Source organism: Ostrea edulis, chromosome 5 (assembly GCF_947568905.1).
Source record: "Ostrea edulis chromosome 5, xbOstEdul1.1, whole genome shotgun sequence".
NCBI classification, from domain to species: Eukaryota; Metazoa; Mollusca; class Bivalvia; order Ostreida; family Ostreidae; genus Ostrea; species Ostrea edulis.
In genome coordinates this window covers 73,444,964-73,517,052 of record NC_079168.1, presented here as the reverse complement: position 1 = coordinate 73,517,052, position 72,089 = coordinate 73,444,964, and the positions used below count along the sequence as shown (strand labels likewise).

At 34.7% G+C, this 72,089-nt stretch overlaps 6 protein-coding genes across 11 annotated transcripts in view; 5 read left to right on the top strand and 1 right to left on the bottom strand.

The window, feature by feature from the left end:
• Positions 1–13,334, top strand: part of LOC125649068 (Golgi resident protein GCP60-like) — a 36,108-nt gene extending 22,774 nt beyond the window's left edge. For 2 of the 5 annotated variants that reach the window (XM_056165474.1, XM_048876285.2), the window contains 4 exons: positions 7,572–7,863; positions 8,856–8,977; positions 10,426–10,594; positions 11,081–13,334. In XM_056165474.1, the coding sequence (XP_056021449.1) occupies positions 7,572–7,863; positions 8,856–8,977; positions 10,426–10,594; positions 11,081–11,292 (795 nt within the window). In that variant the 3' untranslated portion in view covers positions 11,293–13,334. Of the gene's footprint in view, positions 1–7,571; positions 7,864–8,339; positions 8,471–8,855; positions 8,978–10,425; positions 10,595–11,080 lie in introns of those variants that run through there. The other 3 variants (XM_048876286.2, XM_048876284.2, XM_048876287.2) reach the window with 2 other exon arrangements.
• A 1,469-nt stretch (positions 13,335–14,803) lies between these two features.
• LOC125649076 (dynein light chain Tctex-type 5-like) lies at positions 14,804–17,633 on the top strand. The gene has a single exon (XM_048876304.2). It carries the CDS (start codon positions 15,415–15,417, stop codon positions 16,099–16,101), a length of 687 nt encoding a protein of 228 aa, XP_048732261.1. The 5' UTR covers positions 14,804–15,414; the 3' UTR covers positions 16,102–17,633.
• A 3,813-nt stretch (positions 17,634–21,446) lies between these two features.
• On the top strand, positions 21,447–22,405 carry LOC125649077 (dynein light chain Tctex-type protein 2B-like). Its single transcript, XM_048876305.2, has one exon. The coding sequence runs from the start codon at positions 21,603–21,605 to the stop codon at positions 22,257–22,259; it is 657 nt and encodes a 218-aa protein (XP_048732262.2). The 5' UTR covers positions 21,447–21,602; the 3' UTR covers positions 22,260–22,405.
• Positions 22,406–26,127: 3,722 nt separating this feature from the next.
• On the top strand, positions 26,128–29,804 carry LOC125649081 (protein dpy-30 homolog). The gene is made up of 4 exons (XM_048876309.2): positions 26,128–26,200; positions 26,410–26,489; positions 26,612–26,757; positions 29,635–29,804. Exons 1-4 carry the CDS (start codon positions 26,191–26,193, stop codon positions 29,696–29,698), a joined length of 300 nt encoding a protein of 99 aa, XP_048732266.1. The 5' UTR covers positions 26,128–26,190; the 3' UTR covers positions 29,699–29,804.
• An 8,756-nt stretch (positions 29,805–38,560) lies between these two features.
• On the bottom strand, positions 38,561–41,026 carry LOC125649070 (rhodopsin, GQ-coupled-like). Its single transcript, XM_048876289.2, has one exon. The coding sequence runs from the start codon at positions 40,760–40,762 to the stop codon at positions 39,581–39,583; it is 1,182 nt and encodes a 393-aa protein (XP_048732246.2). The 5' UTR covers positions 40,763–41,026; the 3' UTR covers positions 38,561–39,580.
• A 9,217-nt stretch (positions 41,027–50,243) lies between these two features.
• LOC125649072 (fos-related antigen 1-like) lies at positions 50,244–53,422 on the top strand. Of its 2 annotated transcripts, none has more exons than XM_048876290.2 (4): positions 50,244–50,542; positions 51,204–51,554; positions 52,339–52,446; positions 52,560–53,422. In XM_048876290.2, the coding sequence occupies exons 1-4, from the start codon at positions 50,447–50,449 to the stop codon at positions 53,016–53,018; spliced, it is 1,014 nt and encodes a 337-aa protein (XP_048732247.1). In that variant the 5' UTR covers positions 50,244–50,446; the 3' UTR covers positions 53,019–53,422. The 2 variants fall into 2 exon arrangements, with proteins under 2 accessions (XP_048732247.1, XP_048732248.1); XM_048876291.2 differs by lacking the exon at positions 50,244–50,542 and adding an exon at positions 50,592–50,958.
• The last annotated feature ends 18,667 nt before the right edge of the window (positions 53,423–72,089 follow it).

Here is a 72,089-nt window from a genome sequence, read left to right as displayed (position 1 = left end):
TACATTTTGTTTTACCATACTTACAAGTTTATAAAGATTCAGAATTTAAGCTTATAAGACGGTGCTGTATATACCCCCCACCACCACCCGTTGTTGGAAACCGTGGACGAGTCGACTCTGATGCCCTCAAGGCCTTTGATTTGTCTCTGTATTGCCCCTCTCCCTTTGGATGTCCACCCTAACACCATCTCACAGTCGTTATTGCCTTCGCTACGTAGCACGTGTACTATCCAGTTCCATCACCGTCTCTACAGCTCATTGTATGTAGCTGTATACGATTTGATTAATTTTCATCCCCATTCATTCCACTTTAGAATGGTAACATGTTCAATTAAATTACTTGATAAGACTTTAATCCCTCTTGCTCTTTTTCTGTATGTGAAAAGTGCGAAAAGTGTCTGATATGTAAAATTTGATATTGAGGCCAAACAGTTTGTTCCTGTCTTGACTGGAAGCATTCCAAACTCAACCCAAACTATTCATTCTCAAAATAAGAACTGTTTCTGCTGGTGTAGTAGTACATTTCAGGATCAATGCTAATGAAATGGTTGATTTATCAAGTTTTTATCAGGTAAAGGATAATATTAAACTGTCAAAACTTATATTTGGTTTGATGGTAATCTTTATTGAATGACTTCTATTCAGTAATTATCTCTGGTAAGTGGTCATTTTGTTAGATTCTCAAAGGGGACTACTTAATGCAATTCTATGGTATAATATTAAGCTATAACATATTGCAACAATAATTATGTGATTTATGTATTGATTTTATAAGTTTTATTTAGCAAAATTAGAAAGCAGTATCTTGTTGAATTTTGCATTTATTTATGATAATTCCTCTGGTAATGAAGTTACTTGATTGACAAGAAATTCCTATTAAAATGCTGTTTTAAAGACCAGAAATTCATAAAGTTTATCATCTGATTGATACACCTATACATGTAAGAATTCAAAATCTGTGTTATATTTTCTTTTAAAGGAACTGGTTAGTATTGAGATTGTTGTAATAGCACTACATTTGAACATTTTTCACTTGTATCTTTAGGGGCGGATACAAAAAAATATCAAAGGGGATGGGGGTTGCAGCCTAAGTATGTATCTATTCTATCCAAGGTGTGAGTGGGGGGAGAGGGGTTTAGAGGCCAAAATTGCAACAACAAAAACAATGTCATTGTTTAAAATGTAATTGCACAACCAAAGAAAGGGTTGTAACCCCATAACACCCCCACTCCCACCCCCATTTAATTTCTGCTCATCAATAAAGAACCAACAACAGTCAGCTCTGTGGAAATTACGTATTAACAAAGCTATGTTTTTGTCAAATCAATGAAATTTGACGCCCATGGAAATCATTGAAACCACAGGAGTTTGAGTTGGTATTTTGGTTCACATGATGGACCTAAATCAAATCTTGTTTTTCTCTTCTTTTTGGGGGGTGGGGGTGCAGTATGTTTGGGGGTTTTCATACAAAATGAAACTAATTTGATGACAGTATACTATGATAAATTTAACTTTTATTGATAGTGTTTATAATGATAAAATTTCAATTACTGGATCATCATAGACCAAACAAGCTTTGACTCTGTGTGTAGTTATGATATTGGCTCCACATTGCTTCTATTAGTAATTGACATGATCTTGTGTTTACCATTTTATTTAAAGTTCTAGATATTGATTCAGTTTTGTTATAATCCATAACAAGCAATTTTAATTAGGAGACAAATCAAGTCAACCCTTTTCTGTTTTAAGTTCACTTCAGTCATAGGCTTGTGTGAGCTTTGATGATCAAATTTTTTTTACGCCATGTTTAGGTCACCTGAGTAAACTCAGATGACCTATTCAATTGGTTGTCGTCTGTCGTCGTGCGTTAACAATTCAACATTTTTAACATTTTGATAACTACCCATTCCAGTTCTTTTCAGATTTGGTGTGAAATGAAAATAAAATTGGTATGAAGCATCTTTGGGACAAGAGAGAGATAAATTGTAAATTTGGGGCCTTAGGGGTGGGAAAAAACCTGCCAAAAATTGACCAGTTTTTAAGAAAATCATCTTCTCTACAACTGCACATGTGTAAGAAAAATTAAATGCATAGTGATGAAGAGCAGGAAGGCCTCTACCAAAATTGTAAATTTCATGATCCTCAAGAGTATACAATGTAGGTTCTGACCCCAGGGTGGGGCCAAACTTGGTACATAACGTTTATTTGTCAAACATTTAAATAACATCCATCTTCTTTGGTGTGATACATGATAAAAACTGAATGGATATATAGAAATAGAAAGCAGTCCTTTACCAAAATTGCAAATTTGATGATCTCAGGAGTAGGAGTTCAGAGAAGTCCAAAACTTGCATGCAATCATACTCATAAATAATTCAGTGTAAATAGACTCGGGTTTGTACAGACAATGATCCCAGGGGTCAGGTTGGACCACGATGGCTTACTTTAGTGGTTAATGCCACAAAACATGTAGATCTTGTTTTGCTAAGATTTGGAAGAGTTGTAACACATTGGATTAATTAAAATGTTTTTAACACTTCTAAATTCATGTTTTTGTTTGTGTTTTGGTTTTGTTTTGTTTATTTTTTTTTTTCTTGTGTGTGATATAATACAGTGTGGGAGCAGGTATTTTAGCATCTGTGGGTATTGATTCATTTGCTCCATACTAGGAGGGTGTTTATTGATTTTTTCCCATTTCAGTTCATGGACTGTTTCATCTTAATCTCTTTACACTGTATCATTCTGTGTTGGGAAAATTTACTGTAGTCCTCTGTTTAACCTCCTGGACAGAGGAAATGCTGAATTAATGTAAGTACATGCATAGGCATCCTAGCAAATGTATGCTAAGATGGTGTAATTCCATTGTATGGGGAGCTGGGGACCAGTTTTGTGGTACTAGACTGGTGATTTTGTGTAGGATGACATAGCCAGCATAATTTTCCTTTGCCCCGTTTGTTACACCACAGGACAGGGAAGTTTAATCAACTACTTTTGTGAATCCATGATTTGCCTAAAGATTAAATACATGTACATGTTATAACAGGGAAATTTCCTTCCAGGTCAGCTCTGTGTTTTTATTTTATATTGACTAAATTCCGAATGTTGTTTGCTAATCTTTAATGTGATCTTAGTATGTGTAATTGGTAAGCAATGTTAATTGTAGTGTTGTTACTGTCTTCCTTCCTTCCAATTGTAATCTTCCTGTTTAACATTACATTAACAAAATCAATGCCTTGTACATAAGGCTTATATAGTACATATAACAGACTTTTGAACATACCGCATTCAGTTTCATATTTTCATTTCAATTAGAAAAGCAGCTATCATCATCATCTCTCTCTCTCTCTCTCTCTCTCTCTCTCTCTTTCTCTCTCTCTCTCTCTCTCTCTCTCTCTCTCTCTCTGTGTGTGTGTGTGTAAGTCGTTCTGTAATACAGTTCAATTTACTTTCAAACTGTTAAGACTGGCTGCAAAACAGAAAATATAGCAAGTTTAAGTTTACCTGCAAGGCACGAGTGCATGAGCCACTAAATCATTCCATCCTTTCATCTCAAACATTTTGCCTGGGAGTAATCTGTAACTGTATAACCATGTTGTTACACGAGGGTAATTTATTTCAACGTTATTTAGATACATGTATACACAGTGGTTACAGATTTATATTGAACAAGATGTGTTTGTAAAACACCATTCTCTTGTTCAATTCTGTTATTTATGACTTTGAATATCTTCTATGACAAAGCTGTTGACAAATGAGGAGACTTATAAGGAGTTACAATGCGCCAATCAAAATTCATGAATATAAAATATATGCATTTAACAGGAATGGAGAAAATGCAATATGGACCAGAGTGGGATTTGAACCCCAGGGCCCCCTGAATGTCTAGTCAGGTGCTCTAGAGCTATTTAGTCATCCGTGATCAAACATGTCTGACTGCCACATTCCTTCCTCCTTATATGTCTTGAAGACATCAACCCAGGATTTTTATCCCCTAGCAGACATTTTCAGCTGTCAGTTCCAGGGGCTGGCCACAGCAACAAATGTAATATAGAAAAGGAGAAAATCTATGGGTAGACCAGGAATCGAACTCTGGGCCCCCTGCATTACTAGACAGGTGTTCTAACCACTGAGCTACCCAGACTGATATCCATCATCCATATAGCCCTAACTACTACATTCCTCCCTCCTTAAAGTATCTTCCTCCCTCAATTTGACACTGCCCAGATTCTTTTGCCCCTGGCAGGGTAACCAGTAAGTCCAGGGATGGTCACCGCCACCAAAATAGGAAAGGAGGAAATCTATGACTGGACTAAAAATTGAACCCGGGACCCCTGCACTACTACTCAGGTGTTCTAATTTTTAATTACACTGGTCAACTTGCAGTCCATACAGCTGTAACTAATAAATGCATAAGAAAGTTTTGGTTTTAGAAATTAATAACTTTGTAGTGTTACAATTCAGTTTGCTCCCTACAACCCCTTGGCTGATTATGCCACTTATTAAACTGGCCAAACTTTTATTGGCTACAAGCTTTGACCTTTGAAACAATGCAAAGATAAACCTTTATTCACAAGAAACATGGATGTTAATATGTGTTTTTATCAGCTGTTTTATGCGAATAATCCCTACAATGGACCTATATCGATTGTGTGGGGGTCAATTACCACCGAAATACCATGCGATCATATTTTTACCTTTGTTTAAACTTTTTATTAGAAGTTCTAAATTACAGTGTGTGTCAAAATCATTGGTCATGCAATGACAGTCCATTCCAGACCAGTATGTGCCCTTAAACAACTTGGGCACTTTTAGCAGAGAAGTTGTCTATATTGCAAAACTTGCGGTATGAACATCAGTTATGTTATTCAAAAGAAACAATGATGTTTGAGACATTAACCAGAATTTATTTAAATTTACTAACTAACAGTATCATGAAAGCTGTTTTGCTAAATTCAAATCATCCACAAGGTGCCCCCTTGTGGGCCACATTTTTATTTGCTAAGGGTTTGTAAGGAGAGAAGTGCATAGAAAACCCTTGGCTTGTGAAAATGCGTGGGGTTTGGATGTGTGAGGCCACATTTAAAAAAATGTTGGTTTGCCATAGCCCGAGGGTCATAAAAAATATTGGGTCGGTCGGTAGGGTTTTGTTTTTTTTTGTTTTTTTTTTTGTTTTTTTGTTTTTGTTTTTTTTTTTTGCTGAAAATATATTGAATATCAACACTCTGTTTTTATATTTTGTGTTCTTTTGATGAATTACCGTAACCCTATTATTTGCAGAACTGTCAGAAACCCCTCTAAAAAGTCCAGTTTTAACTTCATGGACAGGAGTAGTTTGTGTATGGCTCATATATCATTTTGTTATTCTGATATGTTACTTCTTTTGTGGGTGTTTGTTTTCCAGGTCTTGAATATGTCCATTGTTTTTTCAAATTTGTCTAGAGTCTTGGTTGCCATGATTTTACTCTCAATGGCCAATGTAACATACATGTATTATGCAACTGAAACTTGGTAGCATTGTTGTTGAACTAAACCATTCTTCGCATAAACTCAACACGGTTTCATGTTCCATGTTGGTCAAACGATTTCTGATACATCAAATCCGTGCTCCGCGGTACCTCGAATTACCGAAATGCCTCCAGAAATACTGAAATGCCCATTAGAACTAACGAAATTCCCCTTTGAATCAATTTTTTAAAGTTAAATTGAAAGATTAGGGATTGATTTAATGTGTAAAATACCATCTCTGAAGAAAAAAATAACATAAATTTTTTAATAAAAAAAGAGTCTTGTTATTAGAATTTGTGTTAATCTAAGGAAGGTAACTCATGTTATTTTCCTTTCATTTAGAAGAATGTGTTCAACCATTATTTCCTAATCATTATATATATATACATTGCTTAAGTTGAATTAAATCAACATTCATATATATTTTGCAATTCAAACAAATATTGTGTAGGGGAAAAAATCATCGGTGATATACATGTATATATTTTGCTAGAGTTATCTTTCTTTGAAACATCGTGAATGCGAGAATTGAACACAATTGAATTTCCTAAATTTACAATCACAAATTTAAAAACGTTTTATCATAAAAGACTAACATATATAAACTTATTGATATGCATAATTAATGTATATAATTAGAGGAGAATTTCGATACTTTTAGGTGGTATTTCGAAAACTTAATTCCAGGGGGCATTTCGGTAAATTGCGTGCATTTCCGAATATTCGGGGTACCCATTTACATTTTCATCGGCCACAGTTGTTGTTTATGTCCATAATTATCGAATGATGCCTCGTCAGATAGATAAAATTCTACCAGTATGCCATGTGCCGAATCGATCATTTGAACGTTTAAAATTGCGGCGATTTACAAAACGCCGCAGAGAACAAAACTAAAAACAAAACGCATCTTCACAAGTCGAGGGCTATTGATTAGTTAATACCTCGTTACAAAATAAAAACAACACGCAATGTTTTTTATGTTTAAAAAAGTACCCCACAAAGACCATTTTTTACTTTCTGTTTTTGCTCTTTCCAAACTTGCTTCTTAAACGAGGAATCTCATTGGATGATTTAATTTTAGCTTATTGCGTCATCCCGTCTCAAACTCGTGTTTTGAATGGTGACTGATGCGAGCATGGTGCGAGGTAACGAATCAATAACCGTTGACTTGCGAAGATGAACCAAACGCTGATAGGAACTTGAAAGAAAAACAGAAGTTGGAAAATCAAGTGGGAAAAAAAACATGGCCGAAATTATGTCATTAAAAAGTTTTCAGTCGGAAGATTAAAAATGGGTCGGTCGCGCTATGGCAAACAAACTCCTTTTTAATTTTGGCCTGATCAACAGGTTGCCAGTGTAACATTTTAATCCACTGAGCTAACAAGATAGGTGATGAAATTCAAAAGGACAAAGAAAATATTTTGTTACAGTTATATACTTTTATTTGAAAATTTGTGATACTATGTTAATTATCCTTTAAAAGATGAAGAGACAGACTGGACCAAAAACAATAACACCCCCCCCCCCCCACCACCCACCACCCCCAGTCTTCAATCTTAGAAGCATAAAATCTTCTCAGAACCACTGAGTCATTTTAAACAAAACTTGACACAATTAAAGTATCCATGGGTAAAGGGGGGTTCATGTTTGTTGAAATTAAGGACTGTTAAAGTGAAAATGGGGTGACATGATAATTTCCAAAATCTTCTCCAAGAACCACAGGCAGTAATATCACTTGGGTTCAAATTTACTCTTTAATAGTAAATTCAAACCCAAGCGATATAATTGCCTGTGACCTGAACAATACAAATGCAATCAGTGTTCTGCTGTGACACAGATTGAGACCTTGAATGGTCAAAAAACTACAAGTGAAGTGTTTTAAAAACAATGAATATGGATTTTCATGAATGTTGCTTTTTTATCTTCTGTGGCCTGATAATGAGGAACTCGTACAGATATCTGATAATCTATATTCCTGATAATGAGGAACTCGTACAGATATCTGATAATCTATATTCCTGAGGGATGGGAATGTTAGACATGTAAAGAATTTATTTCATTGACAGCAAGAAGAGTTGATTAGACAGCTGCAAGAACAACACTACCAACAGTACATGCAACAAGTGTACCAGCAACAACTCTTACACCAGCAACAACAGTACCAACAAATGCAGCAACAACAAGCCAGCAACATAGCACCAACACCCACACAACAAACACCTGCACAACAAATGGCCCCTCCCCCTACCCAACAGCCAGATGGTCAGCAGACCCAAGCAACACTCCAGCAGCAGGCAAATACTGTCATCCCCAATGGGCCAATAGATGGGACTTCAGAAAAGAAGCAGGAGGGAGAGGGTAAGACCTAGGATTTGTGTGTGTGATCTGGGTTCTACATTCTGATGATCTTCAACACACAAAAAACCCACTTCTTCTCTAAATATGTTCTTTTTATGTAAAGATTTTGGGGGTTGGTTTTTTTTTTTCATACAATTTTAACATGTGCTGTATTTCTAGACCAAATTGTAATCTTTTCAATCCTAATTTAGTGAAGGAAAAATCAATAAAGGAGACACCAGGGATAGATTTCATTACTTAGTGGTAAAACTGATTTTATCTCTAATCTGTTTCACCTCTGTGGGACTCCTAGATTATTGTACATGTATAATGATGAGAAAATGTAAGACCTAAAAGCACTTAAAATACAACTTTTAAGAACAGAATGTACTGATCATTTTTGCATTTTTGATCAAAGTACATACATAGGAAATTTGATGATTGGTAGAAAGGCTGTGATTTTATTATTGTGCAAGTTATGACTGGGAACTTTTCAGGCCAGATACCTCCTCCGGCTTTGTTAATGCCAGCCTCGGTCTGGACTCGTAAGGATATCCAATCTTTCAAAGACAGCGTCAAACACTGTCAAGAAAATGTTATTAAGATTGGTTCCCTAGCAACAGCCACTGTGAGTTCCCTCCAAACTTTTATTGGTGTATCACTGCATGGGTTAAAACCTACAAGCCTTCAGTTCAACGAAAACAAATGAATTTAATAGCACTCGAGTAGAAACTTTTTTCTTTTGGATAAACACATTTTTCAGGGGGTTTTCCCTCATTTTACATTACATACAATCAGTTCTCATTGGTTTTCTTTTCGAATGGCTACAATTAAAGCCAAGAAAAATATATTTTCTGGGATTTTATTTTTAATTTTATTTCATCTGAAGACTTGCTGGTATTTGCAGAAGATGCAGAGCATGATGCAAGTCTCTTTCATCAGGCTTTGCTGGCATGTAGATAAATCCTCTAGCTTTTTGTGTTGGTTTGCTACTTTTCTCAATGATTTTGTAGATGAATTGCCTCCCCTTGCTGCAGCCTCAATGTGGACTCGTAAAGACATTAAAGAATTTAAAGAATCACTTCAAAAAGATAAAGATTCTGTTATAAAGATAGGTTCTGGAGAGACTGTTACTGTAAGTAGCCAATCCCTGGCAAAACATCCTGCAATTAGCCTAACCCTGTCTGGATGTGGCTGCTTTCTGCTAGTAATCATTGGCTTGCATTTGTAGTAGGGTGTAATTATAAAATGTTGCAGTGCAGTACTCCATAAAAGCTCAACTTCTGACAAATGATTTTACTCGCTTCTGCTTGCTGTCTTTAATCGATTGTCTACACGGGCTTGTGAACATTGAAGCAGGAGATTGTACTGGTTGTCCTGTTACATAGAGAACAGAAAGTATGAGAATAATGAAATATGCAGGGGAAAGCACCACCAAATATTATTTAACAAAAATTATTTTTCATGCCTATTTCTTTCAAAGCACATGTAGTGTATGCATGTTGTGCATGTAACTATTACAAATCGCTGTACATCTTCCTATAGCTTGTCAGTGAGCTTATGTCTGGATGGATAATCACTGTTAAAGGATACCGAAATGTTTCTCATAGTTCTGATTATTTTTAAGTGCACATCCTCTCTGTATACTGTTCTTGTTGTTTTCACAGAATCCTCGGGTACTGAATACTGATAATATCAGGACCTGTCTTTGTATGCACAAATTTCTTTTGCTCTGTCATTATTCTACCATTATGTAATGTGTATTTTATTCAGTTCAGTTAGTGTCATTTTAGATCAAATCTGTCTTGAGTATGTTGAATCATCTCATAATAAAACCTAGAACTAATCCCTATGAAGTGTAATATGGTAATCTGTTTATGTACAGTAAAACATGCTTATAACAAATACGCTTATAATGAAGTAATGCTTATTGCGAAGTGATATTTATTCCCGTACGAGAGGAATTTTAAAGTAAGGGCTGTTCCAGAAATGATCAAATGGGGGGGTCGGGCGGCAAACGAAATTTTTTTGTATGGGTGGTCGTATTTTTTCATATTTTAATTGGTCCGTGGTTGGACTGTTAAAAAAATATTTATTATGGGTAGTGGGTAGTTTCTATTGTTTTATTTTGTGCCATGTGGGTGTTGAGTTTTCAGAATATTTTTATTGTCGCTCTTGTTGTGTTGGTTAATTAATTTGATGGGTCATGGGGTAATTTTTTATTTTTTTTTATGGGTGCTTGGTATATACAAAAGGTGCCTCCCGACCCGACCCCCCCCCCCCCCCCCCCCCCCCCCCAAATGTATTTATTTCTGGAATAGCCCTAAAGAAATTTTAGTTGGATATAACGAGTTTGGTTATCACAAACTATTTTTTGCTGACCCTGTTCATTTAATCATGATTTACTGTATTTTCCTAGTAATGTTCTGATCTAGTCTTTACACAAGTTACACCTGTAGGACTCGCAATTCCTAGTAAATATCAAAAACTTGATATAAAACAGTTTTAAACAGGGTACAATTTAATAAGGTAATGAACCACCAATTTTAATTTCCATGATAACAAGTATTGTGTATATACCAGGTTCGAGTTCCCACACATGAGGACGGGACCTGTCTGTTTTGGGAATTTGCCACAGACTACTATGACATTGGGTTTGGTGTGTACTTTGAGTGGACCGTATCTCCCAGCACGACGGTCAGTGTGACGGTCAGCGAGTCTAGCGATGAAGAAGAGTTTGATGAAGAACAAGGTTAGAATTTTATGGGGTGGAGTGTATCGTATTATTCTGTGTGCTCCTATTACAACAACACATTACTGTATAAACTAAACTACTTACAGTTTTTCCTTCAGATTCCAAAATGCCATTGTAAAGTACTTATTTTTTCGAAAATACTGTAGACTCAGAATGACATGAATTACTGTGGAATCGTCATTGTTCGTGGGGGATTGATGTTTGTGGATTTCGTGGGTCACTCTTACCCATGAATTTACGTGTCCTTAAAAAATTTTTCAAACCAAGTAGAGTTATCTCTCCTAGTGACATCATAATGCTTACCCCCGAAATTACGTCTCCACGAACCAGCAAAATTTTGTTTACCGACAAACATTGGCCCTCACAAATTAAAACGATTCCGCAGGACTTGCATATACAAAAATAACTTGTTTTAAAGAAATGTAATTCTCTCCCATATGGATATATATGTAGAACATCAGAATTATTGATTTTTCTTTTCAGACACAAAGAATGATGTAGAGCAAGGCGCAAAGAAGGACGACCGGCCGCCGACAGATGAGATTATCCCAGTTTATCGTCGAGACTCTCACGAGGAGGTGTACTGTGGTAGCCATGCTTACCCAGGCCAAGGTGTATACCTATTGAAATTTGACAATTCTTACTCCTTGTGGCGATCAAAGACACTATATTACCGAGTGTATTACAGCAGATAATTTTTATGATCATGTTGGATAAATTCTAGAGGGAATTTTGTTGTTCATAGGCTTGTTGCCAAATGTGATACATTATGCTTTGATGATAAGAGTACGTAATACAAGTTCTGAACCCGGGAGTATTGTCTGTAAACAACGGTAGACAGCATTGGTTCGATAGCTTTATTTGGTTAATACACTGTTGTTCTTTTGGGATTGTTCTTTTTTTTTTTCTTTGAGTTTAACTCGGTTTTTATTTCGATCTTGCCCCACATTTCAGTGTTTCTAGTGTTGTAGAAAATATGTAACAACTCATCATTTAAAGTGAAACCTAGTAGTCACTTTTTCTTAATTTACACTATTTTAAAAATATCAGCTATGTAGTTTATGTATTCTGCAATTTTTAAAAATGAAAATTCCAAGCTATAAATTTTCTGGGTCCATGTATTGTATATTTTAGTGGGTGGAAAGTGGTTTTATGTACAAACGCTATAGTTTGAAAAATTAGCATCTGAATTTCAGAATGAATTATAACTAACTGCTTATCATCATATGCAGTCCTTGACAGGAAACTTGAAGACCCAGCATAAGACTGGGTGAATTGTGTTGATTTAGCTGAAACAGTCAAACACAAAACACACCATCACAGAATAAAGACTTATTTTCAGCTGACAAATTTCTAGTAAATATAGTATTATAGTGATAATTTTTCCTCAAAATAAAGTATTAAACAGAATTCGAAATGGATATGTGATGTTTTGGATGTAGATGAACTCTATTTACAACGTAATGCAGGGGACCTGGGAAATGAATTGAATATCTGTCATTCGTTTTGTCAGTGATTAGAAGATCAGCTGATTGTAGTACTTCAGTAGCAATATGATTGCTCTAAGTCAAAATTTGTTGTTTGTTGTGCTTATATTTAAGCATTAGTGCATACCTTGAGAATTCCTGAAGACCTGTTTAAACATCTGAATATTCATATGATTTGGAAGAAAGAATTACAATCTTTTGTGCGATTCCATTTTTTTTCCATGTAATTTATTGTTTATTTATAAGCCTTTGTAAAAGTAGTACTTGTTTATTTTTCTTTATTTAATTTCACTGTAAATTACTTATCTCCAGATGTAAATCAAATTAATTGTTTTCCACTGATTGCAATAAGTCATCATTTATTCTGTATCACGTTACATACCATTTGTATTTGATAGTATCATTTATATCCTGTGTGTTTAGAAGTTTCAAATTATATTGCAGACTTGTCTTCAAATTTACTGTTTTCAAATTATCTGTACATTTTCACTTTTCACTTGACCTCATTTTCAGTAAATGTTTGACTTACTTTGTAACAGAGAAAAGTAATGCAGGTGTGTCTATGTAATAATCTGAAATCCGATGATAAAAAAAGCATTTCGAATAATGAAATTAATTTTGCTTATAAGGATTTTAATTTCCTTTATAGCTTTTTTTTATTTTCGTAAATCGTACCATGCATACAAAACGTTATATTGAATCGTGAAGGCTTGTGGTCTTTACATGAAGCAAGGCTTGTGGTTGCATTTTTTAATATGGAATCTCTTTGTGTGCTCTTTGACAATACAGAATTTGATGTGTAATAAGATACATATGCATTGTTGAATACATATCTTTGATTGAAGTAACAAAATATCAACACGTCTCAAAGCTCTTGAAAAAGTATATTGTCAGTAAGCGGGGTTACTTCCCTTGCTGGCTTCACCATCACTACTCAAACTTTCTGCAAACTTTTTTTTAATGAAAATCTAATAATGTTTCTCCAGTCACAATTTTATTGTTTTGCGTATTGTTTGCAGTTGCATTACTTTAGATGATTGCATGTGTGGTGGTCTGAGTACTATGTCAGATTATATCTGCCCCATTGTCCATCAGTCCAATATTTAGTTCACCGGTCAGCAATGTTGTTACATTGTTGTCGTATTGTAAATCCATGTTATATATTGTAAAAGAAACGTAGTTAATATATTTGATGATATGTTGGTCATATTCCAAATGAAAGAAAAAATAAATGTTTTCAAAATAGAAAATGACTGTTTCATTCTTTTATGTACTGTTAAACAATGAATACACGAAATGTATTTGTGAAGTTCATTTATTAATAATGAAATGTATTTATGAAGTTCATTTATTAATAATTTTGCATATTTTACATAAATAATTTTAGGGCAATTTAACATTTGTAGATATTATTATAGAACAATTTGGTGTATATTTTGCAAAAGTGTATCAAGTTTTACAATGTGTAGTTTCAATTTGGATATAGTGATTAAGGAGTAATTCAAACGAATTGTACATTCAAATAACGGTCATCAGAAGTTCAATTAAATAATGCACTGTAGCATGAATTGTACATTCAAATAACGGTCATCAGAAGTCAATTAAATAATGCACTGTAGCATGAAAAGTTATGGGGGGGGGGGGATTCTTTAAAAATAAAACATTTTAAGTCAGATTCCATTTACTGTGACAGGTGCAATTGAACCTGTAAACAGCTGGAATAGTAATAACAAGCTGAAACAACCTTCTGTTCGCAATCTCGCGAATTTTCAAACATTTCAAGAAGTTCACTATAGTATATGGATGCAATGTTTTAACAAGTTTAGAAAAATAAGACTTGAATCGGAAACATTTTGATAACTGAGGAGCAATTAAATCTCACTTTTTGTGATTAAAGTATCGGGTGTCTTATTTGAAAAGGGGGGAAACAAAGGAGCAGTGCTTTTCCTTGGGCACTGGACGTCATCTTTATAATGACACTAATGTAAGGATATTTAAATCTATTGAACTTGATTACGTGCTGACACGCTCGCATTAAGTGTTACTGAAAACGGAGACATTTTCCTTGTAATTCCTCGGAATACATTAATTTTTATTTCAAACAGCTATTAGCGTGTCGCAGGGAATGCCATCTTTGAATAGAAAGCTTTGAAATAACGCACTCTTGTTAATCCATCTGATGACGTGTTACTTCGTCATGTACAAGCAGTAGCGGATCCAGAAATTTCAGAACGGCGGGGGGGGGGGGGGTTAAAGCACGGGCTGTTTTGAAGCCCAGGTGGGGGACCGTTTTAATGTGCCTTTTGATTCCTCGAGGAACATAGGGCTGCAGTAAAACTGGGACATTAAGAGGGGGGTCGTACAATTAATATACAGAAATCTGTAAAAAGATATGAATATTCGGTCAATACGAAGAAGGCTTCGGCTTGTCGCTCATCTGTTGCAGTGGAAGTATTGATACATCAATATTCCACACGTTATGAAAACCTTGAGAATGGTGCTCTCTCTCTCTCTCTCTCTCTCTCTCTCTCTCTCTCTCTCAGCGAGAGTACATCGATCTTTACATCACCTGTGAAGGATAATGATGTATTGATCACAAAATTTGCCTTCGCGGTGCAGGGGAGCGATAGGAAGAAAACCTGAAACCAATGAATAGAGAATTGGATGAGGTTATTGGAACCCACGGATTCAGCAGACCAGAACATTTCCGGCATATATAACGAGCATATCCTTTAAATGACTATGCAACACTTACAAGTACATGTATGATAGAAATACGAGGGTCGTGCTCGATTTCACATCGAAGCAATTTCCATTTTATCTTGATTACTTATCCATTGCATCTTGTTTTCCTTTGTATCGATTGAGGGCAAGAAATTACCATTAAAGTGTGGGTATATAGCCATTTAATAGAAATTCTGCTGCCTTTTCTGTTTGCCGTTCCTCCAGTGAAGTGCTGCTCATATATGAAATCTGGATTTCAAATTAAGCATTGTGTAGCTAGGACAAATCTATTAATCGCTTTGTGATAAACTGTATTGACTTTAAGAACGAATTTGTGCGTATCATTACATCAGGTGGAGATTTTCTTCATGGAGTGTTCTAAACACTAAGACCAATATTTACATTTTAATTCTAACCCCGTAAAAAATTGTTTAAGAAGGCCATTGCTGTGATTTTGTCTTCGCCCGACGATCGTTTATGATATTGGTGTCAGGCGCGATTATTGCTAAATCAATCTATCTTCCACGATAAAAGGATCCAACGTAAATAACCGACTGACAAGAAGCTCTCGAGGAAACCGTGTACTAGAGGGGCAATATTTCAAATATGGATGGAAAGTTGAGTGTCGACTTGTTGAAAGTTCACAATGCTAATATTAAAAGAGAAAACACGCAAGAAAAAGGAACTATTGCATCCTCCGTCAGCAACATGAGCGGACCAACGACCACCAAACTGAATAGGCGGGACCGTGTTTTCGGGGGCGGGACAGGGAGTACCAGAGAACGGTCAGACAAACACTCGGACACTAGCAGTAAGATTTCCAGTATTCCGGGAAATCGGTTCTCTAGAATCAAGACAAAGCTAAGGTTACATACACTGTTTAGTGGTGCTATTTCAAAACGGTCGGGATCGGAAAAAGGGGTACCCACCCGAGCATTTGAGAATACTTACAAAGTTGAACCAGACGATGGCACGAAATTTAACCCCCAGAAGGGAGAACAGATCATCAACAATGTATTTTCCATGTACTTGAAAGACAGAGTTTACGACGAGAAGAAATTTCCACAGTTGTGTAAAACCCTGTCGGATTTAATCAAGGAACGTGTGAAATTGTCGGGAGTCAAACGGTATAAAGTGTTAGCTTATGTGATGGTTTTCGAAAACAAGAAACAGAGCATTCACTACACCAGCCGGTGTTTGTGGGAATCAAACCTCGACAACTTCGCCTCCGCAACATACAATGGAGCAGATTTTGTTGCCATAGGAACAGTTTTTGCCACATATTATGAATGAATACCGTGTGATCCTATTTTGCTTTTGTGAAATAGACCATTTTATAAATCAGTATGTGATATTCATTCCACTAAAGAATTTTTTTCAGGACAAGGTCATTCAATACTTTCGTGTTAGTGATTCTCTTTTGGAACACGCCACGACATATTTTGAGTTGGCATACAACAACTAGATTTTACATGAAACTTAAGAAATTGAATGCGCGGATCCAGTATTTTTTCGGGGGGGGGTCGAAATTTGGTAAGAAAAAGAAACAGGCCTCTTAAAAACTAACCAAAAAAAAAAAAAAAAACGTAGAAGGTTGCATTCTACTTCATTGGTTCAAACTTACATTTCACTACCTTCTACTAATTGTCATAAAAAGTAGGAGGTCCGATTTGGACAAAGATATTCAATTGAAATAATTTCGGTTTCCCTGTTTTGAGAAGAGGTTGCACGATTACTTTTCGGTCAATTTCTAATACTGGTCTAAGACTGCACCAAAGTAATTAACTCTAATTAAGGCACACAGTTACATACAGCACCGCCACTCTAAAGATTACATTGTCCTGAAAGTAATTGTGAAATGTATAAATATCCCAATCTATGATTCATCATCGAGAATGAATGAAATTGTTACACCAATCACCAGTAATTACATGTATGTAAATGAAGGAAAGATACCAAGCAAATTGTTCCTGTATACTTTCCTTTGGGAATTACACTTTGTACGTAATTAGTTCATAACTTTTTTTTTCATAAATCATGATGGTATATACTAGATCCGCGCATTCATTGCATGCAATAGTGTTTGTTACGGGTATTTTGACGTTGCTATCCAACAGTGGAATACAAACAGTGTCGGGTCGATAAAACCAAGCCTTTGAAAGTGGCGTGTGCATTACTTTTCCTAATTGGTGCAGAGATAGTTTTTATGTTTATTGCAGTATAAATCACGGATTCAACATGGGGGAAAGTCGCACACTTCACTTTACACGGGGTGACATTTCAGATTAAAGGCGGCAATCACAAAATCATAATTTGTTTGTAAACGACTCGAGCTTTTCGTTTTTATGCCTCTCTCGTTTGATCCTTTTAAATTGATGTAATGTTTGTTGGTCGTCGGAGAAACGGCCCTCGGGAGAAAATTATACTGCGCCTCGATTATCTGCTTGTTTGCTCAGTATGTTTATAGCCCATTGTCCTTTAAACTTCAACCCTCGCGCACGTAGACTTTGTTAATGAATTAAAATATTCTGTCATCGATATGACTTTCAAAATATTTTCACTTTGTGTAAATCAATATTGTTTTGTTGATATATGAATCTTGGTATATCTATAGCTTTTGTATTTTGTGTTCTGAACCTTCTTATAAAAGTCTTGAAGCTTAAAGTCATCAAAGAGGAAACATAATATCGTGTCTGATCGATCTGTACGTGAAGCCAGTAGGTGCTGTAAACAGCCGGTGTTACTGTGATAGTCAGACTTGTATGTATTATTAAGCTTATTATTTAAAATGCATTTTACATGAATAAATTATAACATTATTGAAATCCACGAGTCCTGCTTCTATTCACAGGTGTAGGGTTGCATCGTTCGAACGATCATGGGGTTTTATTATGCACAGGTGACGTCAAAAGCTCCGCTTCAAACTCCTACTTGCATATATTCCAAACGAATTCATTTTTAGATGAAACATTGACATGAAAATAATTCTTTTTCTGTCCATTTATGTCCCTGGGGTCGGAGCTCATTGTTTTTGTCAGTCTATCTCTTGGTGTATGCAAATTTTAATCTTGATCTACATGTATGTAATACACGATAGAGATGGACTGAAAGTCAAGGTCATTGCTGAATGAGTGCTAATTAAAGGTCATTAGTTAAGGTCAATTAAAGTTCAAGTTTACCACAAGTGAATGGCAACCGATCTCCAGGCATTGTGTTCCACAAACACAATTCGTCTTTGTTCGAGGATTTTTATGCATGCATACCATGCCCAACGCCTTCGAAATTCACGATTTCGATTCTTTCACTTCTAGTTGCCGAATGTTTGGCAAAATAGTGGTCACTACCTATTTTTATGTCTTAGGTTTGACGCGGTCAAGGAAGAAGTGGGTCTCGAGGACCTGACTTTCCGGTCACGAAGCGCTCTAACCACCGAGCCACATTAATCGGTTATTTCATGACACAATGTTAGATATATTGACGACGTTTTATCTATTATCCATGTGAACTCGATATAAAAGACACCACAGAGTCGTCCACTTCTGCTTCATACTTAGATATTTTATTGAAAGTAGATTTAACCGCAAACTAACAACTCAATGTTCTTGGCATACCACGGATCGATAACTCTGTTTACCTGATCCTCACGGCGGTTGTGACTCTCTATTTCGTATTGCTTATAGGAGTTATGGGATTGATCACTGTTCGTTATCTTCACCTTTCATGTTAATACTGAAATAAACTTAGGTATTCTATCCATATAAATCTTCAGGCTGATATTGATCAGGGATGTGCCGTGGAAAAGTATATCATTATTTTCTATTTATCGCATGTAGAACCTTTATTGCATGTATATATATATATATATATATATATATATATATATATATATATATATATATAAAGTAAAAAAAAAATCCAATACTCAAACTTTTATCTATAGCGCTTTCGCCCTGCGGGCTCGTCAGTAGATTTTTAAACAATGTAAACAAGTTCCATTATGACGTCATCCTCGTGACGTTATGTGGGCAACGTTAAATCTAAAAATCTACTTTGTTGGTGGAGAAAACTATATAGGTCAAACAGGAACCAAATTGGCTGACCGTGTTCATGTACATAAACAACAGATCAGAGAAACACACCGTGTAGCGGACATTTTGATTCGTGCGGGGAAGGCAGTTTTTATATTTTTCCATTTTACAAAGTAAAAGAGGAAAATGAACAATTACGCAGAGCCAAGGAAAACTGTTTCATAAAACTGTTTAAGCCGAAACTAAACTGTTAATATTTTTACTTCATGTTATTTAACATGTACACAGAATGTCTCCTTTAATGTACAGGAATTCAGAGGCGCTTAAAACTTATAGACTGAACTATTTTAAATATGTCTGTATTTTGAAAAGTGCCTAACATTAACATTGTATAATGTTCTGACGTCACAATCATGACTGTATTATGTTTAACGTTGCCCACATAACGTCACGAGGATGACGTCATAATGGAACTTGTTTACATTGTTTAAAAATCTACTGATGAGTCCGCAGGGCGAAAGCTCTACCCCGATACCAAGAAAAAAGAATTTATGGAATATATATATATATATATATATATATATATATATAACTTTACATTTTGCAAAAGGATTGTAGGAATAAATCTGTGTATAGAAAGAAAAAAAACATATGTACGTTTGGAGATGTGCAATAATTAACAATTTACATTGTAAACTACTTGGACGTTAAAGAATGCAATAGATAGTTTGGTAATCTAGTTAATTAAGAAGATGTAACGCATTCCTCAAAATTATCACGAATGAAAGTCTGGGGAATTGTGTGATAAACTGAGTTGTGCTGTTGGAATTTTAAAATTTTGTCAATTTTAGGAAAATTCGTTGAAGGAAAAAAAAAATTAAAAAAAAAAACTAAACAAAAATATGGGGGATTTGAATTGTTGATGTACAGCAGGGCCGTAAGTAGGGTTCTAAATCAGGGGAGGCAGGGGATTGGGGGCCGCCGATTGACTTTACGACTGAAAATGACACTTTTTAAATCCCAATTTATCATGTTTGTGTTTCATTTGTACTATGTAAAGAATCGTAATATGGTGTCAAAGACAAAGGTGCTTGTCTTCATTTTAAACATATATCCTATAATATAACATTTATATAATTTTATTTTCTTTTTTGCCAAAAAATCAGACGAGGCAGTTGCCTCGTCTGCCTCATCGGCAGTTACGGCCCTGTACAGATTGCCCGTCCGACACTTTAATCCACATCGCCAGACAGGTGATGAATTTTAAAAGATAAGAAATATATTTATGATTTCATTTATGACATAGTGGCTTACTTTTGATGTTCTGTTAGTCCTTAAAATTACGCTCCTTATTTTAACATGTCGCCAGAAAGTTAAAATCGGGAGCGTAGATAGATCAAGTCTTGTCCACATACAATATACATATGTAGGTCGGTTTGGCTGTCTCGCTAAAATTCTGCTTATTCTGTTGTTGTTGTTGTTGAAAACTTCAAAATTTGTCGTAAATAATCATGACGTTGAACTACAGTGTACACAAAATAGGGACGTTAAAACTTAGAGCGACCTATCGCGATCATTTAATTTCGTAAATGACGAATGATAAATCTACATACGTCAACCCCTCTATTCTATAAAATCAATTAACCCCTCTATACTATAAAATCAATTGACCCCTCTATTCTATAAGATCAATTAACCCCTCTATTCTATAAAATCAATTGACCCCTCTATTCTATAAAATCAATTGATTTTATAGTGTAGAGGGGTAGTCATTTACGAAATGAAATGGAAAGCGCGCTGATCGCAGTTCGGCAGTGATTACGCTCGGCATTCAGAAGCTAGGAGGAGTCGCGGGTCTAAGAGGCAAGGTTTTTGTGTTACGGCAGGCGTTGGCATGATAAAAAAAACTTCCATTGCTCCAGCCCTGAACTTCCGTCTTTGCTAGCCAAGGGTTTTCCAAAAACCTTGGCTAGTGAAGATGCTGAGCCCCATACATAGGTGGGGGGGGGGGGGAACCTGGCAGTTGGTGACGTCTCCATATGAATAAAACGTCTTGATATGAATGAAAATGTCTCGATATGAATGAAAATTTATGTCTCAAAGGGACGTAAAAAACAACAACAACACAAAAAGAAAAGAAAGAAAAAAGAACACGGAGAAAAGGTTAAGATCCATTGCTATATGACAATGTCATTCTAAAAGTCAATTTTCCTTGCTACACTTACTTTCCGCCATCTATAATAGAAATAATTTTGTCTTGTTGTATATACAGGCACGCATCTCTCAAAAGAAGTCATGTTACTACATACATCGTGATATACATTGAAGCACGATTGGCACACATTTGATGATAATAATATTTGTCTATAGATAATTCAAACTAAGTGAGATTGGAGCTAACTTTAAAATGATCAACATCGTCCATTAAATTCAATAAAAATATTTACTTATATATTGACAATGTCTTAAATTACTGTCCTTCCTCTATTCATACATGCATTAACATTTCGAGTTAAAGAGCTAATATTAACACATTATTCTCATGCGCAGACAACGAAAACAGCTTTTGTTTTAATTATTTACTTGTAATCAATACTTTTGTTTTACTTTCACAAACAAAAGAGTAGTAGGTTCTTTACTATCAGATATATCATACCGGCTTCGAAGAGGTCTTATTAGTCACCAACAACTACGTGACAACGCATGTCCTACCCCTGCTCTGGTAGTAGAAATTGGAGTTTTAGGTTTTAAGTGTGTAATTTTAATATGACGACAAAAAGTGACTTTCCTGCAGGAAGACGTAACAGTGTGACCTTTAACCTTAAAGATGAAGCCTACCGGACACGGACTCCTAGTGTAGGGAAGAGAGAGAACCAGCCAATCCGGGTGTCTAGTTCTGGGAAAGTGAAATCGACAGAATATGCACACTCCGACACAAGTAGTGTCATTTCTAATTCATTTCCTAAGAAATTTCACAAGATCAGAGGACCGAATCGGCAACATCAGCTTCCAGATCGAACTATTAAGAGTCCGAATGTAAGTTTGCGGCCTCAACATAATATTAATTATGAAAATACATATCGACTATCGCCGAACAAAAACAGCGTTTTTGATGATGCTAAAATATCACCAATCATTGAACGTGTTTTGACTGAAAACTTACAAGGCATGGAGTACGAGCACGATAAGTGCCAACAAATGTGCATCCATCTTGCGGAATTGATCAAAGAGGAAGTCAAAGCGTCTGGACTTCAAAGATACAAACTGATCACGCATGTTATTATTTTTGAGGACAAGAAGCAAAGTTTTCATTACGGAAGTCGGTGTCTTTGGGATCCAAATTTTGATAACTACGCCACGGCGTCATTCACGTGTCTCGGATACCGAGCCGTGGGGGCGTGTTTTGCGACGTACTATGACTAAAAGTCCATGAGTCAGACTCGGTGAATCGGAAGGGTGGACTTAGTCTTTCAAAAGTGTTAGTGTACCATAATTTTGTGAATGTTATAAATGGAATTAAAGTTAATTGTAGCTATCATTTTCAATTAAAATATATGTTATTTAAAAAATACAGTGTATGCCTTTTAAGATTTTCTTTTCATCAGTATGGAGTGATTAATTAACTTATACTCAAATAATTGTAGATATCTTCAATTATTTAAAAATATCATCAATTCATTTGATGCGCGTCAATCAAATTATTGCTCTCATCAATTCAATAAAGGTGCACATCAATTAAATTGATGAGAGCAATAATTGATTTGATGCGCCATTAATTCAATTGTTTAGTGCAAAAACTGATTTCATGCGCGCATCAATAAAATTATTGCTCTTATCAATTCAAATGATGCGCGCGTCAATGTGGTGGAATTATTGCTCGCAAAATTTGATTTTGAAGTTCAATATAAAAGATTTGAATCTTTGAAATTGAAGATGTATTTGATTATTTACAACGCAATTGTATAAGGAATTAATATACACATCAATTCAATTAAAGAGATCGTTAATTAATTCAATTGTGGATATGTTGAATCGAAGACATCTCTTACTATATAGTTGTTTTCTCTAAAAGAATTATTGCGACATCAATTTGATTAATAATATCATTAATTCAATTGAAAATAGCAATAATTCAATTATTGTGCGCATTAATTGAATTATTGCTCTCTTCAATTGAATTGTAGTGCGCATAAGTTCAATTGTTGATATCATCAATTCATTAGAAGAGAGCAACATTTCAATTAATGGACTCTGAACTAAAAAAATTTGTCCGAACTATTTTATTCTAATATTTGAAAAGAAATATTGACTTTTGCTCTCAAAATGATGAATTTGATTTGATTTATTCTAAAAGTTGTCTATAATCGCATGGGTAACCAGATTCGAAGGATGTGGTCTAAACTATGCATTCACAAAAAGGACCAGCGAAAGTTGGTATGGAAACCATCAACATACTATTGATTATATTTGTTGCAACTTTTATATCCATTTCGCAATCTGTTTTTATGTGAATCATAAATGCGCTTGAAATCGGTCTTTATGTCATTGTGTAATTGTATCCGATCATAAATAACACACAATATGATTAAACATGAGAAAATTGAATGAATTTACAATGCAGCAACCATTATATTACGAAACTGAAAGTAAATTTCCAGACATGAATTAAGAGGGACTGCTCCGAGATTCAGTGAAGGCGTCAGTCCAAATATTTAGCCGAGCCGAATCTCAGCCGAGATTAGCATTGAAACACTGTCAAGAGCTAATGCGCACATTGCATATAATTCAGCAGAACAATTAATGATATTAATTCAATTATCAACGCGCGCAATAATTCAGAATTGAAGATGAAGATATCTTTAATTGATTCGAGAATTTCGTAAGAATTGTAAAGGGGTACTATTCCTACGCAATCCTCAAACCCCACCACAACTTCACACTTCTATAGACGAAAAAGCGGGACTGAAAAAAAGCAGGGAGAAATCCCGGAAACCTTTAAAGGGGTTGCTGTCGTAATTGCTACGTTTTCCTCCCAAAAGGGGGGGGGGGTTACAGTCCCCCAATGAAAAACTTTTAGCTAACCATGTAACAACAACCCCCCCCCCCCCTAGATTCGCTACTGGAATGTGTACTCGCACTAGCATAATGTTATTAATTAAGATATAACTATTAAAATACTGTCCTCCTATGAAAATCACGCATCTGTTGTTGATATTTAAAACATGATCATGGCCATTGTGATACGTATTAAGGGCGGGAAATTACCGATATTGCGAAATAATTTTCTCGTTCTTATTGACATTTTTAACTAACTTCACCAAGTTGATGGGATGGTATGTCTTTTTATGCCTTAAAATGTTTTATTTACGAGGGCTGTTCGATATGCAATGTGTATGGTACGATATCATTACATTACATTACATCCCTTCAAAGTATCCTCCGCGGTTTGAAATACATAATTTCAATTGCGTCACGGTACGCTGATTTAGGTAGACCTCCGAGGCTCTGACTGATGGCTGAGCCAAGGGCTGGTAACGACAACCAGATAAGAACTTTTTACGTTTTAGAAAGAGGAAAACGTCGCATGGGGCTAGATATGAATAGTGTGGTGGGTGTGGCAAGACGGTAACCTTCTCCGACTTCAGAAATTGCTTCATAAGCTCAAATGTATGTGATGGAGCATTATCATGAAGTAGATGAACATGCCTAAATCCTGACACAGGGCGTCATTTATGATAATATTTCTTGAGCTTTTTTAGTATAACATCTCGGTAATACCGACCTGTAACACTTAAAATTGCCCTTCGACACCAGAATTTGTACATCACATGAGAAGAATATGCAATAAAGAACCTTCTTGGTGCTTATGGTTCTTTTGACAACTACAGGACTTCTACAGATGTACATATACCGTGTTTAGTTAGCCATATCTTGTTTCCAATTTTTATGACTGGTTCGAAATAGTGCACCCATGTTTCGTCACCAGTAACAATGTTTGCAAATTGTCTTTGATTGAATTTGGGAAACATTTTGAACAATTGCTTAGCGGTTTGTATTCATACCCGTTTTTGGTTATCTGTCAATATATGCGGTATCCATCTGGCAGAAATTTTTCGTACTTTCAAAATACGCTTCAAAATGAAATGCACCCGCGACAGCGATATGCCAACAGCTTTGGCAATATCACAAATCGTGTATCTACCATCACTTTCAATTATTTCCCTGACTTTTGAGACATTTGCCTTGCCTATTACAGTCACAGGTCGGCCAGCTTTTGTTGCATCTTTGACGGACTCTGTACCAGTCAGCAATGTTTTTCTCCACCTACGAACTGTCTCATAAGATATCTTATCAGACCCATAGACTTCCCCCAATTCAGTAAAAAAAAATCTGCATTTCCGAATGACCAAGTTTTGTGAGAACTTTTATATATAAGCTCTAATTTCTTCAATATTCTCAACCCGTTTTCCAACCATTTTTACAACAGTGGTCAACGACTGGCTCTATTGAAATGACTATAAGTTTAAAACTATGTGGACCCGAAGGAACGTGTTTATACCGTTGGAAAGGTATTGAATAGAACTATTCAAGATTATCATCATCCACGAAATCGTGCAAAGCGTTTTCGCACTGTTGTACATTGCACATTACATATCGAACAACCCTCGTATAAGTGTTTTTGTCTTCGATATTTTTACCAATTGAAACTAGATGCTGTCTTGAATATACTCTCCGTCGTACTTGGGTAACTAGCAAAATAGGCACAGTAGTTACCATATTATAGCATTCTGTTTGAGCCACTGTTCTTGGGTTATCCCAATCCCTAATTCATAATTGCTGAAATTGTTAAAATAATTAAAATTTAAATTGTTGAATATATTTAAAACAATTGAGGTCCTGGCTCCTGTATAATTATTTATATTCCTGCTGCACATATCAAGATGCATTCAATATTCTGACGGGCAAGTGCCCTTGGGTCATCCCAACCCCCGTCACATTTTTTGATTGTTCAAATATCTTTGTAACGGTTGATATTCCTTCATGAAGAATATATAGTAATGGGAAAAAAATCTACAAATAGTTGCTTGTCCTACCTTTTCCCGATATTTTATAAAATAGCTCTTAGTTTTATTAGCCGTAAAAAAAAAAGTGGGTTTACATGTGGAATAACATTGCTTATTTTGAGACGTTAACAGAGGTGTAAGTGAGAGCAAGGAACGACAACTCTGGGTAGAGATTGCCATCTTTTACGAAGGGAATATGTTAGAGTTATCTTTCTTCTCTAAGCTGGAAAATTTAAAAAAAAATCTCGCGTTGGTTCACGAGATTACTATGGGCGACCATAACATTGAAAATGGCGGACGGTAAGTGTTATTTGTACACAAAAGTGTTTGTTACTGTATGACCATATCATAATACAATTCAAGAAATAAAATGTTGTGCAATATCTATAACATTTTACTTTTGATTTTTTCATATGGTTGCTAAGTTTTAAGATTAATGTCTAGGGAAAGAAAAATATTTTGGCGGTTTCCCGAGTTTCCTCATCGCAATAAATTCATTTTATTTTTAGATCAATTGAATACAGGATCAGTGGCAGGTGATTTAGAGTCAGGAACACCTGTGCCACAAGAAGTACCAGAGAATGTACAGGTAGAGAAATAAGATAATTGTTGCTAAATTTGGCACTGCAAAAATAATAATCGTACATATACTGATTTAGTTTAACAATAAGAAAATATTACATATGTATATTTTGGGAATGTGCATTTCAGAAAATTATAACAAGCGAGAAAGAGCTTCAGGAGAATCCTTCTAAGCGACCTCGAGTTGACCTGCAGTCTCTTCCAACTCGAGCCTACCTTGATACTACTGTGGTCCCCATACTTCTCAGTGGAATGTCCGTCCTAGCAAAAGAAAGGTAAACTTATCAAAATGAATCGAATTGACAGTTTTGTGAGGTAATACTCTGGTGTAGAGTGGATAATCTGAGATTCACTTAAAGACATCTAATTTTCCTGATTTTACTATCAGAAGACACATGGTTTCAAAAGTCTATGTAGTATGATTATGTTGACGGTGCTACCATTTGAGAGAGCGCAGCTTCATGCATGTACATATTTTGTAATGTTCTTGCTTTGATCAAGTTCAATTAAAACCATATCGATTTGCCAAATACTCATGACATGAATTTTCTCTTAGGGTTTTATATAAAAAATCATTAAAACATGTATGTACATGAATGTGATTAAATATTTTTATACTATAGGCCTATATACATTTTATTTCTGCTGCCTTTACTGTGACTTGCTTAACCTTTGATGCACGACACTGTTGTGAACTGTATGCTCTCAGCAGTCGAATGCCTCAACTTTCTTTTTTTTCTCTCAGTCTTTTCAAGTTACTAATTGTATGATAAAATTGCCCAAACCTTTCAAGTTTGTAAAATTGTGTTTAAACAGCATTGCCTTTGAACATAAAACGCATTTCAATATAATGATAATTTAAAAATAAATCGATAAATTTAACTATTGGGCATGTATATGCGCTAGTGATGTTCCAATCATCGATTATAATCGAAAATCAGTTGATTGTTGGCAAATTCTAACCACTCGATTATGAAAATTTCATTCCAATTTGTTTTCTCAAGGTCTGTAGTTTTTCATGAATATTCCTGCCGTGACCTATTTATTAACCTAATTTACCGTAATGGCGGCGCACATAAAAGCGAAAGTATCCATACTCCGGGGAATAATGCATGTTTGCATGGTCAGATAGACGTACTTTGATTCAGGCATATAAACGAATTGACCATCCATCAAAGAGATTCTTGATGCGAGCAAAGACATGTGTGAATTACGTAGATTAAACCACTTTTGAAGGTTACTGTTACTTGATCTGCACATGCACAGCGTGTTTTCGATCTGAATTTTTTATTTTTTTTTTATTGATTTTTAAAAAAAAAATTTTTTTTTTGGATAAAATATTCTTTCCTTTTTTTTCTTTGTTGAATTTTAATTACATGTATGCAGGATTACTGTAAATTAATGACATGAAACTTTGATATGCAGGAATATTAATAATTTATAACCGAAGCAAACGATATCCATGTTTAGCGCGTAAACCCTTCTAAAATTCCTATTGACTTTTATATATGTAATTAAAGGAGAAGAATAACAAATACACACAGAAGATATTCATTTACACTCTCTCAGCAATAGAAATAACAAATACAAATATGTAGAAAATATTTATTTACACTTTTCCAGTAGATAAATGTCTTTATTATAGAATTTCTCTATGTCCGATTATAATCGATAATTAGTTAGTTACAGTAAACCATTATGAAATTCTCGCCGATTCCTATCAGTAATATGACCCCCTCCACCCCCTACCATGTGCATCTATCTAATTTTTAGAAAAATGAAATTCATATGATAATCCCCTTTGTAGCAGTGGTATGTTCCAAAAGAGAAAATTAGAACAATTTTTGTAATATTGTACATAATCCTTGTTGTAATACAATGATGAAATATTTCAGCATTCACATATAATTATTGAATAAAATAGCAACATCATTTTAAGTCCCTCTCCACTGTTGTTGTGAGGATACATTAAATAAGATTAATTCACAAAACTAGAATTAATCAATGATTTTTCAGTAGTTAATAGCAAGTGGCATGGTTGGTTATCATGAGGGAGGGGGGGGGGGGGGTCATCATGGTTTGCATTACCGGATATGTTAAAAACACTCATTATTTTTAGTCCCCCCAAAAAAAAATTTTTTGTTAAGAAAAATTGTCTATATTGACAATCAATGATGTTAATTATTCAGTGTTCAAAATTGGTTTAAAACTTGGTATAGACCATGGGTCTATGCCAAAACATGATGACATCGGCTTATACCGCAACATTGAAAAAAAAATATTTTCAGTAACTTCTAATGTATTTAGAAAGCATATTTTCTTTTCATTTCCATAACAATATCCTCCTTTCATTTATCAGATGTCGACTGACCATGTAGGGTCCTTTGGGATAACTTTGTTGCTTTAAATCTAGAAAATCGGCATAGACAGTTTGGTCTATCTCAACTACAATTGGCATAGACCAGCGTCATTTGACATAGACTCGGTCTATGGTTAATTTCGAACACTGATTATTAGATAATATTACATGCTATAGGTGGCAAGTAACATAAAATTACCCTAAATAATTTCTAGAACTAAAATTTCACTTTACACACACTAGTCTGACAATACTTTGACTGGATGTGCACCGAAGGTAAAAAATAAAATAAAAAATGACAGTATATATCCATATGTAAAAATATATACATGTATATATTATAGCAACTTTAAAAGAGCCTCTTACTTATGTTATATTTAAAATTTGGCAGTTTGAAAAATAAAAATATATGGTTGAAACTAAGTGAAAGGAACACCTATATTGGGGGGGGGGGGGGGGGGGGGGGTAGAAGGTGGAACTCATAGTGAAGTACCAAAGCTATTTCAGAAATCTCATGGAGAGGTACATTCAAACTTAACATGTCTACACATAAGTAGATAGTGTCCTATATATGTGTATGTAAGGTTGATTCTGTGTTGATGTGGATATGACAAATGTTAAAGAATATTTTATCAGAATCATGTATCACAACTTTTTATGAGCATGTTAATATTGTACCATATTAACAAATGTATATCAATTGGGGGGGGGGGGGGCATTTTTGGTCAAAGTTTATATGCATGGTTACAAAATGTACATGATTCAATGTTTTCTTTATATATTTTTATTTCAGACCACCAAACCCTATAGAATATCTTGCAGCTTATTTATTGAAGAATAAAAACCAATTTGAATGAGAGGAAGTTCTCAGCAGGGTGTACATTATTCTCCTGTAAAATCATCTGTTATTATGTCTGATGTACAATTTTATGTCATTGTAAATAAACCTGTTTACACATCCTATACAGCTGTTTTTTGTGGAAGAAAATTTAATCAGTTTACTAATTTTACTGTGTTGTGTGCATTGTATAGGTGGTTTGAATCTTAGTCCCACTACTCAGTTTTCATTTGATAAGTGTTTGGAATCTGTGAATCTGACAGGAGCTCGTATTCACCTGTGTATCTCTGTTGATCCTAAACTGTTAGGACATGGGAGTGGAACATATTTAAGATTCAATGACTTGCACTACCAAGTAGATGAAATGTATTCACTCTTTTGCATTTGAGGGAGCATGAGCTTGTATTCTCATGTATATTTGTTGATTCTAAACTGTTAGAACATGGGAGAGGGGGCTGTCATTGGATTTCAACATAGATGATATGTTGTCGTGCTACCGTTAAGGTAAGCACAGTTAAGTGTACAGGAGAGGATCCAGAATTCAGAGGGAGTGGATTACACCCCATGTATTTTTTCCAGTGGGTACAATCTACACTTGATATTTTACAGCTGGAATGCACCTCCTACACTCTGTATGCACGCCTGGCATAGTCTCTACTAATGGAATAAAGACGTTTCATTAAAAAAAAAATCGGTAGTATAATGAAGATCGCACAGTAGCATAACTCGCTTTAAGAGTTTTCAGACAGATGATGTCCAAAAGTAAATATTGCAGTTGTCGACCTTGAGTCTTGGCGGAGACTCTAAATTAAATGAATTTATAACCCCTTTATTTGTATTGCGCAGGGATCACTCAGATTCATCCAAATAGTGCACCGCCATTGTGATAGCTTTGAATATTATTTGCTGTACCGATTTTTATGATACACAAAAAAACTGAAAAGAAAAAAAAGCTAGTTATGAGATATAACAACCCCCCCCCCCTTTTCCTGCTATATTATTATACTCTAAACAGTAGCAGATATTTCTATAACTTTATGAAGATTATCACATAAAAAATGAGTTTTGTATTCCATATTTATTTTTTGTTTCAATCATTGATACAGTTCATTCACTCATTCTTTTTTTTTTTTCAGCCCTTTTAAAATGATAGATAGGCCTACATGACACACTCGCAGAACTACATTGATCCACACGAAATATAGAAAATAGCCATTTCCACAGGAGATGATCTTGTGATGAAGACACTATTTCATTAGATCAATGCTTTATTTAAAGCCTTTTTCCAGCTAGTAAACTAATTTCCAATATCTGAACCAGAAGTGCTTGTACATTAGCTGCAGAACTGTAGCTCTCTGAAAAAATATTGTGTCCGTCACTATATTTTTCCAGAGAGCTACAGTTCTGCAGCTTCGTGTACATACATGTATGACTTGTTTGACTAGGATGACTTCGGCTTCACCACTATACACCGTGACGTCCTAGGCAATGTTCACATTTCTGTATTCTACAGGAACACGGAAATCATGCTTAGTTTCTTAAACCAAATTAAGCATAGAACTTTCAAATTTTACCCCTATTTTAATACAATCAACATTGTATAAGTATACTACCTTCAACTTTGTCTAGTTAAGTTTCAAACATGGTTTTAAAACATCAGACACTCATTATATCAAAATTTACTGAAAAACAGGAAATTTTATAACATTACAATTTTAAACAACTGACTCATAAAACATTTATATGCCTTTACGATGATACGTTCGTGTATAATAGGCCTATTTCGCATTTAACATATACAATAAAGGCCAACGAACGTTTGTTCACAATCTAATGAACTTTCGATCTTTGGTATTTACTTCAGTCTGGCACTTTTAATAAAAATATTATCAGCACAATTGTTTTTGAAAATTTATTAGATATCAACAGAATAGTAATCGCTGAACAAATTCATTTCTTTCTGACTTTCTGTATATCCTGATGAAGGCACTGCTACCCAGAACATTTCCCGCAAGAGTTAGTCGGCACTCCATCCCATTTAGATGTCCAATTACAACATTAACGATAATTTTACTTATTTCATAACCTGCAACTGTAAATCGGTGTATAACAAGTAGAGGAATACAATAATAAGAATCAGTTGCTGTGAGTTCATTGACAATAAATGTGGATAAAAGAGCATTTCTTGCGTTCTTATCCGCTGTGATGTAAACAAACAGTATGTATTATATCAATAACTGCAGGGTAATTACTAGTATTGCTTTGAACGAATTCACCCCTAGAGGTTGCCACGAAGTGGCCGCTGTGCTTTCTATAAAAATGAAAAGGTGATGATAACGAACAGGAATACAAAAATAAGAGTTGGGCAAACACAGATCCCTGGACATACCAGAGGTGGGATCAGGTGCCTTGGTGGAGTAAGCATCATCTGTCGATCGGTCACACCCGTCGTTAGTCCTATATCTTGATCAGGTAAACGGAGTATTCCGCAGTCAAAATCAGTGTGTAACAAATGGCCAAATAATTGGTATGAAATACGTCAGACAGCATGTGAACTCGAAATAAAAGACACCACAGAGTCTTCCACATCTCCTTTGTACTTAGATATTTTATTGAACCTATTAAACGCCAAATTAACAACTCAGCTTTATGACAAACGGGATGAATTCAACTTCTCCACCGTCAACTTCCCATATTTATGTAGCAATATCCCATTCTCACCTGCATATGGTGATTAGATGCATCTTAATGGCCATCCCTGAATTACAATCATGACCTATTTGAGTAGGTCAGGATTGATACAATGGATTATATAGAACATGACCTGGGGTCTTATTCCTTTCTGTGGGTTTTCCATTCGGGTCGGGATCCGACAATTACAGTTATCCCCTTTGTATAGACATGCCTTCACGTTCGGCCTGATTTAACTCCTGTTGGCTTTTCCTACACGACATGAAGTTCTTATTGTAGATAATGATGGGATTTCTCATATTTTGAAGAAGGGATCCTAGAATATTTTCACTGAAGCGCATGCATGTCTCTTTCCTCATACCAACATACAAACCCCGCCTTCTCTGACTCTACCACTGTCTCAACTCAGGACTGATCGACGGTAAATGAAATATGCATGATGGAACTTCCTATGAAAGAGTAGTACTCTCGTGAGGTTGGCATTTTTTCTCATTTAAACACTGATGATGAGCAGGAAGAAATATTTTACACGACGTGTTCCCTTCTCTCTCTTTTAAGTGTTATAAAAAGTGCAACAGTTTCTTTCTATCAACGAAGAACATAAACGACACTGCAGGCTGTCACTGGTTTTGGAGGATCTTAACCGAACAACCGAAGTACTAACATGAAACTTCAATTCCAAGTCCTATCATTGTTTAAAAACACCCCCACTCTCACTGCCGTTACAAAAATTATTTGGAATTCCTTTTTTTGATTCACATATATGCTATTTCGTGTTTCTTAAGTTTGTCATTTTATTGTTATCCTAAGGAATCGAAAAAATCTACTGGATTAGCTATCAGAGCAATGGCATTTACTTCGGTAAAGAATTAACCAGATGGAACGTTTGTTCGTGGCATTAAATTCCAATAATTTGTGAAAATATGTGTCTCAAATTAAACTGCATACATATTTCAAATACTAGTATGAAAGTAAACAAGCATCTAAAAAAAAACAACTAATTGAATCGATCAATAATTTGCACTGAGGTTGGGGTTGGATGTGCGTTCATGAGCTCTTACGATCCAGATATTGAACTCAGCATCTGTACAGCCAATGCCACAAAAGAATGTTTACAGCATACAACCGACACATAGAAAGTTTACAGCAAACAGCCAACACAAAGAATGTTCACAGCACAACACAAAAATATTTACAGCATACAATCAACACAAAGAATGTTCACCGCACAACACAAAGAATGTTTACAGCATAGCAACAACACAAAGAATGTTTACAGCATATCTACAATACAAAGAATGTTTACAGCCAACACAAATAATGTTTACAGCACATCATAAAGAATGTTTACAGCACAACACAAAAATGTTTACAGCAAAGCACACACAAAAATTTACAACACAACACGAAATATGTTTACAACACAGCACAAAAATGTTTACAGCACAGCACAAAAATGTTTGTAGCACAGCACAAAGAATGTTTACAGCACATCACAAAGAATGTTTACAGCATGCAACCAACACAAAGAATGTTTACAACACAGCACAACTCAAAGAATGTTTACAGCACATCACAAAGAATGTTTACATCATACAGAAAACACAAAGAATGTTTACAACACAACACAAAGAATATTTACATCACAACACAAAGAATGTTTACATCACAACACAAAGAATGTTTACATCAAAACACAAATAATGTTACAACACAACACAAAGAATGTTTATAGCATACAGACAACACAAAGAATATTTACAGCATACAGGCAACACAAAGAATGTTTACAGCACAACACAAAGAATGTTTACATCACAACACAAATAATGCTACAGCACAACACAAAGAATGTTTATAGCATACAGACAACACAAAGAATGTTTATAGCATACAGACAACACAAAGAATGCTTACAGCATGCAGACAACACAAAGAATGTTTACAACATACAACACAACTCAAAGAATGTTTACAGCACAACACCAAGAATGTTTATAGCATACAGACAACACAAAGAATGTTTACAGCATACAGACAACACAAAAAATGTTTACAGCATACAACACACCTCAAAGAATGTTTACAGCACAATACAAAGAATGTTTACAGCATACAGACAACACAAAGAATGTTTACAGCACAGCACAAAGGATGTATGAGAGCGCCGTTTATCATCGGAAATTTTCTCTTATGCATAGATGGATGGATATATATCATTTACATGCAGTTTAACGTAAATCTAAAACTAAGTGTATTGCAGGGCAATGGGAATCAAGTCTGCAACTTTTTAAAAACTCTCTACAGCATATCTATAAACATGATAGAACCCTTTACATATCTATAAACATGACTGAACCCTTTACATATCTATAAACATGATAGAACCCTTTACATATCTATAAACATGATAGAACCCTTTACATATCTATAAACATGATAGAACCCTTTACATATCTATAAACATGATAGAACCCTTTACATATCTATAAACATGATAGAACCCTTTACATATCTATAAACATGATAGAACCCTTTACATATCTATGAACATGATAGAACCCTTTACATATCTATAAACATGACTGAACCCTTTACATATCTATAAACATGATAGAACCCTTTACATGTCTATAAACATGATAGAACCCTTTACATATCTATAAACATGATAGAACCCTTTACATATCGATGAACATGATAGAACCCTTTACATATCTATAAACATGACTGAACCCTTTACATATCTATAAACATGATAGAACCCTTTACATATCTATAAACATAATAGAACCCTTTACATATCTATAAACATGACTGAACCCTTTACATATCTATAAATATGATAGAACCCTTTACATGTCTATAAACATGAAAAAACCCTTTACATGTCTATAAACATGATAAAACCCTTTACATGTCTATAAACATGATAAAACCCTTTACATGTCTATAAACATGACTGAACCCTTTACATATCTATGAACATGACTGAACCCTTTACATATCTATAAACATGACTGAACCCTTTACATATCTATAAACATGATAGAACCCTTTACATATCGATGAACATGATAGAACCCTTTACATATCTATAAACATGACTGAACCCTTTACATATCTATAAACATGATAGAACCCTTTACATATCTATAAACATAATAGAACCCTTTACATATCTATAAACATGATAGAACCCTTTACATATCTATAAACATGACTGAACCCTTTACATATCTATAAACATGATAGAACCCTTTACATATCTATAAACATGATATAACCCTTTACATATCTATAAACATGATAGAACCCTTTACATATCTATGAACATGATAGAACCCTTTACATATCTATAAACATGACTGAATCCTTTACATATCTATAAACATGACTGAACCCTTTACATATCTATAAACATGACTGAATCCTTTACATATCTATAAACATGATAGAACCCTTTACATATCTATAAACATGATATAACCCTTTACATATCTATAAACATGATAGAACCCTTTACGTTTCTATAAACATGATAGAACCCTTTACATATCTATAAACATGACTGAACCCTTTACAAATCTATAGACATGACTGAACCCTTTTGACACATGTTGGTATCTACAATACATTATAAACCATTGGTACAATAGAATATGTATATACAATACTTGACTGCTGATTGTACTTCATGCTCCGGTGGATAGTACAAAATAATAAGTTTTGATGACTATTGCCCTGACATGTGTATACAAACACGAAGTCTGTTGATTTTGGACAGCAATGAGAGCAAACCAGTACGTCTGCCAGACAGTTGTTACTATGTCTGCCTATCCTCCAATTCTGTCAGGGCTCTCACAGGAAGACACTCATTTTATAATCTCCCGCGACCGATACCGAGAATCTCCCTTACTCAGATTTAAGTCTGTCCCACAGTGGCCAGTGTGTGGAGGTTCCCGGATCTCTCACTCTACAGTTGTTTATCAAAACTATAGAATATATCGTGTTTTATTTTCATTTGCTGGCACTGACTTGATGTACATAGTTCTATCATTGTGAATAATCACATCAATTATGATTAACTATGATTAGCTTGGTTTTCTTAGTGTGTTTTCCTCCGATTGTTTAGAACTACTGAGCTATCCCCCTTCAAAAGACAGTTTAAATTAGAGGATATAATCGGTCGAAATAACTCGTGCTTCTTTGACAATTTGTCCAGAAAAAACCTTTTAAGAGGTTCAAAGTTTGTAGACTTTGTAGATTCGGGGGCATCCTGCTCTAAAATATCCAAACAGCAAATGGTTTGAACATGTTTTAAGTTACGATACTAAATCTCTTGGCAAATATCAAGCATCGGGTATATTTTTGAGTCCACCTAATTTCTATGCAAGTGTTTGTAATATTTGGGGTGTGTGTGTCTTTTTTTGTTAATTTACCATGTCCAGGGTATTAATGAAACCTTTACACTACAGTTATTAATATTTTCTTCACTTATAATTTGAAATAATTTCCTTAAAGCAGAAAACACGAACAATTGTCAAATTAATTGTTTTTAGCACAGGGATGTGAATCTATTTGCGTGTAAAGAAAAATAAAACCTTAAGTATTTTGTATCTTCTTCCTTGTCACAAAGAAGCAGCACCTTACTACGTCTGTGTGAATAGAAGTGGTCAGATTTGTCGTGAGTCGGTGTGGATTATATTCATTTCATGCTTGTCAAATGAAATAAATATTGAGAGAGTTTTGAATCTTATTTCGGGTAAAACGTTGGTACAGTAAGTTTGATTGACAGCGAGAGGTTGCATGCTCCCTATGTATCTAAATTCAACGAATTCCTTTTACTAAATATGTTTGTTCCATTTTTTTAAAACAGCATTCATATATGTACATGTAAGCTATTTTTTCTGTTTGGAGCTCGAGTAGTAAAACATATTGACTTTTGTAACGAGTCGATTTCTCTTTACTACATTACATGACCTGTTTGCTTTTTGTCTTTAAATTAGCCCATGTTCATGAATAAATATCTTAATAAATATATTACGAAACCAATGAATAAGTAGTAAAAGATCAAATAAACAACAGTTAAACCATCATATTTTCATATACTAGGTATCTAAAATTTGGCACTAACGTCAGTTTAATTTACTACAGCTAGCTATAGTTCATCTTGGCTAGCCAAAGGTTTACGATCCGCTCCGCTTCCCTGTACAACGGAGCAGATCGTAAACTCTTGGCTAGCGAAGATGGCTAAAGTTGCGCAAACATCCGCTTTGAATTCGGGCCATTGCCGTCTTCTTTGCGCGAATAACATCCTTTCTTAAGCAAATGTTCTGCTCCACGACTCACATGCCAGTTAGAAATACATGTATTTTTAGACTGAGAGGGCGCATGTACATGTCATGACTGAAAATATTGGAGCGGGACAAGCTTTGTTCTCATGGCCAGACGAGAACAAGATTCGAACCACATCACTTGATAGTTAATGTAAAACGAGAAAAAGATTCAAACCACCTCACTTGATAGTTAATGTAAAACGAGAAAAAGATTCGAACCACCTCACTTGAAAGTTAATGTAAAACGAGAACAAGATTCGAACCACCTCACTTGATAGTTAATGTAAAACGAGAACAAGATTCGAACCACCTCACTTGATAGTTAATGTAAAACGAGAACAAAATTCGAACCACCTCGCTTGATAGGTCATGTAAAACGAGAATAAAGATTCAAACACCTTGTTTAATAGGTAATTTGAAACAAGAACAAGATGGTAACGAAGGTCTTCAGCGTGTTTTACTTCTATTTATTCTATGTGATATAGAAGCTTACAACTACCTTTTTCTAACATGTTATTTTATTTCATAGTTTGATAATTAGAGGATGAGTAATTCAAGAAGCATTTTTTTCGTGGTTCTTCATTGTGTTCGAGAATAAATTCGTGCGCATATATTCTAAAACGATGCACGAGAACACCGGGAACATACATTCCTAAGTGCATCAACTTTTGGAATTACTTTTCATTACATTTCAATAAACCAATTACCGGTATCATAAGCCCACAATGTTCATATCTATATAGCAAGGTTTTTTACATAAAGGTATACATATCCACTTTAATGTACAGCATACCAAAATGACAAATGCAGTGATGCAAATATCAACTATATCGTGAATGACAACCTCGTGAAAAATTAAAACTGTATGTTTAATCGAACTATTCATGAATACGACACATCATATTCCTCAACCTGATACTAGAATCTGGATGAGAGATTTATACAAAGCACATTATATAACTTACGTAGCGTAATTCTTTTGCGTGAATCAGATCCGTCCCGGTGAATTAGTCATACAGGTCATATACATGTATATATTGCAAGCGTTAGTATCAACATACACGGAACGTATATTGAACAACCCCGGGTATTACCCCAGAAAGTAATTAAAGCAAAACTACAATCAACACCTTCAAAATTTTAAAAATTATGGAATTAAAAGCAACTTATAGCAACAGGTCCCGGGCCACACGGCTCACCTGAACCACCTTGCAATTAGTAGAAATCAGCAAATGTGCTACATATAGATGCTTGAATACTATAAATGTCAAACTGTAAATATTTTAAAGGGACATCCCTATGCAGTGTATGTTATCCTATGTAAAATCTGGAACACTTGTTGTGGTCCCTCTTTTGCCCAAGGGGTCATACTTTGAAACTTTGAAGACGCATGCAAGATTGGGCTTATGGGACGAATAGCCCCCGAAAAGATTTTTGATTGATATTTTTTTTGAATGTCCCACCCCATTATCACTATTCCCTCATTATTCTCCCTTGAAATGGGACATACTCCTTCATTTGCACTGCCTGAATCCCTTTCATATCGTGTCAGTGGTTCTTCATAGACAGACACTAGATTAGATAAAGTTAACTCGAGCCTTCTCTTCGTGAGTAATGATTATAATCTACCACCAATGGAATGGGGTGTTATACGACTGAGGTTTATAATGAAATGGAAATTAGATCTTTGGTCTTATGTTAAACAAATTCAAGACTTGACTTAAACACTATGTACACCGCTGTTAAGAATGTCATATATGCAGATCGTAGATCTATATACATGTAGAAAATGATAAATATAATTTGGAATTTTCAAAGCGCCGAAATTTCGATGCGTGTATTTGAACGTACGAAACACGTCATTGTTACTTTCATTGCTCCACTGCCAAATTATCATAACCTCGTGGGTCTGTCTGTCCATCACTTTCAGTATCAGTTTGTTTGACTCTTTTACCTCGTAATAATTTGATCACATGTTTCCTAAAGTAGCCGTTATATGTGACATACACCACAGGCTTTACAAGTGTAGAACACTGGCATAAAAAGACAAGCATAAACATTACTTCGTCACTGATGTTGGCATACCTGTCCTTCACAAAAATATAAGTAACAACCAAGTAAGGAAGCCACAGCAGAAACACTAAAAACGTCATGATGACGTATGTCTTTGTGAGCAATGCGTCATTTTTGGCCATATGATACACCTTCTTCTGTTGAACGGTTTGCTTCTGAGCATCTTTGTTGACACTTTTTTGGGTGTTTTCGTCATCTGACGAGTCATTACTTATGTATCCATCCTCTGTGTACGTGAATTTCTTCCCTATGTTCGGTTTGATGGCTTTGGTGCCAGCGTTTTGGAATTTGTGCTGCTGGTTCTTTAGTCTTTGTGAGTAGGAATCACCTATGGCTTTCCGGTTCCGCTCTACGATAAGCGCTCCATCATCATCCTCTCGCTTCTTGATTTTCCGAATTGTTATAAAAATGAACAAATAAAGTCCTAAACATATAGTAATAGGGATCCCAAAACACATAACGGTAACAAAATTCATTTCCCGTATGTTTTTCTCATAATCCATGGCGCATTGAAATTGATTGGAAAAATAACTCACTGTTCCCCATCCAAAATAAGGAAATGCGGAAAGAGTTCCATCGAATGCCCACAGAGCTAATATGACGATAAGAACCACGGTGTTTATGAAGATTTCACGGTGTTTGGAAGGCCGAACAAATAAGAGGCATCTCTCGAAAGCCAGTAGCAGGAAGGAGTGAGAGTTGATGTACAAACACAAAGACACGGTGTACTCCTGGAGTTTACAGACCTCGGATGGTAAAATCCATCCGTCGTTAAATAAAGAAACGATGGTTAGAGACAACCACCCAAACACTGCAACGATATCCACCACAGCCAGAGAAATGAGGAAATACCGTGGAGGTGTTCTAAGACGGTTTCTCTTCAAACACACGAAGAAAAGGAGGCCGTTTAAGATGACCGATAGGGCACCGACTACGGCCAGTATGATCCCCATACCATAACGAAAGGCAAGAGTCGCCATTTTTTCTCCTGTAGTTTTGTTGGTGTCCAATAGCAAAATATCAATAACCTGTAAACTCAATTATTTTGACGTAGAATCCAATTATCTACCGTCCTCAAGCAGAACAAATATACATTCACTTTTTGTGTTCATTCAAAGTGTACATGTATATCGAACGATATCTCCAATTGCATCATAAAATCCCGAGTGAAGGTAGATTTTGCTTGAATAATAAAAGCAAAACTATCTTTGTTATTCATTTATTTTCCTTCCCGTGGTGCCAATAAAAAGGGGATTTAAGCAAATCCATCTCGACCTTTAAATTCGCATTTAAAGCTTATTCTCAGTTTTATGTAAGTCAACATTTTAAATTTCACCCACAGACACAGGTACGCATATCTCTGCTAGTCTGAATATCTGCGTCAAGACATTCCTTTCATTACATTTCAATAAACCATTTACCGGTATGAAAGGGGGTTCGAGCTGAAAACTCACAGGTTCAATAAAGTTTGCTTGTTTATTATTTTTAAGTTACCAATAAATTAGTTTTTTTTTTTAAAACTCTCTTTAGGTTTGAATGCTGAGACCTGAAGGTCCGCTAGACCCCAGCTCCCCCCTCCCTCCTCCCCTGAGAACAATGATGTCAATCGTAAAATATATGTTTAAAAAATTATGGGTAGAACTTCTTTTCTCTTCTGTTTTTCCACTATACCTTTCTCAGTCAACCGGCATTAGCAAATGAGATTGATAGGGGTATATAGATGCATCTGTTATGAAAACTTTTGATTTACGGCGCAACTTTTGATGCAACAATACGACTCCGCTGATTATTTTATTCATTCATACACACTGTACATTAATACTTCTCCTTCTTCATCCAATCGTTAAAATATAATATGAAATGAGATAAATATACCTCCTATAGACAAAAATTAGCTAAAATTCGTAAGATTTTATGAATCTGAAAATTGTTTCTGATATATCTTATGAGAACTTAAGATTTGATACAATATTCAAACATCTCGTTTGTAGTGTAGTGGGGCTTTAATAAAGTTAAATGTTGTTACTCAAGTGTAGTGGGGGGAAATACGTTAGGAATGCTTTGATATTGAAATCTCTAAAAAGGCGGCAATGTAAAAATAGAGTTGCAAAATCTCATGATTACTTTTGTTTAATATTGTTTTTAAATTGACCACTGTTCGGTTACATGTACATCATGCTGAATACAAAGACAGAACGGGTCCCGGATTTACCCTGCTCTTTTATTTTAAAACCAACGTAGTATCCCAATCATCGGGACAAATCATGGTATCAGAAAAGCGCCCCACTGTTTGCATAAAGGCTCGGCGACTTCTGAGAATTACAGGAATGGAATTTTGTACAAGGGTCACTGTGCGGTTATCGTTCCATATTCGTAGGAACACGACCACTTGCGAATGAAGGAACAAGGTTATGGCGTACCTTTACGGTAGAAAAAATGGCTGTCAGGAGAACCAGGACGTCCACGATTACCAGACGCTGTTACGACCAATGTTAAAGAATTGCCATAACCCATTTTAAAAAACAATATTTGTATGTCATTCGGAATCACAGATTTGCATAAAGCTGATGTCACTTTAGAAGGTGATTTGACTTAGAATTCCATTACAATAAATCATATTCAAAGCCAAACATATTTCAGAAAAAGTCAATAATATTGAAATAATACGCTAAGATAAATAATTGTAGGAGATTTAAGGTTGTTTTTTTTTTGTTTTTGTTTTTTTTATTATCATTCTTCATATATTATCATTCTGCCTTTTTTTAAAATAAATTTTACAGTATTGTATTTTTAGAAGTTTTTGCAAAAAAAGTCATTTAGAAAACAAAATGGAGTGTTTTGTGTTGTTTTTTCTTCTTTTACTCAACAAAAAAAAAAAAGAAGTTTAATTTCTGGGAACTGAGACCAGCCGACTTTTTTCGACCTTAAGTTTGTCTCGTGGTCATGGTAGTGCCAGGAATGAGACAGTAAAACAAAGCAAAGTCAGACTTTTCCAGATCTAGCGATGCCGCCAACTTACACGTGAGGTTTATTGTCTCGTAATCGAACCAGGAAGTTACACATTAGAAATTCAGCCCCGGTCCGAATCTCGCTGGCATTGTCACACCCAGTGACTGACATTAACCTACATTTCCTTGTAATTGATATTCAGATTTATGCACTAATTAATACAGATTCTTTTAATCTGATTGTTATGGATTTGCCAGTGTTTAGGAAGTCGGGATTATACAATTTTGACACAGAAAGTATGTATTAACGATTTTTGTTTTAATTAATTCACGGAAATAAAGGAATATTGTTGTTTGATTGCAGGAGGTAAAATATCCATCTCATAACTTCAAGGTCAAACTAAAATTAAAATGCACTCATACTGAGATAAATTCTGAAATGTTTAGTCGTGATTCAGTCATTGTTGAGTAATTTAAAATCACAATGGCTACTTGATACCCACAGTATACGAAGTGACCAAAGAATAGCTTTGACTGGAATAGATGTACAAGGTATGCTGATGTGAAACAAGCATGATAAGCAGCCGTTAATTAGCTCCTCGGCGAACTAAGGCACGCTTGCTAATGGTTTTTAATATTACTGGAATCATTAACTGATTTAGAAGCCAAATCAGAATCCAAAATAAATTAATTTAATTAAGATAATATACGGTCACCGTTCCTTAAAAACCGAATTTAAAGAATTTAAATTTTTGCTTTATCACTTAAAAGTTGATAAATTAAAAAAATTAATCTATGATGACAAACACGATACATAAACCTTCATACGGTATTAATTGGCAGTGCTTGAGTTGAGAGGTAATGAGCACTTTAAAACAATAAAGTCATGAAAAAAAACTTGCTTATTCACAGAGTGGGTGTTTTAACTTTGTAAAACGTGTGAAAAGAGTTGTCGTGACTCATCAAACTTAAAAAGTTTGTACATATAAATAATGCTATGTAAACTAATTTGAATTAAGTTACACATATAGGCGTAGAAGATTATACATGAATTTCGTTAATTATTCATGCTTCATAATAGCAATATGTGATTGATCTGTGAGGGCACAGTAATACCATGTTCACATTTTATGCTTACATGACATGGTTGAGTCAGTATGTTATTGTTTCATATTAAGGGAACTGCATTTTATAATGTAGTACAACTTTTACACTATAGACGGACGTAATTTTTTTCCAGCAAGTCATTTTACAAGTCTGTGTATTATTATATTTTTTTTCGTAAGTGTTTTAACATCTGCAAACAGCGATATGGAACTTGCACACAAAAACATAAGGGAATAGGGAAGGACTTGGTACTTTCGAGGTTCTTATGCAAGAAGTGGCATTTTTAGTGATAATGGTACAATTAATTAACACGTGTATTCTGGTAATTTTGTCTCGAACAAAGTCTAACATTCAATGTCATGAATGTTACTCGACGAACGTGATTACTTCGCAACACGTGTCATGCCTTTAAAACGGAATACCAACCAACTTACACCAGATACATCTATTTGTTACCACAGTCTCTTACATGATTTGTTGATAAGCTGGGTTTTTTGTTTTTTGGGTTTTTTGTTTGTTTGGACAATTTGAAGTTCCAATGGTCGCGTTTAACTGTCTATATAACAAGGTCTGTCGTCAAAACGCGACTCTCTTTGTGTAGAGTTTTCCAAGGTTTTTTTTCTCTCAATGAATGACTAATACCTTGTAAGGTTAATGGGGCATACATGTTTCACGGTCATGAACACAACACGACTGGTGTGGTAATACCAAAAACTCTAATTGACTTGTCCTCACTAGAGAGCTATCAGCGAGACAATTTGTTCCTAATTTGTAGAGGGTTTGCTGTTTTTAGTTTATAAAATGGATGTTATTAAAGCTGTTAGTATCATAATATCTGATGAGGTTCTTCTGCACTTTACACCGATTGATGCCTTTTTAAGAACACCATATGCAGCAACCCATTAATTCTTTCCGCCGATAGACCCTTAGCAATTGTTACGTCAAAGAAAGAGCGTAAGAAGCAAGCACAAAAGATGATTTTAGAACATCAATATGCGCAAGTGGTTACTATCTTGGTTAAATTACACATGCAATATATAACTTCCGGCAGTCACATGACTCATCGTTTCCGGCAATCTACATGTGGTGCCTGGAAAATGCCAAGTAGAGGAAGCGAAAAGAGACTTCTAGTTGTCAAATTATGAATTACAAGGTCATGAAATCACTTTATAGAATGCATTTCGAAATCAATTACCTGATGTAGCATAATAAATCAGTTTTCGTTTGCATAAAACATAAAAGTACAAAAAAAGGATGCGTATTTGTTATTATGCGGCCTATCAACTTACACCAGCGGTCTACAAAACCTCTTGGCTACAATTTGAACCCTCGTCTTCACATTGAACTTTCGTTCGTTAGATAGAGATGACAGTAGCACACTAAAACTCCCTTTGTTGAAACATAGATGACTGAAATACATGTATATTTCACACGATTATCAATCAAATCAAAAAGTACTCATTCTTGTCTTACGTCCAGTTCAAGAATTTTTTTCCTTTGTTAGCTGGCCAGTTTCTATATTCATATGAAGCAGAATTTATTCAAAAACTTCTACGTGAGAAGAAAAAATCTCTTGCTGTGGCCTTCAATTCGACATTTAGATATATCGACGACGTTTTGTCTATTAACATTAATAACTTTCATTCATATGTCGATTAGATATATCCCTGTGAGCTCGAAATAAAAGACACCACAGAGTCGTCCACTTCTGCTTCATACTTAGATATTTTATTGAAAGTAGACAATAACGGCAAACTGAAAACTCAACTGTATGACAAACGGGATGATTTCAGCTTCTCCATCGTCAACTTCCCATATTTATGTAGCAATATTCCATTATCGCCTGCATATGGTGTTTATATCTCTCAACTGATTCGAATCGCAAGAGCTTGTTCTGCGTATAATCAGTTTTTAAATCGATACAAGTTACTGACAAACAAGATTGCAGGGGTTTCAACAGTCTCGATTGAAGTCAGCATTTCGCAAATTCTATGGTCGTTATAACGATCTAGTTCGTCAATACAACCTATCATTGAGTCAAATGCTGTCTGACGTGTTTCATACAGATTGCTAGGCCGTTCTTGGCACACTGATTTTGACTACGGATAACTCCGTTTACCTGATCAAGTTATAGGGCTCACAGCGGGTGTGACCGATCGACAGGGGATGTTTACTCCTCCTAGACACCTGATCCCACTTCTGGTGTGTCCAGGGGTCCGTGTTTGCCCAACTATCTATTTTGTATTGCTTATAGGAGTTGTGAGATTGATCACTGTTCGTTATCTTCATCTTTCACATATATACAGATCTTGTCAGCTTTAGAAGAAGTGTCATATATCTGCATAGCGCTCAAGACCGTAGCAGTAAGTATTCTTTACAGTGCGACGCTTTTTGAAGTCATATCCTCAAGACCCGTGACTCTCACTTTGTAATATATTTTACATGTCTTAGGTTTGATGAGACACCAGGATCGAGATTCGAACCTGGGACTTCATAGGAACGCTGTAACCGCTTGGTGAAATCCGAAAATACTTGGTATATGTATATATTTGCTGTGACCAATTTGTACATATATTTTATAGATGTGATTAAGAGGAACAGACAGATTTAAGTTCTACATAATTAAAACAATTGTCATGTTTAAGGGACTTTTATGAACAATATATTCTGACAACTGATTTTGACTACGGATTACTCCGTTTACCCGATCAAGATATAGGGCCCATGTCGGGTGTGACAGGTCGACAGGGGATGCTTACTCCTCTTAGACACCTGATCGCACCACTTGTACCTCCAGGGGTCCGTGTTTGACCAACTCTCTATTTTGTATTCCTTATAGGAGTTATGAGATAGATCACTGTTCGTTATCTTCATCTTTTCATTGAAGAGTTCCAAAAGGTGTAGTTTTTCATTATAAGGTCATCATGAGATACATGTGCTTTGCTGAAAGATTAAATATGTATCGATACAGTGATAGGTGACTGTCATTCATAATTGACAACTTGACAAAATATAGATAGAATGGAATTTTTTCTTTAAAAAAAATAATAGAAAACCTTTGCTTAGAGTGATCTGCCCTTGTATAGTGAGTTGACTATCAAATCAACTCTGCATCACTATCAATGCTGCATTACTTGCCGTTTAAGTATGTAAATTCCATAATATTAATATAGGCCTAAACTAATATGTTTTACGGTGTGACCGTTGAGACGAGTGAAGACCCATAACACTTTGCAACACAACTTTAGGCATAAACGAGGAAAATATAAACAGTGCATTGTGACGTCGTTATTAGCTGCGGTCTTTTTTTCCCCTTTTCTTTCTTCGTGTTCAGACGTACGAAGGTAGAGGAGAGCTTGTCTGAAATTCAAAAATACTTATGGTACTTTCCAAACTATTTATCTACGGGGTTGTCTATGAAGTATACCGCAGTGACGGCGACATTTTCCCGCAAGCATTATGGGTATTTTTCAGCTGATGAAGAGCAAATCACGTGAATCAGTTGTGTTTAAGGGACTGAGTCGCTTCGCGACGCGACTATCACTAAAATTAATTTTCCGTTCAAAAGAAAACTTCTAGTAGAGTCAAAATCTACAAAAATCAATGTTACCAAAAAAAAAAAGTGCGATTGTACATGTCCGTACATGTACATATATCACTATTTCTTGCTGTCTTGGGATTTGTATTCAATTATTCAATGATATGAAACTTTGATACCCGTAGACTATCATAGCAATTTTTTTAACCAGGCGAAATACTCGTGTCTTTTAAAACTTTATGGTTACGCAGAGCTCTACACAGGTCAAGCACTGTGTGAGGGAGTGCCATATTTCGATTAAAGAAAGTGTAGATAAAAAATCCAAGAAATAAATGCCGTATTCAATACACTTATTCGGCAGTTCTAAATTCCTCGAATACACATCCCAAGATCCGGTCCATCTAGCCCATACGTGCATCCTGTCAGTGGCTTTCGTCGTTTCTAGACAAAGTTTTCCTTGTCTTGCAAATTGCTCCTCAGCTATATCGTTGAAGGCTGAACCCCCTGCCCTCCGATCTTTCATTACATGTTTCTATGTGCAGTTTGTATACAAACATTGATTTTGGAGATTTTTGGTTTCTAAAACAAGGTCTGCCCCGCCCAGTGCAATTCCATTGAAGTCTACGAACACTTCTTTCACGACAGTCCCGCGTAAATGTATGCTGTCATATTAAATAACCATAAAATAATTATGTCTAGACTAAAATAAAAGATATCACGCTCATTTAACTACTTTATAATGTTTTGTTTTCCTTTGAAATATGCCGCTCGGATATTCATTTTTGTGCGGATTAAAAAGTATTTATTGATTCTAAGTTTGTTTTTATTTTTTTTTTTAAATCTATTAACATTCATTCCAGGTTTCTGAAAGCATGAATTCTCACTTATACCTGAGTTATTTCTGGGGGGGGGGGGGGGTTCAATTGAAGTATCTATTTTCAGATACAATATCATTATTGATTATCCCCAGTTCTTATTCAGTCTGTACTTTTAAAGGTATGTAAATAGCTCACGATCGGACCACATAAACTACCTATTGGATATATACACATGGGCGTCGCAAGGTACAGCTCCACTATTACCCCCACCCCCCGAAAAAAATTATGGAGAATTAATATTACATATAAGCATCTATATGAAGTCCCCTACAGCCAAAGTGACTTTGTTGTTACAGGTAGACTGGTATATGGGGCCGCCACAGAAGCCCCATAGAAAATGACAGCAAAACTACATTAAGAAGCTTGTGAGGACTTCGCTCCCTTGTGCAGGAAATTGATACATTGCAGGAATCTTGGGAAAAACGACTGCAACATTTCTTAGCCAGCCAAATACCCTCTCCTCCCAAATACAAATGAGCTAAACTAGCTAAAAACCAAACATGCAATATATGCTAATTTACCCAGGCGCTTCAGGGGGTCTCATTGATATCCCTAGGCTCCCAACTGGTCACGCAGATTGCTGACAAACGACTGTAGTATATCTTACCCACACATTATATACCAAGGAGTATCCGGGGACTTTGTCTCCTGAGCCTCACCAAGTCTTGACCTGCACCCTCTGGGAGTTTTAGCCCCCCCCCCCCCCCCCCCCGGATTGTTTGATTCCCTCCCATCACTACTATTATACATATACATACATTTTGCCTCTAGCTCTTATGATATAAGTTATTATGCGCATCTAATCACTAGGAGTTTAAACATACAATTTGGGTTGTGTTTCCCCCCTTTAAAATGACGATATTATTGAAGCACGCTGAACTGTCTTGCATTCGATTTCGAATAGTATTATAAATCATCGAAAATAAAAATCATATCTGTTTTTCTTTTAAAATTGTCCATACTATACGTTTATTTTGGTTAATTTTGTTTAAATATGAGATGCATGTAAATCTGATTCTATTTCTTGTTCGACATTTTTATTGATACAGCTAGTGTAGAAATCAATGAAAAGTTTAATGTCAGTCTCCTTTAATGGAAGAGGGAGTGTACAGTGAATATATAGCAATTTAGAGAATATAGTAAATCAGTCAATTTATATACATTGTACTTGTTTCTGTTGTTTCCAGGCATATTTATATATTTCTTTAATAAAAGAAGTTTTTAAATAGCAGTTGTATATGATTAAATCCAATTTTATTCATAATATTGAATCTGATATTTTTCATTAAAAATCTGAAATTTTAATCATATCGTTTCTTCGTATCATAATTTTGTGCAAAAAATAAATTTTTAAAAAAGAAAAGAAAATATATACAATATTGCTCATGTTCATTATGACTCACACAGAAATTCTCTGCAGATATTTTTAAATCAAAACATTGTGTGAACCTAGTTGCAAAGAACATTTAAACGACATGTAATTTTTTTTTTAAAATACAAATTTACAAACAAACGCGATGCATCATCGTTGAAATATTTCACCTGTGTGCTGGTCCTAGATTTGTCTCATTTGAATACAGCCATTGACCCATTTACACACACGACGGGACTCTGCTCTACCTGTGTTCAAAATTGCTTACTCCACAAATTGTACAGCTCAGGATTCTAAAATATCTAAAATTTATGAATCATTTTGTTGTGAATAAAATACAAATAAACAACATCTAATCAATTACATAAACTTTTAATTTGTGTGTTTAGTAACGATGTGTATTCCGTCACACTTGAGAGGTTAACTATGCTACTTGTAAATATGCGTAAACAAACTGTTCTATGTTTATCCATTCAATTTTGTGACGTCAACAATTCACCATATATGGAAAGTCATGTGACATATTTGTTTTCGGAATCCTCAGTTTTTTTCATAGTATCGTATTATACAATTAAGAGGTTTCAGAAAGCATGAAGTAATGTTTCTTAAAATAGATGCGTGAGTCATTTGTGACTCAGCCTGTATATATTATACGTAGGGTATATTCCTTCTCAGTACAAGCAGTGACGAGTGAGTCATACACTGGAAATCTCGTAGAGAAATTCTTCCAAAGTCCGGAAATCTCAAAAGTGATATACACAACTATTTTATTTAACGGGTCCACTTAAATCGTCAAAATTGCAAAAATACTTTTTAAAACGATGTATAGTCGGGAGAACAGCGACTATAGTGACGAGTCGAAGTACGTGGCTAACATCCTTTCCTCCATGGCCAGCGCTAGTGCCGCTTCTACCACGGTAAGTAAATATTTGTTTTCTCAAAATTACATATGCCTAAATTTAGGATTTCCTGTCTTTCAATCATGTTTTCACGACGTATTAATCTCATATGGGAGACAGTTTCTTTATCCGGTAAAAATTTGCCAAACAATGGAAAAAGATATTTTGGGTCAAGTGGCGCATGCGCATGGTTGACATAGTATGCATGTGACATCACTGTGTACTTGATAGTACGTATATAAGTTTATTTCCGAGTTAGACGCTCATAATCAACCATCCATGCACACTTGTAGTAAATAGTTCAGAATATTTTGGGTGACAGTACTTCGGATTAAGTTACCATGGATAACAGACATTGGCAGTATTATAACCCTAATCCGTACTATCACCCCCACCACAATCATCACCCTCACATGAACCCTCACCACCGGCCGGTATGTTGTTTAACACGTGCAGAGTTGCAGGGACTTGTGTTTTCTTTTGTGCATATTGTGTGCATTCAGCTACCGTTTTGAAAATGATCTACAATATTTGAATATATCGGAACTGTGAATTCTGGAGTTATACAGAGTGTGATTTGTTTGACATTGTATTCTATGGGTGTACTTTGACATAGAAAAGTGCACAATATTCATGTGGATTTGAAAAGTTGTTAATTTTCTTCAATTTCTTTTAACAGTACTCAATCCCTGCGTCCTATGTAAGCGGCATCACCTCCCAGGCTACATCCTCCGGTCTCACCCCCACAACGCTGTCCAACTTGGAACAAACCTTCATCGAGCTCCAGTCAGTCCCCACAAACTTATCCTCCGGCCAAGACCCCCTCACCCAGAGCGGTTTCGTCCCGCCCATTGTGGATCCCGCCGGAAGCGATCGGTCTTCGGATAGATATGATTACTCCGATTTGAGTGATGCTGACTGGGGTCCTGCGGTCAAACGGGGGAGAGGTCCTGATGGTCAAGACCTTACCGCCTATGACATGACTACTAGTGTAGGAGGTGGAAGGAAAAGAAGTAAAAGGGATGAAAAAGTAAGTATCTATATTCGTTTAAGTTTATATATATTTAGAAGCATAGCGGACTTCCTTATTAATTCTCACCGTGAGCTTTCAGTATATTGAAAACTGATATATGATTTATTTACTCCAAATTAAGGCCCACACGGGCATAACACTGACCATAAAACATTCATGGACTTGTTAAGAGGAGGATTATATTGGGGAGGCGTTGAGTTTAATGATTTGAGGAATAAAATGTATTTCATGTAAAGTTATATTAGTGTCCGATAGTCTAACGACATGAACATCTGCGGGCTAAACACAGAACATAGTCTAAGCCGATTATTTAACTAACATGGATGGGATCAAAGGCCCATCAGGAGAGATTTAAACACCGCTAATGATACACTTGTAATTGTAAAGTGTAATGTAGGTCGGACGACAAGATTTTAATAGATCCGGGCAAGATAAGATTATAGAACGGAAAAAACACAGGAAATATTTAAGAAGTCCCGTTTACCCTGTCTTTGGGACATGAAAAAATTTGTTATGATTATTGGTTAAAGAATTCATCCACTAGCGTAACAGCTTAAGGGGGTTTATTGCGGTATGTGCATATGTCAACATATTTCGGGGTATCGGTGTGCTCCGCGACTACTTCCATCAATCACGTTGTCAGATGACAGCAAAATGTTTGCATTTCTGTCAAAACTATTTTACCACGTTAACATTTTTGTATGTGAAAACTCGACGATTGATAAACAATGTTGATACATCGAATATTGTTTTAAATTTTTGTTTTGTTTGTTTTTGACAGGTAAGTCCCGAGGAGGAAGAGAGAAGAAGAGTCCGAAGAGAACGAAACAAATTGGCAGCAGCGAAATGTAGACAGCGACGGGTGGATCACACCAACAGGCTTATTCTGGTACGTTCTGGAGATTTCGTTATTCTGAAAAATGGGAAATATTACATTTATTTTATTTTCAAACTTTTGAAATAAAAACTATGACAATGACACGTTTTTGATTTACTTTATAGGAAACAGAAAAGCTTGAAAAAGAGAGAGAATCTATCGAAGCTGATATCCAAACTCTGCAGCAACAGAAAGATCAGCTGGAGTTTGTACTCCAGGCACATCAACCTCTGTGTAAAGTAGACAGCGCCCACTCCGCAATCAAAGTGAAATCCGAAAACTCTCTCAACCATTGTGCCAGTCTGAAACATCCCGTGTCGTCTGCTAGCTCCAGCGTGCGACCTAGCACTCTTCCTCTCATCAAACGTGAGAAGAAGGACACGGATGTTTCCGTTAGTTCTGCCACTGGAATTCCAATCACGACGCCCTCTAGTGGCTTCCTGTTTACTTTGGACAATATGGTGGACCACACGGGTCTTACACCCATTACAAATGGACCTTCTTCATGCAGCAGTGAAGTGAACAGGACTTCTAGTGAAAGTAATTCCGAAAGTGCCAGTTCGCCAACATTAATTTCTTTGTAAAAATCCATATAATAAACGCATCATCCATCGCCTCTTTAAAGTCAACGATTGCTTCATTTTCATTTTTGTTTGGCTGCAGGACAGTTTTTTCTGTTACATTTCGATGCTTGCCACCTGTTTTTTTTTTTTTATTATTCTTGCATCTCCAAAGCCAGTCTGTCTATATGTAAATGTTATATATTTTTGTGTAAATGATATTTATTTTTATGCACGTACAAGTAAGGCGTTCAGAATTTTATGACCGTTTTGGTTTTTCTGCCATTGTGTTCCTAGGTCCTTTGGGTATATGTATCGAGCGCGTCTGGTGCTTCCGTTTTCTGTTTTGTACATAGTTACAGTGGAACTTTTTGTTCCCTACTATTTATACTTTTTGTATATTTTGAATAAAGATATGTGAAAATAAATTAGCGTATACTTGTCAGTTAATGATAAGATTGCATTCGTTAGAATTTTTGACACTGTTTACCGAGTGGGAGTACAATAAACGATAAATCCCATTACTAGGTTGCACCATTATCACTGAAGTCGCATGTCAAGACGGTTTTTGATAAGGAAGAAAGGGGGTAAATTTAAAACAATTGGGTTTTCCGCTTGCCATTTGTTAATTAAATTGTTAAGGTTTATATATTACGTCCGGCGGGAGATCGCGACGAAGACTACAGCGCAGTTAAGCGTAACAAATTATCACTCCAGAGTTATGAATGAATTGGACATGAGCGACAGCTATGGACAAACATTTCTAAGAGGTGACGTCATTTTATCCCGGGAGCGGGACGTGCGTCCAGTCTTGCGCGACCACCCACGCCAAGAAGCGTCAAAAGATGTTTAATTTCATCAGTCGAAACCCCGATTCATGTCTAATATGTACACTAATTACTCATAGAGATAAGAACGTAATAATAATATTCAATTTTTATAGCGAGGGGGGGGGGGGGGTATGTGTATCGGACAACTGATTCGAATTTATGTCTATTATAATACATCTATCAAAACCTCACATATAATTAAGAGAAACAAACCCTCACATTTAGTAGTATTTGTTCGAACTAAATCCAATAAATATCACCTTTTCAAATTTTTAAAGTTCTTCATTTGACATTTCGTAGTTATTATGATTTTTATTGATTGATTTATACAGCATGTTATTTTCCAAGGGAAAAGGGGACTGGAATACCCGTAGCAATAAATAATCATATATGATATAGGCCTAGTATCGAATAAGGAAGAAACTCACAGATTCGGACATGCGGACGACATTATTCATATGTTCCTAATCCGGGTCAGAAATTATAACGTCATCGTTTAACTCCGGTTTGGAGAGAAACTCTTACAAGTCTCGAGGTACATGTATGACACTATATAAGTCTCGAGGTGTATTTTCAGATGATGTACCATGTGAATTGTTATTTCAAATGAACAAAAATAACTAACTTTAAATAGAAATTATGCAAGGAAACCCAACTTAAATTTCCAGGGCACGGACCTTGTAAAAAAAAATCCGAACAATGATTTCCCTTGTGGTTAATGGTATATAGCGTTTTCACATAAACATTCAAATGACATTAATCGAAAACGAAAAGAGAAAATTATATTTGCAATTGCAACCATACTGAAAAATTCGATAAAGATATAATGGATCTTAATTTGAATGATAGTATACATGATTATCTATATCGTTTCTAAAGAAAGTTGTATCTTGCATGTAAATTGTCATTTGTAAAAAAAAAAAAAAAAAAAAAAAAAGTATTTTTGTACATGTAAACAAATGGGTTGTAGGTCTTTCATGCATTCCTTGCCTTAGAAAAACAATTTCATAAACACATGTTTCCATATCCATTGTATTTATTAGTTGTAAAGATGGTAAAATTTTGTTTGACACAAGGTACTTGTGTACACATATTTTGCAGATGGCGCAATGATCAACACAGAATTTCATTATACACTGTACCTGTACTAAAATTTAAAACCTTCAAAAGCTGTTACGTGAGCACTTTCAATCTTAAACATATCACTTTTGGAATACAGAAACGGAAAAATCAATATGCATGAAGAAAGGGACCGAGTGGGGAAAGCAGTATTGGGTTATATAATTTTTATTTTATTCTTTATGACTAGATCTTATGTGAATAATAAACACGAGGTAAAATAAGTATCTCACGATACAATACTAAACAAATTTTATCAACCGTATAGTAGACATCAGTATCCAGATTCAGCCTAAAAATGCAAAAGCTACTTTTAGTCTCAATTAGCATTCACTAACCCTCACAATAGTTAGTGTACAATGTATATTCGTTAGTCTAGTTTAGAAACAGACATGTCGTTGCCCCCCGTCTAGTTAGCTAAATACATGTACATACGTAGTGTTTATTTAATGGCAATGTATATTTCACAAATGGGGGCACCTGTTTGACAGCCTGGGAATCAATGACCGATGGGACAACCAGAAGCAGATGCACTATCGCTGAAATTTATATAACTTTATTTACTAGGTTAAACAACGTATTAATAAAACCTGTTTTTGCTCAACACCTAGACACTGCTGCGGAACTTGTTCTAGCCGCTAAGGCTGAACCGAATGTAAAACTGTTAATGTCTGTACTAAATCAAAAGATATCAAAATAATTCTGAACAATTTGAAAATTATATGTATATTACCAGTACCATTGTACCATTTCATATCAAGTTGATGTATATTACCAGTACCATTGTACCATTTCATACCAAATTTATTTATATTACCAGTACCATTGTATCATTTCATACCAAGTTGATGTATATTACCAGTACCATTGTACCATTTCATACCAAGTTTATGTATATTACCACTACCATTGTACCATTTCATACTAAGTTTATGTATATTACCAGTACCATTGTACCATTTCATACCAAGTTTATGCTCAAAATGTGGCAAATACAAATGTGTTTTTTTTGTACCAAAAATATTTTATGTAAAATCACTGAAATTAAAAATAAGAAAAGTTCTAGCCTCATGCACGTGGATAACTTGTATTTAACCATACAGTTTTTATTCTTTCTTTTTTTTTTTTTTTTATTCATTTTGATTATTTTTACACAGAACAATGAAATTAAGGATATAATTTTCTTGTTTTGTACGTTCGTGCAATCCTAATGTTCACATATTGCACAAAAATATAACAGACACGCTCTTTCCACGATAATAATTCTTATTAATCAACAATAAACTCTTTTTCTTTGTTTTTTCTTCTCATTCTTCAATGTGTATTCTTTTATTCTTCATATTGTACTTCACTGTATCTAGGGCTTTCTTTGTTGTTTTATCGGGTGATGAAGGTAGCAAGCATTTAGAAAAAAAAATCATATCTCGAGTTTAGGGGTTATGCAAAACTTTTCTGCAATGCTAGCTACATTTGTACCTTCATCACCCGATAAAACAACAAAGACATAAATGTCATTGTTTATATTCATATTTTTATGTATCTTAAAAAAATATAAACAATATTTAAGTACTAAAATATCACATCGTTGACCCATATTCGTTACTTAAAACGGAACAGTCGATACACCCTTTGACCTTGGCGAAGCTCCATACACGGATAGGTGAAAACCGGATCAAACTAGTTTGCAACTGCCGAAAGTTGAAAATGTAGATTTCAAAAGAAATATACGATAAAAGATTCAGCGAATGTAAATGTCTATAATTGTTTTCATATCTCCAATAAAACGAACATATTCTTTTTATGATAACTAGATTTGTGTCACGTTGAAATAATTATTATCGAAAAATAATTATAAAATACACCGAAACATGACATATTTATTATATACTGAAAATACATTGGGGCATATAAGTATCTAATTATAATATATTCTAAAGAGTAGATTTATTGCTACAGTGTATTTCACACCTGTCTTTTTTGCGCACTGTACTTACAAACACGTGCATATTGTCCAAATTCAACAAGTTGAGGAAGAAATCTTATATAAATGGAAAGTGGAGGATAATCTATAATAATATTTTCAAATTGAAAGTTTCAAATTTACCTTATTTAGTTTTTTAAAAAACCCACCAGTCTTATTAAAAAGTAATCTAGAAAAAAATTTTAAGACAGTCAAACGCAATCGACAGCTACCCAGCTAGGCAATTAAATTCAAAAGGAATACACATGCAATGCTAATATTTATTTTTTCATTCAAGTTTCAGAAAGGTAGTCGGCCATTACAACGATGTATTAGGCCTTCTTAATTAAAGAACCTCAAAATAGAACTAAGTATCTCTGCACAAAGGTGTCTTAGTGTGTTGAATATGCATTGACGACAGACTCAATAATCCAATTACATTTATTCGGAACACACATATAAATTTTGGTACATATATCAATGAATATTCATAACAGGAAATGGAATGCAATGGTCTTTGCAGTAACAATATCAAAATATGAATATTCATATTTCCATGCAGCAAAAACGACAAAACCTTTAGTTTAAACATCAAAACTTCTCCAATTTTTATTATGTACTTTTCAAAGTGTTTGAAAAAAAAAATTAGTATCATAAGAGAGGGGGGGGGGGGTCCCTTTCACATATTTAGTATATTTGATTGCTTTCTAAACAATACATTGACACGTAACATGTTCATGCAAATTCATCTTATTGCCATTAAACGTTAAACATATCATGTAGAGTGACATGTTGGTGACTAGAAATACTATTATGTAAAACCCTCCACATTCATTCAATACGTGTGTCCAACCACACAATAATTATTATCACGCTGCTGGTGTCCATGAATGCAACGAATATCAGGAAGATATTTTAAATTTAAGTACAGATGATAAGATTTTTTTTTTTAAATTATAAAACAATACAATAGAATAATTAAAGAGTTTGCATAATTGAATAATAATAAGATGTCTAAATTTTGAAATTTGCAAACAAATTTGATGCATGTTATATAGAATGAATACAATTTCTAACACCTCCTACAACGATGCCTTGAACATGGAAATCAATCACGTGACACAGTAAACAGATGTCAGGCGGTATTGACTACGCTGGTACAGATCCAACTGCAAAAATCCGGAAAAGTGCTCAAGTTTTCGGGAAGTCGTTCCATCGGAGACGGACGTATGATAATAACTGATTACAGAGTGTCGATTGGAGGACTTAAAACCCCTATCCACGTCCAAACATCTGTATCAAGTGGCAGGTAACCGCAAACTGAACAGGATGTGTGTTCCGGCGTCAAGATTTAACTTATCGACAACGATAACACAATATTGAACAACGATATCGTACAATCTGTATCTCTAATACATAGGAATTGTACTCTTTCCTGAGGATTTCACCTGCATTGTACACATATATATATATATATATATACTCGTAAAGACTTAAAACAAGGAAACAGTAGATACACTGTACTACTACAATTTCATATCAATAAAAACATCGCAGATCTCAAGTACTTTATATGAATAAAAACATCTGAGATCTCAAGTACTTTGATTGTATTTGGTATTTCACACCCTTTTCCAGAAACGTAAAGCTTTCTCAAGTCCTGTTGAAGTAGTTCATGTTTATGAACTTTTACCAGATAACCTTTCCCTGTGAATCTAAGAAAAACGACGCACTACGGATGTAGAAGGAAACCATTTTTATTTATTATGTAGACATACCAAAGTGGATTACAGCATGTAAATAGATAAATACACCCTCTACAGCATACACTGCCTGTAAACAAATATAAAAACCTCTATAGCATACACTGCCTGTAAACAGATATAAAAACCTCTATAGCATACACTGCCTGTAAACAGATATAAAAACCTCTATAGCATACACTGCCTGTAAACAGATATAAAAACCTCTATAGCATACACTGCCTGTAAACAGATAAAAAAAAACCTCTATAGCATACACTGCCTGTAAACAAATATAAAAACCTCTATAGCATACACTGCCTGTAAACAGATAAAAAAAAACTCTATAGCATACACTGCCTGTAAACAGATATAAAAACCTCTATAGCATACACTGCCTGTAAACAAATAAAAACCTCTATAACATACACTGTCTGTAAACAAATATAAACCTCTATAGCATACACTGCCTGTAAACAGATAAAAACCTCTATAGCATACACTGCCTGTAAACAGATATAAAAACCTCTATAACATACACTGTCTGTAAACAAATATAAAAACCTCTATAGCATACACTGCCTGTAAACAGATATAAAATCCTCTATAACATACACTGTCTGTAAACAAATATAAAAACCTCTATAACATACACTGCCTGTAAACAAATATAAAAACCTCTATAGCATACACTGTCTGTAAACAGATAAAAACCTCTATAGCATACACTGCCTGTAAACAGATATAAAAACCTCTATAGCATACACTGTCTGTAAACAGATAAAAACCTCTATAACATACACTGCCTGTAAACAAATATAAAAACCTCTATAGCATACACTGCCTGTAAACAGATAAAACCCGCTATAACATACACTGTCTGTAAACAGATAAAAACCTCTATAGCATACACTGCCTGTAAACAGATAAAAACCTCTATAACATACACTGCCTGTAAACAAATAAAAACCTCTATAGCATACACTGCCTGTAAACAAATATAAAAACCTCTATAGCATACACTGTCTGTAAACAGATAAAACCCGCTATAATATACACTGCCTGTAAACAGATAAAAACCTCTATAGCATACACTGCCTGTAAACAGATAAAACCCGCTATAACATACACTGCCTGTAAACAAATATAAAAACCTCTATAACATACACTGTCTGTAAACAGATAAAACCCGCTATAACATACACTGCCTGTAAACAAATATAAAAACCTCTATAACATACACTGTCTGTAAACAGATAAAAACCTCTATAGCATACACTGACTGTAAACAGATAAAAACCTCTATAGCATACACTGCATGTAAACAGATAAAAACATTATAGAATTCACTGCCTGTAAACAGATAAAAACCTCTATAGCATACACTGTCTGTAAACAGATAAAACCCGCTATAACATACACTGCCTGTAAACAAATAAAAACCCTCTATAACATACACTGCCTGTAAACAGATAAAACCCTCTATAGCATACACTGCCTGTAAACAGATATAAAAACCTCTATAGCATACACTGTCTGTAAACAAATATAAAAACCTCTATAGCATACACTGCCTGTAAACAGATAAAACCCGCTATAACATACACTGCCTGTAAACAAATATAAAAACCTCTATAACATACACTGTCTGTAAACAGATAAAACCCGCTATAACATACACTGCCTGTAAACAAATATATAAACCTCTATAGCATACACTGTCTGTAAACAGATAAAACCCTCTATAGCATACACTGCCTGTAAACAGATAAAACCCTCTATAGCATACACTGCCTGTAAACAAATAAAAACCTCTATAACATACACTTCCTGTAAACAGATAAAACCCTCTATAGCATACACTGCCTGTAAACAAATAAAAACCTCTATAGCATACACTGTCTGTAAACAGATAAAAACCTCTATAGCATACACTGCATGTAAACAAATAAAAACCTCTATAACATACACTTCCTGTAAACAAATAAAAACCCTCTATAACATACACTGCCTGTAAACAGATAAAAACTTCTATAGCATACACTGTCTGTAAACAGATAAAAAAAATCTCCATAGCATATACTGTCTGTAAACAAATAAAAAAAAACCTCTATAGCATACCCTGTAAACAGATAAAAAAAAAAAACAACCTTTATAGCATACACTGCCTGTAAACCTCATTACAAAATTGTCAAATCTTTCAATAATCCTGTTATCAATCACATTTCTGTATGTGCTTGACCTTTGTATTTGGGAGCTGGCCTACATACACTGTAGGATATACATGTTTCCCGATCCCTTTGAGTTTACCGATAAAATATATTTCGATTAAATTTCAAGGTCAAAATCTATAGTATGAAATAAAAGGTATTGTCATAAGAAATTTATATATAATTTATGAAAGATTTATCTTAAATAGTTTTAAAGATATTGAATAGGTCATTCTTTTTTAACTCCCAGGTCAAGGACAAAAGGTTTAACTTTACAAAATAAGGTTTTGCCATAAAGAATCTATATACAGAAAATGAAAGTACCACCTACAATAGCTCCGGATATACATGTATTTAATAGGTTATTTATTTTTTTGAAAGTAGGTCAAACCTTGAGTTCAAGATCATATTAAAAGTCATGATATGAAATGAACTGTTTTGCCATAAGAAATATGTATACAAAATATGAAAGCTCTACATTCAGGAAACATATATCTATTAAAAGTAGGTCCAATTTCCAGGTCAAATTCATAGGATCACACGCTATTGCATCACGTGAAAGGTCTTCCCGTAAAGAATGCATATAAAAATGAAAGGTGAAGATAACGAACAGTGATCAATTTCGTAAGTCCTCTAAGGAATACAAAATACATGGGCCCCTGGATATACCAGAGGTGGGATCAGGTGCCTAGGAGGAGTCAGCATCCCGCCGTGAAACATATACCTTGATCAGATAAACGGAGTAATCCGTAGTCAAAATCAGTATATAAAGAACTATGAAACACGTCAGACAGAATTTGAACCAAGCATAGGTTGTACTGGCAAATTAGAATATGAAGATCATAGATTAATTAGTTCAAAATATATTTTTCAAGATTTTCCCTATATATATCAGTATACAGTCTACTCCGGATATAATGAAATCTAGGGGACCGACCTGAATTGTTCATTATGTCCAAAGTTCAATATAACCAATGCTGAACTACACAAATATTGCTACTGGGGGATTTATTTTAACTTCAATATAACAGATATTTCAATATAACCGACTTCAATATAAGTGGAGTGGACTGTATAACACTTTGATCCCTATTGTGACCCCACCCTACTCTCGGGGACTATGCATTTAACAAACTTGAATCTGCACTATGTCAGGAAGCTTTCATGTAAAGACAAACTTTTCTGGCCTAGTGGTTCTTGAGAAGATTTCAAAAGATTTTCCTTATATGAAAGGCGAAGATAACGAACAGTGATCAATCTCAAAACTCCCCCTTCCCGTGGGGATCCGGGTTAGAATAAGTCCTCAGTGCCCCCTTGCTTGTCGTAAGAGGCGACTAAATGGGGCGGTCCTTCGGATGAGACCGCAAAAACCGAGGTCCCGTGTCACAGTAGGTGTGGCACGATAAAGATCCATCCTTGCTCAATGGCCATAGGCGCCGAGCATAGGCCTAAATTTTGCAGCCCTTCACCGGCAGTGGTGACGTCTCCATATGAGTGAAATATTCTCGAGCGGGACGTGAAACAATATTCAATCAATCAATCATAACTCCCACAAGCAATACAAAATAGATAGTTGGACAAACACGGACCCCTGGACACACCAGGGTGGGATCAGGTGCCCTGGAGGAGTAAGCATCCCTTTTCGACCGGTCACACCCGCCGTGAGCCCTATATCCTGATCAGGTAAACGGAGTTATCAGTAGTCAAAATCAGTGTGCCAAGACCGGCCTAACAATCGGTATGAAACACGTCTGACACGTATATATTTCTCATGTACAATTTTGATTCCCTATTATGGCCCCACCCTACCCATGGGGTCCATGATTTTAACAAATTTCAATCTGGATTTTTAAATGATCCCTCCTTATTTTTGCATTTTTGTTACTATCTAAAAAGGGGCATTACCCTTCATACGAAAAAACTTGAATCTCCTTCACCCATTGATGATTTGTACCAAGTTTGATTGAAATTGGCCCAGTGGTTCTGGAGAAGAAGATGGAAATGTGAAAAGTTTACGAACAGAAGTACAGACGGACGGAAACAAAAGGTGATTAGAATAGCCAACTTGAACTTTCATCTCAGTTGAGCTGATACAGACTAATATGATTATCGGAGTATAGAAAAGTAAATGTCACTGTACAAATATCTGACTTTCTGAGATGTGCATGCTTACTGGAAAAAAGATATTTGACAAAAAACATGAGTATGAGCATTTTAAGGTTATGTACACTGTAGGTTATATATTTCATTAAACAATTCATTTTTGGATTTGTATATTGGGCATGAGGAAATAAAATGATAAGCGTTCTTAGTGTTACCACAACTACACAGAGGATTCTCTGTTTTATTGCATCTAACTATATCCCTATTTAAGGCACATTGGGTGTGTTTGATATTCAGATTTCTATTACCAACGGAAAAATAACAGGGCGTGTCGCTAATTTTGTCATTACTTACAAAGTGTTTTTACACCAGACAAGGCTTTTACCATACATCAAATGACCGTGAATATTTTCTTTTAAGTAGATCAATGTTACAATTACCGCTCATTTAATACACTATCAGCTCTATATAATAAAAAGTTTAAGAAAAAAGCTAATCTACAGCATGTGTAAAACATGTTTGACGACTCAACGATGTAATGATTGTAAACTATATTTTATTGCTCAACATTGTAAAATTTATTCAAATGAAAATGTGAAAATAACGAACAGTTATCAATCTCATAACTCCTATAAGGAATACAAATTCAAGAGTTGGGCAAATACGGACCCTTGTGTGTACCAGAGGTGGGGTCATGTGCCCAGGAGAACTAAGCATTCCCTTTCGACCTGTCACACCCGCTATGAACCCTATATCTTGATCAGATAAACGGAGTAATCCGTAGTCAAAATCACTATGTAAAGAACGGCCTAACAATAGGTATGAAACATGCCGGACAGCATTTGACCCATTGATAGGTTGTTACTAGCAAACTAGATAGCTATATCGACCATAGAATGCGCGAAATGCTAACTTTAAACGAGACTATTTGACACCCTTGTAACACAAACTTCTTTGTCAGTAGTCAACCTCGATTTAAAAACTGATTATATGTCGAACAACCTCTTGCGTGTCAAATCAGTTGAGAGACAAACACCATATGCAGTTGATAATGGAATATTGCTACATAAATAATACATGATACAACGATTCAATAATATTACATAACGCATTGTTATAGGGATTCCTAAACAATGAATTCAAATAATGCCCATAGTAAATGTCATTAGTATACAGAATGACTCCAGTTTCTCCATCGTCACCTTCCCATTTTTATGCAACAATATTCCATTGTCACCTGCATATGATGTTTTTGTCTCTCAACCGATTCGACACGCAAGAGCTTGTTCTGCGTATGATCAGTTATTTTTAAACCGAGGGAAGCTACTGACAAAGTCGATGTTAGAGGAATATCAACAGTCTCGTTTAAAGGCAGAATTCCGCAAATTTTATGGTTGTTATAATGATAAAATTTACAAATACAACCTGTTATTGGGTCACATGCTGTTTGACGTGTTTCATGTCGATTGTTAGGCCGTTCTTTACTTACTGATTTTGATGGCGGATGTAACCGGTCGACAGGGGATGCATACTCCTCAAATGCACCTCATTCTACCTCTGGTGTGTCCAGGGATCCGTGTTTGCCTTACCTTTAATTTTGTACTCTTTGTGAGAATTATGAGATTATGATGAATATTCTCTATCCTCACCTTTTCATATTTATATGCGTAAAACATATTCTAAAAATCATAAAGTGTAGGTCTCATATTATGAATTTCTAGAAACGTCAAAACAACGCTGTGTCTGAAAAATATAAATCTCTTTCATTTCATAAACAAAATCCACAATTTATCAATTAAGAGAGTCTAATTAGATGAAAACCTCTCGGAGGCAGTAAAGAGCTCATATTGTTTAACTTCGATCATAAAGGAAATGAGAGATATGTACTTCATTGTCAAGTAAGAAATAAATGCTTATCTGTGTTAACATTTCAATAGCGCGTCTCTATCTAGGTATGTCGCTTATGTCCTTGTGTTTGAAAACTCGCCAAGTATCTTTTTTTTTCAACAACATACTTGTTACACTTAATCTAAATGTAGGGTTTTATTTGAGGGAATATTAACATGCTCTTGAAATTCCAAATATTATGTAATAGTTTGAACTGACGATCATTTGAAACTAAAATCTACGGCCTGATTTAACTAGGGAAAATATATCCATGTAAAGTGGTGTTGTATTATTGCAAACCATCTACGGCCTGATTTAACTAGGGAAAATATATCCATGTAAAATGGTGTTGTATTATTGCAAACCAATTTAATGACAAAGCCGTGCTGTGTTATACCAATAGTTTAAAAGTTATCAATGTAAAACCAGTGTAGATAAAATCTGATAAGCATTTAGGTATTTTAACTTGCCCTGTTTCTTTTTAAATGCTTAATTAAAGTCGTCATTTTTTTAAAAGATGATGGAAGATACGATATAGCCGTTTGTACTGGGTATTTGATTTTGGCTTTTTTGGCGATTTTCAAAGATTCACCAAAATAAAAATCGCTAAATTCTAAAAACATAGCTAAACCTATTCATTGCATGAGTAAATAAAAATGTGTTCACCAAATTTTTAATCACCAAAATTAATGGTATCCATTGTGGGCCCAAATCCGCCAAATATGTGCCCCCCCCCCCCCTCCCCCCAAAAAACACCCCCAACAACCTCGCACTCTTCATGCACTTTATTGTATTGTATGTACAGAGTCATTTTTGCATATTACATATAAACACTTGTAGGGATGATGCTGTGGTCCCTTCTGTATCAATGAGAAGGTATTTCAGATTATCACAGAATACCTAAAGTGCCTGGTAGTGTGTCGAATATAACAAGTGTTCTTACATCACATAACATAAATGTACAATGGCCATGTATATCAGAAATTGGTACTTAATATGAAGCTGAGATACATATCATATGATTATGCAATTTTCTGAATTAATCTTGAAAGGTTGTGGAGACGAACATGTAAACATTAAAATGCTCTGTTTGTCGTTTCATCGGGTGATGAAGGTAGCGAGCATTGCAGGAACTATTCAAAACCCGCGGTTAGGCAAATGTTTCTGCAATGATTGCTTCCTTCATCACTCGATAAAACAACAAAGAAAAACATTCTATTGTTCATATATAGAATTTTATGCATGATTTAAAAATATAGAAATATCATATCGTTGACCCATTCGTTACTTTAAACGGAACAGCCAATACACAACGCTCCATATCAGGTGCTGACCCCCCCCCCCCTTCCACCCGATCAAACCAGTTTGCAACAAATATGCATTCATTGTCCATGATGAAAGCAATGTCAATTTCAAATGGGAAAAAAATCAGTAAATGTAAATATTAAAAACAGTGAGTTAACTTTTACGTTGTATGACAATACATATTCAACATCATTGTCTAAACGAAATAGATCCGATATACTCTAACAAACAAAAAAAAGCAGCATTATAGTCTTGAGATCGCGAAAAGGTCATCAGTTCAACTGTTCCCATTACTTAATAAATAATAAAATTAATTCTGTATGAAAGGTGGTTTCACAATCAATTTTGAACTGCAAGAACAATATCTCTAAAACATCAGTATGGTTGATTAGGTAGAATTACAAAATTAAATGATTAGATGTTTTTTAAAACAAACTCATTTACTGAATTCAACAAATGTTACTATAGTAAACCGAATTTTACTTTTTAAAAAATTAAATCACAAAAAAATCATTTTACACTGCTTTGGTTGAATTTGAAATGTAGTAACGAACATTCCCGGATTTTATTTTTCTTGATCATAAAATTTCATATTTACGTCTTCAATCTTATTGTTTATCACCGTGTTTAGAAAGGTAGCAGAAAATACTGACAATAGATGTACTTACCTAATGAATTATCAAACAAATACAAGTCGAGTGGGTGAGTAACCTGGGTGTTTATGAGAGTAGGAGGGACGAGTATCCAGCGACGATAACATTTCCCAAAACAATCAATATAAACATCATCTTTTTAAAATGCAATTTGCAGTTTATCAATACATGTAAAGAAAAATGTTATAACAGTCTTGATGGATATCTAATATTTCCCAAGATATCATATTGAAAAAAAAAAAAATACAACCCCCAAAAAAAAACCAAACCAAAAAACAAAAACAAAAAACAACAACAACAACAACAAAAATTAAAACAAAAACAAATATAAACCAAAAAAAAAACCAATGTATAAAATAAAATAAAACACACACACACACACACACACACACACACACACACACACACACACACACACACACACACACACACACACACACACACACACACACAAAACCTAAAGAAAAAACCCACTTAAAAAATTAATCGTTTACCGTTTATTAACTTCGCCTAAAATTCTCTTCGCAGAAGAAAAAGAACAACCACTAAAACGTAAAACATATATATGCTAACTCAAACGACTTAATTTCTGTGACTTTATGTCTTTCGAGGATATAAATGTATCTATATTCTTCAGAAATTGTTAAATAATTAATTATAAGCACGAATGAGTGATATGTTCTGTAGAGTTGATTGATTTTTCAATTTAAAAAAAGTACTATGTGTGGGTTTGTTTCTTACTACAGCTACACATAATACGTTTCTGGACAAACACAATAATTACGCGTCTTACACACTAATAGGCAATATAAACAAATTATATACATCAAGAAGTAATTCACAAACATCTTTGAATTTTATCTAAATCATTCAATTCCCCTACATTATTTTAATATACTTTGTAATTTGACAAACACAAAAACAGTCGGTTTACAATGAAAAACATTTGGAATAGGTATTTTCTCAATTCAGAATAATGAACACAAAGAATGAAATGGTAAATACTATAAAATTATGGTCCTGTATCATAATCTATACTTATATAATAGTCACAAGTACTATACTTATAGTCACAAGTACTATACTTATTTAGTAGTCACCAATACTATACTTATAGTTACCAGTACTATACTTATAGTTACCAGTACTATACTTATAGTTACCAGTACTATACTTATAGTCACCAGTCCTATATTTATAGTCAACAGTACTATAATTATAGTCATCAGTACTATACTTATATAATCACCAGTACTATACTTACAGTCATCAGTACTATACTTATATAGTCACCAGTACTATACTTATATAGTCACCAGTATTATACTTATACAGTCACCAGTACTATACTTATATAGTCACCAGTACTATACTTATAGTCACCAGTATTATACTTATATAGTCACCAGTACTATACTTATAGTCACCAGTATTATACTTATATAGTCACCAGTACTATACTTATATAGTCACCAGTACTATACTTAAAGTCACCAGTACTATACTTATTTAGTCACCAGTACTTTACTTACATAATCACCAGTACTATACTTATATAGTCACCAGTACTTTACTTATATAGTCACCAGTACTATACTTATATAGTCACCAGTACTATACTTATATAGTCACCAGTACTATACTTATAGTCACCAGTATTATACTTATATAGTCACCAGTACTATACTTATAGTCACCAGTACTATACTTATATAGTCACCAGTACTATACTTATATAGTCACCTGTACTATACTTATATAGTCACCTGTACTATACTTATAGTCACCAGTACTATACTTATATAGTCACCAGTACTATACTTATAGTCACCAGTACTATACTTATATAGTCACCTGTACTATACTTATATAGTCACCAGTACTATACTTATATAGTCACCAGTACTATACTTATATAGTCACCAGTACTATACTTATATAGTCATCAGTACTATACTTATAGTCACCAGTACTATACTTATATAGTCACCAGTACTATACTTATATAGTCACCAGTACTATACTTATAGTCACCAGTACTATACTTATATAGTCATCAGTACTATACTTATAGTCACCAGTACTATACTTATATAGTCACCAGTACTATACTTATATAGTCACCAGTACTATACTTATAGTCACCAGTACTATACTTGTAGTCACCAGTACTATACTTATAGTCACCAGTACTATACTTATATAGTCACCAGTACTATACTTATATAGTCACCAGTACTATACTTATAGTCACCAGTACTATACTTATATAGTCACCAGTACTATACTTATAGTCACCAGTATTATACTTATATAGTCACCAGTACTATACTTATATAGTCACCAGTACTTTACTTACATAGTCACCAGTACTATACTTATAGTCACCAGTACTATACTCATATAGTCACCAGTACTATACTTATATAGTCACCAGTACTATACTTATATAGTCACCAGTACTATACTTATATAGTCACCAGTACTATATTTACATAGTCACCAGTACTTTACTTATATAGTAACCAGTACTATATTTACATAGTCACCAGTACTTTACTTATATAGTCACCAGTACTATACTTAAAGTCACCAGTACTATACTTTTATAGTCACCAGTACTATACTTATAGTCACTGTTACTATATTTATATAGTCACCAGTACTATACTTAAAGTCACCAGTACTATATTTATATAGTCACCAGTACTATACTTATAGTCACCAGTACTATACTTATATAGTCACCAGTACTTTACTTATAGTCACCAGTACTATATTTATATAGTCACCAGTACTATACTTAAAGTCACCAGTACTATATTTATATAGTCACCAGTACTATACTTATAGTCACCAGTACTATACTTATATAGTCACCAGTACTATACTTAAAGTCACCAGTACTATACTTAAAGTCACCAGTACTATACTTATATAGTCACCAGTACTATACTTATAGTCACCAGTACTATACTTATTTAGTCACCAGTACTTTACTTACATAGTCACCAGTACTATACTTATATAGTCACCAGTACTATACTTATATAGTCACCAGTACTTTACTTACAGTCACCAGTACTATACTTACATAGTCACCAGTACTATACTTACAGTCACCAGTACTATATTTACATAGTCACCAGTACTATACTTATATAGTCACCAGTACTATATTTACATAGTCACCAGTACTTTACTTATATAGTCACCAGTACTATATTTACATAGTCACCAGTACTTTACTTATATAGTCACCAGTACTATACTTATAGTCACTGTTACTATATTTATATAGACACCAGTACTATACTTAAAGTCACCAGTACTATACTTATATAGTCACCAGTACTATATTTACATAGTCACCAGTACTTTACTTATATAGTCACCAGTACTATACTTATAGTCACTGTTACTATATTTATATAGTCAACAATACTATATTTATAGTCACCAGTACTATACTTATATAGTCACCAGTACTATACTTATAGTCACCAGTACTATACTTATATAGTCACCAGTACTATACTTACAGTCACCTGAACTATACTTATATAGTCACCAGTACTATACTTATATAGTCACCAGTACTATACTTATATAGTCACCAGTACTATACTTATCGTCACCAGTACTGTACTTATTTAGTCACCAGTACTTTACTTACATAGTCACCAGTACTATACTTATATAGTCACCAGTACTATACTTATATAGTCACCAGTACTATACTTATAGTCACCAGTACTATACTTATATAGTCACCAGTACTATACTTATATAGTCACCAGTACTATACTTATAGTCACCAGTACTATACTTACATAGTCACCAGTACTATACTTATATAGTCACCAGTACTATACTTATATAGTCACCAGTACTATACTTATAGTCACCAGTACTATACTTATATAGTCACCAGTACTATACTTATAGTCACCAGTACTATACTTATTTAGTCACCAGTACTATACTTATATAGTCACCAGTACTATACTTATATAGTCACCAGTACTATACTTATAGTCACCAGTACTATACTTATATAGTCACCAGTACTATACTTATATAGTCACCAGTACTATACTTATAGTCACCAGTACTATACTTAAAGTCACCAGTACTATACTTATTTAGTCACCAGTACTTTACTTACATAGTCACCAGTACTATACTTATATAGTCACCAGTATTATACTTAAAGTCACCAGTACTATACTTATTTAGTCACCAGTACTTTACTTACATAGTCACCAGTACTATACTTATATAGTCACCAGTACTATACTTAAAGTCACCAGTACTATACTTATTTAGTCACCAGTACTTTACTTACATAGTCACCAGTACTATACTTATATAGTCACCAGTACTATACTTATATAGTCACCAGTACTATATTTACATAGTCACCAGTACTATACTTATATAGTAACCAGTACTATATTTACATAGTCACCAGTACTTTACTTACATAGTCACCAGTACTATACTTATATAGTCACCAGTATTATACTTAAAGTCACCAGTACTATACTTATTTAGTCACCAGTACTTTACTTACATAGTCACCAGTACTATACTTATATAGTCACCAGTACTATACTTAAAGTCACCAGTACTATACTTATTTAGTCACCAGTACTATATTTATATAGTCAACAATACTATACTTATAGTCACCAGTACTATACTTATATAGTCACCAGTACTTTACTTACATAGTCACCAGAACTATACTTATAGTCACCAGTACTATACTTATATAGTCACCAGTACTATACTTATATAGTCACCAGTACTATACTTATATAGTCACCAGTACTATACTTATATAGTCACCAGTACTATATTTACATAGTCACCAGTACTATACTTATATAGTCACCAGTACTTTACTTACATAGTCACCAGAACTATACTTATAGTCACCAGTTTTATACTTATATAGTCACCAGTACTTTACTTATATAGTCACCAGTACTTTACTTACATAGTCACCAGTACTATACTTATATAGTCACCAGTACTATACTTATATAGTCACCAGTACTTTACTTACAGTCACCAGTACTATACTTACATAGTCACCAGTACTATACTTACAGTCACCAGTACTATATTTACATAGTCACCAGTACTATACTTATATAGTCACCAGTACTATATTTACATAGTCACCAGTACTATACTTATATAGTCACCAGTACTATACTTATAGTCACTGTTACTATATTTATATAGACACCAGTACTATACTTAAAGTCACCAGTA

Bases quoted from the DNA above. Each gene is read 5' to 3' on its own strand.
- LOC125649076 (XM_048876304.2), top strand. From the start codon at position 15,415: ATGGATGGAAAGTTGAGTGTCGACTTGTTGAAAGTTCACAATGCTAAT.
- LOC125649077 (XM_048876305.2), top strand. From the start codon at position 21,603: ATGACGACAAAAAGTGACTTTCCTGCAGGAAGACGTAACAGTGTGACC.
- LOC125649081 (XM_048876309.2), top strand. The intron at 26,490-26,611 runs GTAGAGAAATAA...TGTGCATTTCAG, and splicing joins AAGTACCAGAGAATGTACAG to AAAATTATAACAAGCGAGAA. The intron at 26,758-29,634 runs GTAAACTTATCA...TTTTTATTTCAG, and splicing joins TCCGTCCTAGCAAAAGAAAG to ACCACCAAACCCTATAGAAT.
- LOC125649070 (XM_048876289.2), bottom strand. From the start codon at position 40,762: ATGGCGACTCTTGCCTTTCGTTATGGTATGGGGATCATACTGGCCGTA.
- LOC125649072 (XM_048876290.2), top strand. From the start codon at position 50,447: ATGTATAGTCGGGAGAACAGCGACTATAGTGACGAGTCGAAGTACGTG. The intron at 50,543-51,203 runs GTAAGTAAATAT...TTCTTTTAACAG, and splicing joins CTAGTGCCGCTTCTACCACG to TACTCAATCCCTGCGTCCTA. The intron at 51,555-52,338 runs GTAAGTATCTAT...TGTTTTTGACAG, and splicing joins GAAGTAAAAGGGATGAAAAA to GTAAGTCCCGAGGAGGAAGA.